The sequence below is a fragment of the Hemitrygon akajei genome, chromosome 1, assembly GCF_048418815.1.
Source record: "Hemitrygon akajei chromosome 1, sHemAka1.3, whole genome shotgun sequence".
Lineage (NCBI taxonomy): Eukaryota > Metazoa > Chordata > Chondrichthyes > Myliobatiformes > Dasyatidae > Hemitrygon > Hemitrygon akajei.
In genome coordinates, this window is record NC_133124.1 from 124491707 (window position 1) to 124552654 (window position 60948).

A 60948-nucleotide genomic window follows, 5' to 3' on the forward strand; every position below is an offset into this window, starting at 1 on the left:
AGATCGTTGGTTTTGCCAGTGTGGTAATTAACATTTCCTAGCTGCTTAGGACTGTGTGTTCTAAGTTTTGCTTCAGTACCGAGATTTACCTGTGAAACTCTGTCTCTCCGTATCTAGATAAGTTTTCTAAGTTTACCCCAGTACCGAGGTTTTCCTGTGAAACTCAGTCTCTCCGTGTCAAGATAGTATTCTGTTTTACTCCAGTACCGAGGTTTACCTGTGTAACTCTGTCTCTCCGTGTCAAGATTTGGATTCTAAGTTTACTCCAGTACCGAGGTTTTCCTGTGTAACTCCGTCTCTCCGTGCTAAGAAAAGTTTTGTCTGCCGCTTCCCTTTCTACGCTCCGTGTCAAGATAAGGTCTGCCTGCCTCCTGCTTCCCTGCACTCCCTCCTGTTTGCCGTTCAATACTCATGCCTGCGTCTGCGTCCTAACTCAATCTCCGTGCCTGCATCCTGCGTTTGGGCTCGCCTCGTTCGTTGCAACAAGGAGAGATTAATGATAGAGGGTAAAATAACAAAAGCCCAGAGAACATGAGAATGCTGAATTATTATCTCGAAGTATGAATGGAATTTGAAAGGAATGCCTGAATTCTGAAGCAAAAATGCTTGAGATGCTGAGCAGCTGAAATTGTTGTAGTATATGTTGGGTACAGGAAGCTGAGGTATCTGGTTAGCTGAGGTGCCATTACTGTCTGGTTTTGAGCAGCATCCTCTCATAATGTGTGAAAGCCACTGTGTACTGTCGGGACAGCAGAAAAGGACTTGTATGTGTCCAGGACAAAGAAGTGGGCAGGAAAAATCATTGCAGATATTACCCACCCAGCAAACTGATTTTTCTGAAACATCCCTGCTGGAAAGCACCATAGGGCTCGCTTCAGGTCATCTGAAAAGTTTCTTCCTCTAGATAGTTAATCTGATTAACCATTTCAGTCAGTGCCCCCATCCCCGTTTACCTATTTCCTCAGTATATGGTGAATACGGTTTGAATAAAGTCCTGTTTCTCAAGCTTACACTAAGCTTTACTGGAACAGAGCAGGAAGCTGAAACACCAAACGCAACTGCGCTACTCCCCCACCCCAGTCTCTGCTTTCCGCAGGGATCAGTTCTTCCGTGATTTCCCTTGTCCATTTGTCCCTCCCCACTAATCCCCCTCCTGGCCCTTATCCCTGCAAGTGACAGAAATACTACGACTACCCATTCCCTTCTTCCACACCTCTTCAGACTTCAGAGCCTTGCATCCAGAGTCCAGCCAGAGTTTAGAGCAGGCGGGTTTACAGTGGACATGATCTTCTCACTGGGCCAGCTGCAGAAGTGTGGAGAGCAGCAGAAGCCACTGTACACAACCTTCATTGATCTGACCAAGGCGTTCGACCTCATCAGCAGGTGGACTGTTCAAATTCCTGCTAAAGATTGGCTGCCCCCCAAGACTGTGCAGACTGTCCTTCTACTAGGACATGCAGAGCACTGTATGCTTCAAGGGAGCAACTTCTGATGCCCTTCCAGGGAGCAGTGGAGTGAAACAAGATCGTGTCCTGCCACCGACCCCCCTTTGAAATCTTCTCCGTGCTCCTTCACTCTGCTTCTCACTGAAGCACACACAAGAGCTTCACACAAGAGCTGACGGCAAAGCTGTCCGACGTCACTCGCTCGTGCTCCACGACCAAAGTTAGGACAGCCCTCTTCCACGAGACGTTGCAGCATCGATGTCACACACTGAAGGGGGACTTTCCAACAACTGATTAACTACTTCACCCATGCCTGCAGGGGTTACCATCAGTCTGCAGAAGACCAACAATATGGCCCAGGGTGCAGAATCTCCCCCAGACATCACCATTGATGGTTGCTCTCTTGACGTAGTCGACTCCTTCACCTATCTTGGGTCGACCATCACCAGCTCCCTGTCCCTCGAAGCAGAGGAGAAGAGCAGGATGGCCAAAGCTGCAGCTGTCATGATCAGACTGAACAGGAGAGTGTGGAAGAGCAGACAGCTGATGAAGACCAGGCACGTCTGCTCAGCACACTCCTCCACGCCAGCGAGGCTTGGGCGCCATAGATCAGCCGAGTAAAGAGGCTAAACTCGGTCCACCTACACTGCCTCAGGTGCATCTTGCACATCTCCTGGCAGGACAGAATCAGCGACACAGAGGACCTGCAGTGGGTTGACACCTCCAGATCCACACACTACTCAGCCAGAGATGCCTCAGATGGTTGGGCCATGTCAAACGGATGGACCAGGGTCGCATTCCCAAGGACATGCTGCATAGCGAGTCACCACCCACGAGGAAGACTATGCCTTTGCTACAGGGATGTCTGCAAGTGCGACACAGAGCTGGCAGGCACCGACCTCAATGCATGGGAGGAAACAGCTGAAGACCAGACAGCATGGAGGGCTGCAGTCAAACGCGGTGTCCAACGTGCTGAGATAGCAAGGACCGACATGCTCATCAACAAGACAGCCAGAGATACATCACCCAGAGCACCTTCCTCCATCACCTGCAGACTGTCACTCTAGAGTGGGGCTGTACAGCCACTCTAGAAAGTGCAAATAGAACCAAGTCTACAACCATCAGAAAAAGTGTCACACCATCGACTCTTGAGACATACATAAGTTGACGACGACCCATTCACCTCCTTCCACACCTCCATTCAGGGCCCCAACCAGTCCTTCTAGTGAGGCAACACTTCACCTACAAATCTATTGTGTCTGGTGCTCCTAATGAGGCCTCCTCAGCATTGGTGAGACCAGATGTAAATAGGGGACTGCTTTGACGAGCACCTCTGCTCCACCCACCAAAGGTGGAATTTCACTAAGGCCAACCATTTTAGTTCCTATCCCCATTCCTGTTCTGACATGTTGGTCCATGGTATCCTCATTGGGCATGAAAAGGTCACCCTCAGGGTAGAGGAACAAAACCACATATTCCGCCTAGGTAGCCTCCAACCTGATCATTGATTTCTCCTTCTGCTAATTTTTTTTTCTTTTTTCATTTCCCCTCCCCCTTCCCTCTTCTACTCTGCACTCTGGCCTCTTACCTCTTTTCCTTACCTGCCTATCACCTCCCCTGGTGCCCTTCCTTCTTCCCTTTCTCCTGTGGTCCACTCTACACTCCTATCAGATTCCTTCATCTCCAGCCCTTCACTTTTCCCACCCACCTGACTTCACCTATCTCCTTCCAGCATGTCCTCCTTCCCCTCTCCTTCCCTCACCTCTTTGTTCTGGCATCTTCTCCCTTTCTTTCCAGTCCTGGTTAAGGGTCTCTGCAGGAAATGTTGACTTTTGTGGTCTGAAACATGAAATTCATCTTCATGGATGCTTCCTGACCTGCTGAGTTCCACCAGCATTTTGGATGAGCTAAAGAGAGAGGTCAGAAAGGGAGGTGGAAGCTGAAAATCATGCAGATGGACTGAACAGAGGCAGTCTGTAAAACTCAACTCAATTTGTGTTTACTCACACCAGTGTGATTATACAGTGAGTAGTGAATACTGTATACTAAATCAAACAAGTAAAAGAAAATCACAGCTTTAGCTAGATAGAGTTCAAGGATTGAGCCATAAACACAAAATGCTGGAGGAACTCAGCAGGTCAGGCAGCACCTGTGGAGAGGAATAAATAGTCAACGTTTGGAGCTGAGGATCTCTTCATCACCTCCATAGATGCTGCCTGGCCTGCTGAGTTCCTTCAGCATTTTGTGTGTGTTGCTTTGGGTTTCCAGCATCTGCAGAATCTCTTTTCTTAAGGATTCTTCTTATTCTTCCCTTTTTCTTTTTTTTTTGTATTTGCACAGTTTGTTATTCTTTTCTTTTTGCTCGCACGTTGGTTGTTGTCCATCCTGATGGGGCAGTCTTTCATTGATTCAATTGTGTTTCTTGGTTGCAAGAAAATAAATCTCAGCATTGTAAATGGTGACATATACATATGTTTTTTGATAATAAATTTATTTTGAACTTTGACTAGCTGAATGAATGATCATTGAGCAAGTAACATTCTGACTTCACCTCTTATATTTCAGGTTAGAAATGAGGTAAGATTAAAAGCCAATGTTGCCCTTTTGCAGTTACTTGAGGAGATGCCAAGGCCAGTGGAGTTAGAAGTGTGAACTGGAGGATCACGGAGGGAATGGTGCCTTCAGAATGCTGGAAAGGGAGGTGATGGAAAATGCATCTGGTCGGAAAATGTAGAGGAAAATCTACTGAATGTGAATCCTAAACACAAGAGATGCTGGAAATCCAGTCGACGCTTTGGTTCGACAACTTACATCAGGACTGGAAAAGGAAGGGGAAGGAGCCAGAATATGAAGAAGGAGTACAAACTGGCAGGTGATGGATGAGACCAGGTGAGGGGAAGGTGAGTGGGTAGGGAAGTGGTGGGGGGGGGGGGTGTGATAAACTGAAAAGCTGGGAGGTGATACGTGGAAAAGGTAAAGGGTGGAAGAAGAAGGAATCTGATAGGAGAGGATAATGGACAGTGGGAGAAAGGGAAGGAGGAGGGGTGCCAAAGGGAGCTGATAGGCAGGAGAACAGAAGAGAAAATGGGGAGCCTGAATGGGGAATGGAAGGGGTAGATGAGAGAAATTACTGTAAGTTAGAGAAATCAATGTTCATGCCGTCAGGTTGGTGGTTACCCAGATGGAATATCTCCTCCAACCTGAGAGTGGCCTCATCACGGCAGAGGGGAGGCCATGGACCGACAACTCGGAATGGGAATGGGACTAGAATTAACACGGTTGGTCACTGGAAAACCCTGCTTGTTGTGGACAGAGCAGAGGTGCTCGACAAACAGGTCCTCCGATCAACATTGGGTCTCACCGGTGTAGAGGAGGTCGCACCAGGATCACTGGACGAAGTAGATGACACCAAAAGACTTGCAGGTGAGTGTTGCCTCACCTGGATCCTGATGATCCTTCTCCCTGGTTGGAAATCTGATATACTGAAGGGCATGGCTTTAAGGTGAGAGGAGGAAAGTTTTAAAGGAGAATTGTGAGGTAACTTTATTTCATACAGTGTGGTAGGTGGCTGGAACAAACTGCCAGGGGAGGTGGGTGAAACAGACACAAAGCAATGTTTAAGTGGCAGTTAGACACATGAACACGCAAGGAATCATAGGAATCATTCACCTATCGTTACTGATGAGACCCAAAGCCAGGAGATGGGACAAAACCGGAACTTGAAATACTCCTTCATTCAGTAAAACCACACAACTACAAATCTCAAAACTCAACTGTACATCCCAAAGCACGACTATTTAAATGATTTACCCAGAGAGCATTCAAGGTGTTCACTGGAACAACAATCCATTAGTGAAAGTCAGCCTGGGATTGGTTGTCAGCTGACCAATAGGCATTGGTTGTTTCAGTTCGACGTAACACCTCCCTCTTGTAGGAATTGAGTTGAGGATTGATTTGGCTTACACTGGCATTCAGTACGTCTTAGTGGTTGCAGGCTGTCACTTCCGTGTTGCAATATTGCTTGCGGCTGCGCTGGTGCTGGTGATTGGTTCAGTCAAGGTAAATTGAACCCGTCCAGGAGGAGGTGAAAGTCCAACTCTTTGTTTGACGATCTGCCCAACAAATTTGTTGTCTTCGGGAGCACGTGGTTGCAACTGGTTGATGTGGTGACACCAATGATGTCCGTCTATGATAACTTCAAGAAAGCCATATACCAGGAACTGGTAGAGCAGTGCCAGAGAGAGGGGTGGAGGGCACAATGCAAGCCATAGAGGTGGGCAGAACTTACTCTCTCCTTGGCATTATGGGGACTGCAAAGAGAAGAGCCATCAGGACTGCCATAGAGGCTTCAGAGCCTGCCTCCAGATGGCTATAGATCAAGAGGTGTGACCCGTGGACACAAGCCAGGGCCTGATCAACCCTGGCTGGGTTGCCTGGGCAAGGATGTCTGATGTTGAAAGATCCAAAACATCTGATCACCCCAGGTTACATCACTGATGTGTCCTAGGATATCTCTCAGCATCACAGAGCACTTTCTCCATTCATTTGCCAATCTGACCAGGTACCAGGATTCTTGCCCATTGCAATACCGTCTGACCCACGCTGCCACTCCAGATTTGAATGACTTCACCCATCGACCAAGGTCTGTGTGGCTGCCCTTGTGCACCTGACCATCTGCTCTCTTGGATGCCTGACACTGTGGCAGCATTGCATCCAACACTGTGTGTAGTTTTCTTCCCAAAAGCACTTCGGCTGGTGACTTCCCCTCGAGGCCTGGATGTGGTGTCATTTGATATGTCAGCAGAAATACACTGGGAGCCCCAGCCAATGCTCCTTCCCCTCTTGATTTCAGAAGTGACCATTTGAAGGCATCCACAAACCTCACCGCTTGGACATTGGGCTGTGGAGGATGTGGGGGAGAGCGGATGTGGACAATTCCACTGTTCTGGCAGAAGGCAGCAAACCGCTGTGAACTGAATTGAGTGCTGTTGTCAGAAACAAGCGTTTGCAGAATTCCAAATCGGCTAAGGATCTACAGCAGCTGTTGAATGGTAGCTTCTGTCATTGATGAATTCGTAGATAATACTTCTGGCCATTTGGAATAGGCATCAAGGTAGGTGCACCCATTGATTGGGCCAACAAAGTCATTTGTACTTGACTCCAAGATCTGATAGCCGTAGAGCATTGAGTACACTGCTTGCATACGATGTGATATCTTCATCTATGGTCAGCCAATTCACAAAGCTTCTTGCCAGAGCTTTCATTCAATTGATACCTGTGTGAATAGCTTCAGTACTTTTGGTCGAAGTGTTCATGGAGTCTCTATTCTGTTGCCAAACACTGGGCAGTCAAGAAACAAAAGCATCTTAGCAATGTTTGGACCATTTCCACGTAGCGCCCTTGTTGAGCAGAGCCTTGAGTGGCTCCCTCAGCTGGTGCATTTCTGAGAGAAATGCTGAATAATGACTGATCATGCCCTGAATAATGATTGTAAAGTGCTGACACCTGATGGAAGAGGCATTTTCAAGACAGCAGTGGTGTTTTTGGGATCTGGGCAAAGACCATGCTCATCAATGACAAATTCCAGATACTTCATTTTGAAAATACCATGTTGCTGTATTTTTCTGGCCTAGGTCACAATGTAGTTTGTAGTTTGTTCAAAATGTGGTCCAAGCATTGGCATAGCTCTGTCTGATCCATGACCATCACAATAATGTTGTCAAGGTTAGCAGCAACACTGTCACTGCTGTGTCCATAAGCTGTAGGAAAATTGAAGGAGCTATCTTTACCTCGAAAGGCAGATGGACAAAGGAAAACTACCCCTTATGTGTTGTTATGGTGAGAAACTCCTGTGAATTGTCCACCACTTCTAGCTGGAGGTAGGCTTCAGTCAAGGTCTAACTTTGCAAAGTAGCAACCACTTTCCAATTTTGCAAAGAGATTTGCCAATACCGGTAAAGGGTACTGGTATATCTCCAGAGTCACACTACGACCAGTTGAGAAGTCTGCACACAACCTCACTGTACTGCTAGATTTCTTTATAATGATTACTGGAGTTGCCCAACATGAGTAGTTGACAGCTTTGATCACACCAGCTTGTTGCAGGTGATCCAGCTCTTGCTCCACAATTGGTAAGACTGCATATTGTACTGGTCTTTTGGGTCACAAGACTGGCTTTGTGTCGGGATGGAGAAGGAGTTCTGCTTACAGTTTGGGGCAGCAAACTAAACCTCCTTGAAACACTGCTGCATGGTGCTGTTGTATGATCTCACATACTGATGTTGCTATGGCATTGACTAAAATGATTTGAATGGTTAGCTGGACCACCTCAGATTGAGCTTCCTGCTGTTCTAGAATCGCTTCTAAGTTTTCTGCTGAAATCATCATGTCGATATACAGTAATACAGCGCCTTGTCAACAATTTCTTGTGTTTGCTCGACTATAACTACTGATGAAACCCCAAGCCAGGTGACAGGACAAAGCCAGAACTTGAACTGCTCTTTTATTCAGTAAAACCATGCAACTAGAAATCTCAAAACTCAGAACTGATCCCAAATCACGTCTATTTAAATGGTTTACCCGAAGAATGTACAAGGCGTTGATTGGAACAACAATCAATTTGTGAAAGTCAGCCTAGGGTTGTTTGTCAGCCGAGCAATAAGATTTGGTTGTTTTGGCTCGCCATAACAGGAAGATAAACTAATTGGCATCACGGCCAGTACGGACATTGTGGGATTAAGTGATTATTCCTGCTCTGTATTCCAGGTGCAGATGCTACTCTAAAGATAAACCTATTATCACAACAAAGCCTTTGTGAGTGTTTATGGTGAGAAACACTTTGGGCTCTTCTTCCACCTCCATCTGTAGATAGGCCTCAGCTAAGTCCGCTTTGCTGAAGTGCTCTCCACCAGAGAGGTTTGTAAAGATATTCTCTATTCTGAGCAGATGGTGTCAATCTGGATTGATGGTGACCTTAAAATCACCACAGATCCTGACAGCCCGATTCTTCTTGGCTACTGGGACCACTGGCATCGCTCATGGACTCCACTCAACCTTGGAAAGAATTCCTTCTGCCTCCATGTAACCCAGCTCACTGGCTACTTTGTCACAAATGGTATAAGGAATTGGATGGATTTTGGGTGTGGAAACGTGGGTGTGGAATTTTCATTCAACACTATTTTACCCTTGATGAGTTTGAGTTTTGCCATGCCTTCCTTGAACACTGCTGTGTATCACCCAGAATATTTCTTAATTTGCTTTCAGTTGACTCTCTTGCAAGGGATGTAGCATGCTACTGGTGGATGGATCTCCGGTCAAGTTGTAGTTGACTCAGCCACCCACAGCCCCACAATGCTGGCCCTCCTGGTTTTATCACATATAAGCCCAATGTGACTTGCTGGTTGTTGTATTTCATTGTTACAAACGTCATTCCCACAGGAGTTATTTTTTCTCCAGTATAAGTTCTTAGTTGGATATCTGCAGGTTTCAGTTCAGTATCTTTGAAACGCCATTCAAACTCATTTTGTGGAATGACTGAAACAGCTGAGCCACTGTCCAATTCCATCCAAATAATTTGCAGTTCACTTATAGTGTAAGCCATATTGCTTGTCTTAGTTAGTTTTCACACTGTAAATCTCAAGTGTACCCAGTCCCACGTCACTCTCATCATCATCAGTTTTTTTCACCAACAGCATGCAGATTAGCGCTTCTTGAAACTGCAACTTGACTTTTTCTCCTTTCTGCTTCCCTGTGCAGTCCATTTATTTTTTTCTGCCTGACATGATCTTTGTATGTGTCCTACTTTGTTGATTTTGTGCAAGTTTTGCCTTTAAATCTGCATTGGTCTGGTGTATGTGAGACACTGCCACATCAGTAACACTGTTTGTCTGGCCAGGCCAGTTTCTGTTTAGATGATACAATTTTGTTCACACTCACTTCCATTCCTCACTGCAACTCAATTGCATCTCTGTCTGCTGTTTCTATTGATACTTCTATTTCAACTGCTCATTTAAATGTAAGTTGTGCTTTATTTAGCAGCTGGGTTTTGAATGCTTTCTTGCAAGATTCCACAAACTAAACCAGCATTATTAAGTCCATTATTGAACTGACAATGCTCAGACAATCTCTTCAATTCAGCCACACACATTGAAATGATCTCCCCTTCCTTTTGATTCCATTTATGAAACCTAAAGTGTTCTGCTATCAACAATGGTTTTGGTTCTAAACATTCCTGAATAACTTTCATGATATCAGCAAACCTCATTTTGGTTGGCTTGCTTGGAGCAGTTAAACTTGTAAGCAAACTGTAGGCCTTCAAGTCCAATGCACAGGGGGGGACGTCACGTAGGATCGAGACGCTGGAACCCAGCTCTCCCGTAAAAAGTTAATAAGTTAATGTCTAAATGAAGAAAAGTTAGTCAATACTTTCTAAAAGTTACTTATAAACTACTCTGGATTGTGTCAAGCTATGCCTCAAGGAAGGAAGTTGAAGAAAACTAATACCGGGAAGACTACGCAAGTTGGAACAAGAACAAGGCCCATGTCTACCGAGGAACTGCGGCAACATTGGCCATTTCTAAAGGAAAAGACCATCGTGAACTGCGCAAACGCGAAGGATGGAGCATGCGCAAACGGGAGCAACAAGAACTACAAAGCCCAGCTACCACTGCAACTGAAAGTGATAGCGAATCGGAGGGAGAGTCAGATCTTCCGGAAAGATCAGATGAAGAGGGAGTTAAAAGTCCTTCTAGAAATATAGAAAAGACTTTGAGGCAAATAATGCGTAAATTAGACACATTAAAAGTAATTAAAAATAATCAAAAAATACTCGAAAAAAAAATAACCAATATGGAGATTATGCTTGATAAAATGACAAAGAGACAGGAAAAAATGGAAGTCCAATGCACAGCAAAATTGGCACTCGCTTTTCACTGGCTATTTCATTTGCTTCAAAATGCTGCTCTATTTGCTCAGTATATAAAATCCAGTTATCTATTGTGCAATCAAATACATCAATCTTTCAGATGTAGCTAGCCACTTCTACTTATTTAATTTATGATGATTATCACCTGGCACTCACTGTTTACGAACCCCAGAATTTCATCCATTTAAAAAACTTGCTGTGCTTCTTTTTAAAACTTGAACATCTCACTGCACTTTTAAAAAACTCAAACATCTCGCTGCACTTCAACCAATAGGTATTCATTTTGAGTTCATTTTAAAAATACAGTACCTTGTTCTCACTGTTATGTTTTGTAATTCCAAAGTATAAAACGAATTGGAAGGAAAACAAGGGGAGACAGGGAGAACTTGTATGCTTTGTTTTCATTTCAAGTGAGGCAAGTACTTATGATGCAGTGGCTTACTGATGTATGTCATTCACATACTTTTATATATAACCCATGATGAATACTTAAACAAAAACAAGAATGCTTAATCAATCAATACATTTACAATATTACTCAAATATTACTGAAATATTAAATACACAACAGTGACGAGGAGGTGTACAGGAGTAAGGTAGGTCAGCTGGTTGACTAGTATCTCAACATCAATCTTGCACACAACATTAGAAAGACCAAGGAATTGATCATGGACTTCAGGAAGAGAAGGGGAAGTCAAGGGAACACACCAATCCTCATCAAGGGGTCATCAGTGGAAAAGGTGAGCAGTTTTAAGTTCCTGGTGAGAACATCTCTGAAGTTATAACCTGGGCCCAACATATGCAATTATGATGAAGGCACGCCAGCAGTTATGCTTCATTAGGAGTGTGAGGAAATTTGACATGTCGCCAAAGACTCTAGCAAATTTCTACAGATGTACCATGGAGAGGATTCTGATTGGTTGCACCACCTTTTGGTATGGAAGTGCCAATACACAGGAATAGAAAAACTTCCGAGAGTTGTAAACTCAGCCCACTTCATTGTTTTGTCAAGTCCAAGTCCCAGTCCAAGTCCTGGCTCCGAGTCCCAGTCCAAGTCAAGGCTCTGAGTTCAAGTCCAAGTCCTGGCTCCAAGTCCCAGTCCGTCTCCGTGCCCATGTCCTGCACTTGAGTCCACTCCCTACAATCCATTGCAAAATGATTTTATTCATTTACAGTCAATCAAAAAAACATGTAGAGTACCATGGTAGCATAGGCAGCAGCAATAACTATTAGGAACTAATACACCATTTTATAGTTCTGTACTAGTTTTGGCAGTGTTCTAATATTTTCTGTATTTCTTTTAAGATGTAATTTGTTACTCAGTTAAATGGCAGTTTATCCTTTTTATACTTGTTTAAATATTTCCATTAAACTTTAGCTAATTGGGGCAGCTGCTTAATGAGACCAAAATGTACTGGTCCCAATGTGTCTCAATTAACTGGAATCCACTGTATATATGTATGTCCTATTATAATTTATAGTAATTTTTTATGTATTACACTGTACAGATGCCACAAAACAACACATTTCATGACTTATGTGAGTGATAATAATTCCAATTCTGGTTCTGACACAAGGATTATGCTTATGAATAAGGGTATTCTATCAGATCATGGCCAGTGAGATAGTCCACATCTCTGAGATCTAACCACCTTTCTTTGCCCTCTTCCCACACCACTGAAAACAGAGTCTTGATATGCAAGCGATCGACCAAAATTAATTTGAATTTGAAGCTTTTCCCAGGGTAGCAATGTGTACAGGCAGTCCCCGGGTTATGAACGAGATCCGTTCTTAAGTCTGTCTTTAAGTTGGATTCGTACGTAAGTCAGAACAGGTTAGCCTATCCTTCAATGTCTTATGTGCTGGTGCACTTTTTTCCTCTTTCGAAACGTAGGTCCTTTCAGGCATAAGCCAGTCTCGTCTACATTAAATATTTGGTCTGGCAATAACCTCCCTCCTCAATAATTTTTTCAACATTTCAGGAAAATCACTCTCAGTACTTACATCAGCATTCGCTGCTTCACCTTGCACTTTAATGTTATGTAAATCTGCCCTCACTTTGAAATGATTGAACCAACCTCTACTCGCAACAAATTCTTCAACACTGAGTGAAATAAACACGAGATGGGAATTATAGAAGAATAATTTTAACTCATTTACTGCGTCCGTCAGGAACAGAAACACTGCGGATTCAGCAGCGGCCGCGGGCAACAGGTCCTGAGCTTCCCTGGGTCCTAAAGTCCACCCGCACTGAGACAGGTTAAATGGGACACACGCAACACAGTGTTAACAGCAACGTGATCCAACCTAAAATGGTGGACAGCGTTCTCCTTCCTCAAGCCGACAAATTTTTAATATAATAGGCTTTATGGCAGGCCGTTCATAAGTACGAGTTGTTCGTAAGGTGGACTTTCTTAACTCGGGGACTGCCTGTAATATTGGAGGGCATGGCTTTAAGCTGTGAGGGTGTAAGTTTAAAGGGGACGTTTGAGGCAGATTTGTTTTACACTGAGAATGGTAGGTGTATGGAATGTGCTACAGGAGTGGGAATGCAAACCAACATGATAGTGATGTTCAAGATACTTCTAGATTGGTGAATGAACATGCAGGGAAGGGAGGTATAAGGATCAGGAGCAGGCAGCAGGGATTCATTTAATTTGGCTTCATGCTCAGCACAGACATTGTGGACCAGAGAGCTGAGCTGACAGATGCCAGAGGAAGTGGAGGAGGGAGGGAGAAACCAGTAATCCTTCGCTGGATCAGATTAACACATAAACACAAGGAATTCTGCAGCTGCTGGCAATCCAAATTAAATGCTGAAGGAACTCAGCAGGTCCGGAAGCATCTACGGAGGGAAATAAACAGTCGACATTTCAGGCTGAGACCCTTCATCAGAATGGGAATGGGGTGGGGTGGGGGGGGGGGGTAAAAAAGCCAGAATAAGATGGTGGGAAGGGGAAGAAGTATAAGCTGGCTGGTGATTTAGTGAAGCCAGGTGAGCGTGGAGGTGGATGGATGGAGAGGGGTATGAAGTGCAAAGCTGGGAGGTTATAGGTGGAAAAGGTAAAGGGCAGAAGAAGAAGGAATTCAATTAGAGAGAAGAGTGGACCGTGGGAGGGTGGGCACCAGAGGGAGGTGAGGAGAACAGAAGAGATAAGAAGGGAGACAGATTAACACAAATATTTAGACAAAATTTACTGGCCACTACAATATCACCAGGCAACAATAACGGATCCCTTCCTAATGAGTTTCACATATCCTATACAAAATTGGGACAGAAGGGTTGATAATGCGTTACTCACGGAAAATTCACAGACAGCTTTGTGACACCAGGGTCACGTGCCACATGTGCTAAGGTATACAAAATGCGGAACGAGCCATCGTGATGGGGTTTAAGGGCAGAGAAAACCAAACAAGGTAAAACATAGGTCAACTGGAACCCATGAGTGCTGTCCGCCATGATGGGATGAAGGAATGGCTGTAAAAGAATAGAGTTTACTGAGGAGGGTGGAATGCTGCTGAGATGTTGACCAGGCAGTCGTGGCATCAGGAATAAAATCACCTGGGACCCATAGCGGCTGCGGAAGACTGCAGGCCCTCTTTTGGAGCTGTCTGAGCCCCAGCAGAACCCATGGGAGATGACCGTGCCAATATTCATCTGTCAAGGAGATCCTCAGAGGAGAGAAACTGCTCACAGAGGCCATTGGACTGTAGGTGATACACCATGGTGTGGTGCAATTTACCGCTGAGGTTACGGGCCATTGCGGCCCAGAGGTCTGATGTGAATTGGGGTCCGCGGTTGGAAGAAGTGTCAAATGGGGTGCAGAACAGAGCAACCCCGGTGTTGATGAATGCCCGAACCACGTTCGCGGCTGTCATTGACACTAGAGGGACAACCACTGGCCACCCGGTGGTATAGTCCACCATGGTAAAGAGATGCAAAAAATCATGGGAGGGAGGGAGGGAGAAGAGCAACCGGGTCCATACTGACATGGTCAAACCATTGCTCAAGGTCCTTGAAAAGTGCCAAAGATGTCCAAACATGACAGTTAAATGTCGCCTGCTGACACAAAACGCAGGCTGTACTCCCATTTTGCACGTCCTTCCTAAGGCCGTGTCACACAAACCTTAAAGCAACCAGGTTCTGTGAAGCCTTCCTGCCCGAATGCCAGACGCCACGAGTGGAATTAAAAACAATATGCCTCCAGTTTGCAGGCCCTATGACTCGTTGAGACGTCACACAGGAGAGAAACACCTGTAGCCCCGAACTTGACATCAGCCCACCGCAGGCCTGTGCCTGCTGAGCTGTAAGCCTGGACATCTGGGCCGGAGTCTTGGTCAGCTGCCACGCTGGCATAGACAACCCCAATGTGTACAGCATCAACGGTGGGCCGGGAGAGCCAATAAGCCAGAGCATTATTTTTACCTTTTATGTGCTTTATGTCAGTTGTGAATTCTGATATGTAGGCCAGGTTGCGTTGCCACCATGCAGACTAAGGCCATTGTGTGCATGAGGGGTTTGTGGTCAACGAACGCTGTGAAATGCCAACCATCCAGCAGAAAACAAAAATGGCGGATGACTAGATATGGACGAGAAGCTCGGGGTCAAACGTGCTGTATCTCCGCTCAGGTTGGGTGGAGCTGTCAGCTGGAGAAGGCGAGCAGCTGCCACTGATCACCAACCAACCGTCAGTGCACAGCACCCACAGCATCGTCTGCGGTCTCAGTGGTGGTGTGTTGGGGAGTGGGTGTGCCAGTAGGGTCACAATAGAAAGAGCTCGTTTGGCATTGTCAAATGCTCTGGTCATGTCCACTTACCTCTCCAGCATGTGATTAGGGGTGCTGACTTTAAGGGCATTAAAGAACAGGAGCACAAGTTCAGCAGGTCACAGAATGAAACAGTGATAGAAATTCACCATACCTAAAAACTCTTGCTGTGCTTTGGGGCTGTGGAAAGTCCATAATAATGATGACTTTTGAAGGCAGGGGTGTCACACCTTCTGCAGAGTGGCATTTAGCGGGGTTAATAATCAGCCTCATGTTGGCTTAAGCACTTGAAAAGTTTGCAGAGATGTGGTAAGTGTCAGCTTATCACTGATGAAAAGTACGCCTTCCAGGTAAACAAAAGGAAAATCTAAGTCTTTTAACACAGGGTCCATTAGTCACTGGAAAGTCTGTGCTGCATTTTTCAGCCCAAACAGCATCTGCAGAAACTCAAATAGGCCAAATGGAGTTATATCAGTAGTTTTGGGACAGTCCTCAGCATGCACAAGCACTTGATGGTAGCCTCTGACTAAGTCCACTTTAGAAAAAATTATCTTTCTGGCTAAATGTTCTGAAAAGTCTTGAATATGTGGGACCAGGTAATGACCAGGGGTGGTGGCCTCATTAAGGTGCATGTCCGGCACCCACCATCGGGCTTAGGGACCATGTGGAGTGGGCAAGCCCGAAGGCTGTTCGATCCGTGTACAATGCCAAGCATTTCCATGTTATCGAACTCAGCCGTCGCACTGGCCAGCTTTTCTGAGTCCAGTCTACGCACACGGGTGTGGTCCAGCAAACCAGTTGTGGAAATGTGGTGCTCGACCCCATGCTTTGTGACTGCAGTGGAAAACGTGGGCTTGGTGAGGTTTGGGAGTTTGCCCAGCAGACAAGTGAATTCACATGTGGTAGTACATGTGCTACACAGAGTCACCATGGGGAATTTAGTGCGGGTACAGGATAACGACCCAAATTTCTTTGCACCTACAAGCCAGCAGTTCTTAAGGTCTACTACCTGTCCTTTGGTGCACAGGAAATCTGCTCCGAGCAGAGGTCTAGCAACTTTAGCCAAGATAAAGTCCCACATGCAGTGTTATTCCCTGAAGCAGAGTGCCGAGCGTCGTGTCCCATAAGAACGGATGCTGTTGCCATTGGCAGCCTCCAGCAAGTGTTCGTCATTCTCTGCTTTATAATCAATGGGCAATGCTGGCAGAACACTCACTTGAGCATTCTGTCACAGAAGGAACATGGCCCTGAAAGGGCGCCTGTAATGAACAATAGATGACTCTGGCAGCTGGAACCCACGGTGTTCACAGGCCTCTGCTATCCGATGCACTGGCACTTCAAAACTGCATGGTAAAAACATGTTACAATCCATTACACCACTGGCACTTAGGGCAGCAGTGAAGGTTCTCCATCTCTGTTGATAATCAGGACTTCCTTCATCATGTCAGTAGCTTCCCCGTAGTTTTCACTGCCATCAGTTAGCAAGTGCCGGGTGGAGACTCAGGAATGCAACCACACTTAGATGTAAAAGGATTCTTTATTGCTGTTTCTGTAAAAATTTTGTTTTACCAGTTTTTATCAGAGTTGTTAGCCCTGAGCTGGACCTCCGAACCTGGAGGACCAGTGCACAACTCTTAGTCTGACCTCTACCCTTTGACCTATTTAACCCGACCAAGAGCCAAAGCATAAAGCCCTGACTCCAGCCAACATAGCTCCTCAGGTCATTGAGGCACACAAGCCTCCAAAGGTTGAGGTCCTCTTGGAGGGCCAAAAACATAGACACAGCGTTTTCTGGTTCAGAGCCAATAGCGTGAGTCTGATGGAGGTTCTGCTGACAGGGATTATTTAGACAGAGAAAGGAGGAAATAGGATGCACCTCTGCCTGGCTGAACTATTTGCCATTTTCTCAAGTTCCCAATAGTCCTTCACGGGTGTATTCACCAGGACTATGCAAACTTGATCAGGCATTTGCTGCATAAAGAGTTCTTTAAAAATAAAACAAGGATGGTGATTGTCCAGGAGAGGTAGCATGTGGTCCATTAGTTCTGAAGGCCTAGCGTCACTCAGGCTGGGCAAGGTGAGCACCTGTTTGCCACACTCAGACTCAGACGGTCCAAAAGTCTGCAGTAGGTGAGTTTTCAGAGTGACATATTTACCAGGTGCAGGCAGGTTTTACTGTAGACTCACCACTCTAGCTGCAGCAGAACTGCTTGGCAACGCTATGACGTAGCAAAGTTTGGTATTGTCCACGGTGATTTCTTGCAGCGTGAACTGGGCTTTTGTTTGTGCAAACCACGCGGTAGTGTGCTGCTCCCAAAGCTACTACGTTGGTCATCATGTCATTGAGTAACTCTGCAATTGTCCAAGAGTATCAAGGTATCCAATGTAGGATTTTTGTCAATAAAACACGTGAGAGTCATTTTACGTGCTTAACAAAAGCCGCAGTCCTTTACCTCCATTACAAACAAAACCAAAAGTAGTCGCCTTACACTGATGCCATTATGTCAGACACCAGCTCTTATAGTGAACACGACTACTCATTGATGGTATTTCTGGATTATATAGAACAGTTTCTATTATGAACAACATGTGTCATCTGTCACCCATTACATTACCTGACAAACGTCCTTGTTCAGACTCAAAAACCACTTTCAGTACTTGGACTTCAGATCAGTACTTCAGATCTTGGACTTCTTGATGGAAAGACACAGTCACTCTGAGCTGGGAGCAACATGTCAAACTCCATCACGCTGAGCACTGGCGCCTTCTTTGGCTGTGTGCTCAGCCCACTGCTGTTCACGCTGCTGACTCACAATGCACTGCCAGATCCATCTCAAACAGCATCACTGATGATACAACACCAGCTGGCCTCACCAGCAACAACGATGAGTCAGCACACAGAGAGGAGGTAGAGGGGCTTGTCAGAATGGTGTGAGAGCAACAGCCTGAATCTCAATGTGGACAAGACAAAAGAGATCATTGTGGACTTCAAGAAGATGCAGGTCGACCGCTCTCCATTGCATATCAATGGCTCTGCTGTAGAAAGAGTGAAGAGCACAAAGTTCCTTGGTGTGCACATAACCGATGATCTAAGCTGGACCTGCAACAGCTTCTCATTTATCAAGAAGCACAGCACAGCAGTGTTCACACTTTCTGAGGATACCGAGGCGTGCAAGGCTCCCTGCTCTCATTCTAACAACTTTCTATGGGAGCACCATCGAGTGTCCTGTCTGGCTGCATCTTTTGTAGCAGGGAAGCTGCAAGACCCTACAGAGGATAGTAAAAACTGCCAAGAGGATCACTGCGACCTCCCTCACCCCTGTGTGTGACATTTACTGGGAGCTTTGTAGACGAAGGGCCCAAATCATTGTCAAGGATCCCCACTGCCCATTCCACAATCTCTTTGACCAACTACTGTCAGGAAGGAGGTGCAGAAGCATCAGGACTTGGGCTGTTAGACTGGATAACAGCTTCTTCCCCCAGGCTGTGAGATCAATGAATACCCTGTCACCACTGAGGTCTTGCCATTAGGACAGCAGGATGTCTACTGTTTACTGTTTACTTGTGCTGTGCACTTCCCATGTATTTTGAATTATATTTTATAAACTTGTTTGTGGTAGTATTTTGCTCTCTGTGCTGTGTGCAATATAGGTATTGTCCAGAGGAACATTGTTTCATTTGGTTGTATATATGTGTGTACAGTCAGATAATAATAAGCTTGAACTTGGATGTGACCACCCACACTAACAGCCTCCAGTGTACCTGTACCAACAAAGTTCAAAGTATATTTATTATCAAAGTATGTATATTATATATATCCTTGAGATTGGTCTCCTTACAGGCAGCCACAAAACAAAGAAACTCAATAGAACCAATTAAAAAAAGACCATTAAACATCCAATGTACAGAAAATAAACAAATGGTACTAACAATAAAAGTAAGCAAAAAAACATTCAGAATGGAAGTTCATGAAAGTGAGTCCACAGCCCCGAAGCTGGTCATCACTGCAGCTGATCCAGAAGCCTGTTAGTTGCAGGCCAGGGCCTCAGTTTATTGCAAAAACGAGTAAACTTTATGGAACAGGGAAATGAACACTGGCCTGTCCCGTTCCTCCAGCACTGACACCCTGAACTTTTCAATCTGGCCCAGCGTTTATATTGCCCAAACCTCAGGTCATGCCTCGCTCTCAGATCGGGCCCTGTGCCTTGATTTGGCCTGAACCCAGCCTTTCCAATCAGGATAACACTGTGGATGTAGGATCAATCTTCTGCAGAGTGAACCCACAGAAATCGTCTGGTCCAGATGGTATCCCTGGCTGCATCCTTCGATCCTGCACAGATCAGCTAGCGAGGGTACTTGCAGATACCGTTAACCGCTCCCTGCTTCAATCTGAGCTTCTCACCTGCTTTAAGAAGACCACTCTGATCTCGATATCTAAGAAAAATAATCATCAGCACAAGTGTACCACAAGGCTGTGTGCTTAGCCCCTGCTCTGCTCACTTTACACCTATGACTGTGTGGCTAAGCACAGCTCCAATGCCATATTCAAATTTGCAGATGACACCACTGTTACTGGTTGAATCAAAGGTGGTGATGAATCAGCATATAGGACAGAGAATGAAAATTTGGCTGAGTGGTGCTATAACAACAACTTCTTACTCAATGTCAATAGCACCAAGAAGCCGATTTTTGACCAGAAGTCCATGAGCCAGTCCTCATCGGTGGATCAGAGGTGGAGAGGGTGAGCAGCTTGAATTTCCGTGGTGCTATCATTTTAGAGGACCTGTCCTGGGCCCAGCACGTAAGTTTAATTATGAAGAAAGCACCACAGTGCCTCTATTTCCTTAGGAATTTGCCAAGATTCAACATGACAAGTAAAATTTTGACAAACTTCAACAGATGGGTAGTGGAAAGTATATTGACTGGCTGCATCACTGCCTGCTATGGAAACACCAATGTCTTTGAATGGAAAATCCTACAAAAAGAAATGGATATGATCCAGTCCATCATGGGTAAAGCCCTCCCCACCACTGAGCACACTTAGATGGAGCATTGTCACAGGAAAGCAGAATCCATCATCAGGGACTTCATCATGATCTCTTCTCACTGCTTCTATCATGAAGAAAGTGCAGGAGCCTCAGGACTCACACCAACAGGTTCAGGACCAATAACCTCAGCCATCAGGCTCTTGAACTAAAGAAGGTAACTTCATTCAACTTCACTGCCCCATCATTGAAATGGATGAATGAATGAAATTAATTTATTTCGGTCAGTACAAACATAACAAATGTTCCCACAACTCATGGATTCACTTTCAAGGACCATTCATCCAATGTTCTTGATATTTATTACTCATTTATTTATTAATTTTTTTTCTTGTATTTGCGCATTTTCTGTTTTCCACACCAGTTGAACGGCCAAGTTGATGTGGTCTTTCATTGATTCCATTACGGTTATTATTCTACTAAGGATTTATTGAGTATGCTGCAAGAAAAATTAATCTCAGATTTTTATATGGTGACATATATGTACTTTGATAATACATTTACTTTGAACAAGGTTACGTGCGTTAATAACTACCACCTGGTGGCCCTGGCATACATCACTATGAAGGGCTTTGAGAGGCTGGTTATGGCATGCATTAACTCCAGCCTCACAAGCAACCTCAACCCAATGCATTTCACTTTCTACCAAAACAGGTCAGTGACAACATAGACCTGACCCTACCCTATGTCCCTGGCCCTACACTCATCACTGGAAAATGTGGACAGTAAAGACACCTACATTAGACAATTATTCATTGATTGCAGCTCCTCATTCAATACTCCAATTCCTATGAAACTTATCTCCGAGCTCCCAAGACCTGGAATTCAACACCTCCGTCTGCAAATGGATCCCTGACTTCCTGACCCAAAGACCACAATCACTAAACAAAGCTGACAACACTCCTGCCATAATTATCCTCACTGGCGGGTTAGGGTTAGAAGGTTGTGGGCATACTTCGTTGCCTCCAGAAAGATGGTGACACTTGCTGGCTGCCCTCAGGATATCCTCAAGGCAAACAGGTCATTTCACTGCATGTTTCAACATACACGGGACAAATAAAACTAATCTTTAAACACCGGTGCCTTACAAGGCTGCATTGCCAGCTTCCCTACTCTACTCCATAAACACTCAAGACCGTGTGGCCAGTTTTAAAGTTCAAAGTACATTTATTATCAAAGTACTCACATACTAATTTGAGATTCAGTTTCTTGCAGGCATTAATTCTGCTCTAAATCCACCTGCAAAATTGCAGATGATACCACTGTATTGGGCTGAAACTGGAATGATGAGTCAGTGTACAGGAGGGAGGCAGAGAGTCTAGACACATGACAAAATTCTTCCCCTCAATGTCAGCATATCAAATGAGGGAGGGCGGTGCTCCTGCTTACATCAACAATGCTGAAGTCAAGAGGCTGAGAGTTTCAAGTTCCTAGAAGTGAACATCAACAATAGCCTGTACTGGTCCAGTCACGTGACTGCCATTGGCAAGGAAGCTCATCAACACTTCTTCTTCCCCATAGTCAGTGAGCCAGTAGGGTTGGTCGGTACCATCTGAGGGGAATAATGCCTATACTGATTTTTGGCAAGGTATACATCTCTGGAGTTAGAAAATATGTGATAGCATTGCACCAGTGGTCGCTTTATGTGTGCTCTCATGCATTTTATAACACTACCCTAAAGTAAGTGTTTCTGAAAAGTTGCCAATATAAAGTACAACATATATATTCAACATAGTGGTATTTTGTCATCAGTGATCCCTCAACATTGAAATTTGTCACAATGATAGCTGAGTTCAACCACTTTTCATCAGATGTCATTATAAAATTCTACAAACTGTACATTGAAAACTATGTCATTGGTGGCACTCGCAGTACAGTGCCCAATTTCAGTAGAGTGAATCATTTCATTTTTAGAAAAACATTTGTCTGTTGTTTATTTTGGAAAAGTCAATAAAAACCCTAGGACACATATACTCACATGGATTTATAGAGAATTTATTCAGGAATTCAAATAAGTAATCACTTTTTGTATATATTCCACATTAACATCAGTACAGCAGAAAATGTTACCCCACCCCCCCATAAAGATTTAAAAAAACCTCACTTGGAGAGATTTCTGGAGTTTTATCAATGTCATGATATTTTCCATATTGTATCAGATCAAAACGATCTTAAGCTTTTATCATAGCATATAGAATTACAGTACAATAATTCAAATGTGGGGTTCCACATGGCCATAACCTAGGCCCCATTTGGTTGTAAAATGAATATATTTAATCAAAGACTGCTTTCCATACCTTGTTTTCCATACTTTCATAACCTATCAATAATCATAATAATTTTCCAAGTCTTCCTCATCTTCCACATCTTCATCTGAACTTTCCACACTCTCTGAGGTGGATGCCTGGTTCTCACAGTCTGACAGTCTACACATGTCAGTACCTGAGGCCATTTGCAACACACATACATCTTGGAAGTGAACATTTTTTTGGACAGTTACAGACCAGTAGACCCAGGACGGCATCGGGTGCTGGCTGGCCTTCCATCCAGTGCAGCACCAACTGTTCAGCTTCCTCTTCTCTCTCCATCTTCCATCCTCTGCCAACAGGGTTTGGCACTTGTGGGTCCTTCTCCAAACATCTTCTCCATATACCAGCCTGGTAGTTGGCTTGCTGTGCATGTTTTGTTAAGCAGTCCTTGCATGGTCGGAGTTGATGACTTTCGATTTCACCTTTTTTGGCACAGAAAAGGTGATACCTGAGCTCATTGACCTTGGTGGTCGATGCTTTTTGGGCATACAGGAGACACGTAAATGCCTCCAGTTTGTCCATCAGTTCTGGGGAAGAGGTCCCATTCCTGACCCAACTCTAAGGATGTGTCCTGAGTTTCCCTGTTGGTGGTCAGAAGTTTTAAGGTATTTGTCTTCCCTTTGCCTGCAAAAGCACTTACAGTGTCACATCCTGTATATGTGTGCAACCCGATGAGAGCCCTACAAACCTCTATGCCAACAGTGGCAGCAACCTTCCTGATGTCTACAAGCCTTGTACGGGTTCTAGTGCCACACTTCTGGTACAATGGGGCCTGAATCTTGTCACAAAATGCTAAAGACAAGATAAAGACATCTGTGTCTTCTGAGCAGATCACTACAGTTGCATACAGAATCTTCTCCTGTAGCTTTGCTCTGTACTCTGCCTTCCTCCATTCATGGACTATGAAGCTAATGAGACTATTTTTGTTACTGACTTTGGTCAGGAAGCTTCTCCACTGCCTCACCATCTGTGTGCCTGTAATAGCTTGCAACTCATGACCAGTCTCTTCACCCCGTAGAGATCTTTCACTATTCTTGATAGAATTCTCCTTGTAAGTGTCGAACACAACATCTGTTCTGCTACTCTGACTGCCTTCCCTCAGAGCCATACCCAGAATTGTCGTGGCAACATCTCTGAAAGTAACCTGATCACCGTTCACTCTTTGGACCAAGTTCATTCCATCAACCGTTCATTCCATCACACGGTGGTCAGCAGCACAGGGGCGCCGCAGGGAACCGTACTCTCTCCGGTCCTGTTCACCCTGTACACATCAGACTTCCAATATAACTCGGAGTCCTGCCATGTGCAGAAGTTCGCTGATGACACGGCCATAGTGGGGTGTGTCAGGAATGGACAGGAGGAGGAGTATAGGAAACTGATACAGGACTTTGTGATATGGTGCAACTCAAACTACCTGCGTCTCAATATCACCAAGACCAAGGAGATGGTGGTGGACTTTAGGAGATCTAGGCCTCATATGGAGCCAGTGATCATTAATGGAGAATGTGTGGAGCAGGTTAAGACCTACAAGTATCTGGGAGTACAGTTAGACGAGAAGCTAGACTGGACTGCCAACACAGATGCCTTGTGCAGGAAGGCACAGAGTCGAATGTACTTCCTAAGAAGGTTGGCGTCATTCAATGTCTGTAGTGAGATGCTGAAGATGTTCTATAGGTCAGTTGTGGAGAGCGCCCTCTTCTTTGTGGTGGCGTGTTGGGGAGGAAGCATTAAGAAGAGGGACGCCTCACGTCTTAATAAGCTGGTAAGGAAGGCGGGCTCTGTCGTGGGCAAAGTACTGGAGAGTTTAACATCGGTAGCTGAGCGAAGGGTGCTGAGTAGGCTACGGTCAATTATGGATAACTCTGAACATCCTCTACATAGCACCATCCAGAGACAGAGAAGCAGTTTCAGCGACAGGTTACTATCGATGCAATGCTCCTCAGACAGGATGAAGAGGTCAATACTCCCCAATGCCATTAGGCTTTACAATTCTACCGCCAGGACTTAAGAACTTTTTAAAGCTATTATTAATGCTTTTTGAGATGGTGATTTAGATGCATATCATATTTTTTTTACTGAGTTAAGTATTGTATGTAATTAGTTTTGCTACAACAAGTGTATGGGACATTGGAAAAAAGTTGAATTTCCCCATGGGGATGAATAAAGTATCCATCTATCTATCTATCTATCTATCTATCTATCTATCTATCTATCTATCTATCTATCTATCTATCTATCTATCTATCTATCTATCAACCACTGTAGCAGAGTTTCCTGGGAGTTGATCTTCTACTGCTACATTTTTCTGCAAGGTGGTGGCTAAAGTAGCTTTATTTGTCTTTCTCAGCAATCCTTCTGGTGTGGACAGGGCCCAGGGCAATGGTCCAAGGGGATGAGAAAGGATATCCTCCATACGTAGACTGCGCCCTTGTGCCATCACTATGATGCGTCCAAACAAAGACCTGTCTGCTTTCAAGATGATCGCCCTCCCATTTGATTTCACTTCTCTTTTCTTACACATATCACTGAATGGTTTCAGCTTGTTGGTTTTCATTGGGTCATGGAATTTCTTTGCTGGTGGGTCTTCCTCTAGTCTCTCATCCTTGAAGGTTGCATAGCATTGCTCACCGATCTCATATGTCTTCATCAGGTCAGAGGCAATGTCCCTGGGGGCTGCCTTTGCCGTAGAGATGCTAATGAGGTCCTGTTTCTCTGCAATGTATGAGGCTAATCACTGCTGAAACTGCTTCCTCGTCTTTCTGGTTTCTTGGCTGCTGTAGCTCCACATGACAAAGCTCTGACTGTTGTCTTGCACCATCTCCCTTAACTGTCCCAGGAATGCACTGCGGTGCTCAGCTGTTATGTAGTAACACTCGATAGCTCCAGCATTCAGTCTGAACCGTGATGTACCTCCAGGAGTCTGTGTGTCTTTGTTCACTGTGGTTTCAATAGCCTGGTCCACAGGGATCTGCACAAAGGGGTTGTTACTGACAGCTGCACTGAGAATTGGCCTGTCTTGCAGGCCTCATACACAGAAGGATTCTTCTCTGGGAGGCTCACCATCTGAGCAAAGTAAGGGGACAGATACCTGGCATAATTCATCTTATCATAGGCAAAGCACCATGGGATTATGGTTCTTATAGCATGGAGGTGCAACTCCCAGTCCCCCTCATGAGAGGCGTGCAGAAGCCCAAGTACTACGTTCTCTACCACGTCAATGTATGATATCCAGAATGCGGATAGCTTCCCATTTTTGTGACGGAAAGCTACCACCACTACAATGCTATCACATATTTTCTAGCACTAGGGGTGTATACCTTGGCAAAAATCACTACAAGAATTATTACCCCCCCGATGGTACCAGTGGCCCAAATCTGGGGTCCTGGCTCACAGACTACCAGGAGGCTAAAGACGTTTGGCATGTCCCCTTTGACCCTCACCAATTTTTATCGATGCACCATCCTACCTGAATATATCACAGCTTGGTATGGCAACTGCTCTACCACGACTGCAAGAAACTGCAGAAGGTTGTGGACATAACTCGTCACATCACAACCAGCCTCCACAAACTTCACTCTCATTGTCTCGGCACAGCAGCCAGCATCTCCAAGAATCCCCACCCATCCTGGTCGTTCTCTCTTCTGCCCCCTCCAATTGGGTTGGAGCTACAAAAGTCTGTAAGCTCAAAGAGAGCTTCTATCCCACTCTTATAAGACCATGAGGTGGTTCCCTAGTACGATAAAATGGGTCCTTGACCTGAAGCTACCTAACTATGACCTTCTCGTCTGTCGTGCGTTTTCTCTGTAAATGTAATGCTTGACTCTGCATTCTATTATTGTACTACCTCGATGCACTGATGTAATATTTCTGATTCTGATTCTAATGAATTGATCTGTATGTACAATATGTACAAGTTTTTCACTGTAACAATAATAAACCAATTTACAATTTACTATGCAATGTCCATTTTCCTCAATAATGACCCCAAACTGAACACCTGAAATACAGGAATCAAGTCTTTGAATAGTTCTGAACTAAACTACGTTGTGGAGGTGGAAACGGGATCTGGTGAAGCTGTATAGGCCAATCTCCTGTACAGTGGATTACAGAAACATTGATGAACTCCAACCAGACCATTGACTTTGGACAATGGAGATGGGAGGTCATCAGTGATGGCCTCTGCACCAGTGGGAGCTAAGGGCAACAAGAAGAAGAAATGCCTCCAGGATAAATAGGGCTCAGAATCATCCGACACACACAGAAGCCCAGGCCACAATTCTTTTCATCAGTGGTGAATACTATTGGTTTTCCACTTATCTCTGGATTAATCAAAGCTCACCTTGGTGCTTTCCACCTTTCAACAAGTTCCAGGCAAAGGTCAAAAATCTTCCTGGAACTCTCCTCTGGCAGAACAAGCTCTGCGTCTGACAAGCCCCACCCAGAACTTACCTTGAATTATAATGCTGGCAATTGATATGGAAACCTCTCGCATACTTTCGTTTCTCTTTTCACTTTGCTATGTTAGAGTAATGCATTGTACCAGCAGCCCAAGTTGCAGGATTTCTTACTTTTACTTGTTGAGCACATTACAGAAAACACAACTGGCAAATAATGACTCAATGGCTCCTTCAAGAAACAAAGATGACCCTTGATCTGTTAGGTATTTTCAACATGTTCCCTCTTCTAATTCCGAGTTCCAATTGGCAATTACAAAGCTGGATTAGCTATACTCTATGTACAGTTTAAGGCTGGCAAGTGACAGAAGGGGAAGAGTAGTAGTGTAGCAGTTAGTGCAAGGCTTTACAGTGCCTGTGATCACCGTTCAGACTTCGATACCCGCTGCTGCCCGTATGTTCTCCCTGTGATTGTGTAGATTTCCCCTGGATGCTCTGGTTCCCCATCACATTATGTACAAAGAAGGCTGGTTAGGGTTAGGGTTAGTGAGTTATGGGCATGCAAGTGTGGTGACACTTGTGGGAGGCCCAGGGCAATGCTTGCTGATTTGATTCCATGTAAATGACACATTTCACTGTACGCTTTGATGTTTCGATGTACATGTGACAAATGAAGCTAATTCATGTCTAAAGTGGAGTACCCCATGCAAATGGATAGGCTGATTAATGTACAAATAAACCCTGCTTCCCGCACTGAATGTTGCACCATTCTTCAAGACAAAGTTAACTTCACATGTATGCTGAAGACGTGACTAGCTTTATCATCATCACTTCCATTCCAGGTCAATTCATCGGTCACCCTGTGTTTTCCAACCCTACATTGGCTTCCGGTCCAGAAACAACTCAGGCTTAAAGTTGTTGTCCTTGTTTCTGATGATCTCTGTCGTTGTCCTCCATTTTCCCTGTAAATTCCCACAACCTCAAGTAAACTTACCATCAGTTTATCTATACATATGTCACCATACACTACTTTGAGATTCACTTACCTTCAAGAATTTCCAAGAAAATAAAGAAACACAACAGAACTTATGAAAACTATACATGACCAAAGACTGACAAGTAACCAATATGCAAAAGAAGACAAAAAGTACATAAAATAATAATACTGAGAACATGAGTTGTAAAATCCTTGAAAGTTGATTGTGTGGGTTGTGGTGTCTGTTCAAATTTGTGCTGATTGAAGTTATCCGCACTGGTTCCGGAGTCTAATGGTTGTAGGGTAATAACTGTTTGCTGAACATAGTGGTGTGGGACCTTTACCTTCTGCCCAATGGTGCTAGCAAGAAGAGAGCATGGCCCCGATTGTGGATGTTGCTTTCTTGTGGCAGCACTCCATGTAGATGTGCTCAATGGTGGGGAAGGTTTTGCCTGTGATGGACTGGGCTGCACCCCCCAATTTCTGTAGACTTTTCAATTCCTGGGCATTGATTTTTCCGTACCAGGCCGTGATGCAACCGGTTAGGATGCTCTCCGCTGTACATCTATAGAAGTCTGTCAACGTTTTGGGTGACATGCTAAATCTATGCAAACTTCTAAGGAAGTAGAGGTTGTTGTGTCTTCTTTGTGATGGCACTTACATGCTGGTCCTAAGACAGATCATCTGATACAATAACACCAAGGCGTTTAAAGTTACTGACTTGTAACTCTCTGAAAAATCTGAACTATCCTGCTGATCCTGAGTTATAATTTCTCAACTAATGGAAACCATGACTTCAGCTATTTAGATTCCAAGCTCTATGATGGCATTTCATTCCTAGGAATTTTGGCAGAAGTAAGGATGTAAGTTTTTAAAGTAATTCTCATAGCTCTGAACTCAACATAATAAACATGTTTCCTGTATGTGGTAATTTCACATCTGCTTTTATTATAGAACAAGACTGATTGGAGATCCAGTCTGAAACCCATTCTCATATTTGTGTCTTAATTTTAGTAACACCTGTACCGTTTCTATTTCTGTTTTACTAACTAAATAAATTGAAAAACTTTTCAGAGAAGACAGTAAAACACAATATAACTTTGCCTCACGTACACTCATACAAATAATAACAGTAATATAATACCAGATAGTATTCTAAGAATAACCATTTTTGGATTTGAGAAACTTACACACAGTGGGCACTTTATCAGTCCTTGAGGCCACTTTGTCAAGTACCTCCTGTACCTAATAAAGGGGCCACTGAGCTTACTCTCATGGTGTTCTGCTGCTGTAGCCCAGAACTGAGGAAAAACTTTTCCACCCACTCAATGTTTGAGGTGCTGTGCACTCAGAGATGCTCATCTGCACACCAAGCTGTGGTTATCTGAACTACTGTCGTCTTTCTGTCGGCTTGAACCAGTTTGACCTTCTCCTCTGACCTCCCTCATTAATAAGGCATTTTCGTCAACAGAACTACCACTCACTGGATAGTTTTTGTTTAATGCACCATTCTCTGTTGTGCGTGAAAATTCCAGGAGGTCAAACAGGAGGAAATCTGCAGATGCTGGAAATTCAAACAACAACACACACAAAATGCTGGTGGAACACAGCAGGCCAGGCAGCATCTATAAGGAGAAGCGCTGTCGACGTTTCGGGCCGAGACCCTTCGTCAGGACTCAGGAGGTCATCATTTTCTGAGCCACTCAAACCACCAACAATCATTCCACGGCCAAAGTCACTTGGATCACATTTCCTTTTCCCCATTCTTATGAATAACAATTGAACCTCTTGACTCGTCTGCATGCTTTTTTTGCATTGATTTGCTGCCACATGATCGGCTGATTAGAGATTTGCATTAATGAGCAGCCATATAGATATACCTAATAAAGCGGCCACCTAGTGTGGATGTTCGGCTAGCTGTCAGGTCAGCTCGGTTGAGTCAGTGGTAAGGAAAGCTAAAATTCACTCATGAGGACGAGAACATAAAAACAACAATGTAACGCTGAGGCATTGGTCAGACCACAGTGGGAATATTGCGAGCAGTTTTGGGTCCCTTAGCTAAGAAAGGTTTTCAAGAGATATCAAGGCCCTGATTAAGAAAAAAAAGGAGGTGCATAGCAGGTATAGACAGGTAGGAACAAATTTGTTACCTACGGAATATAATAAACACCAGAGAACACCGGAAAGAAATCAGGAGGGCTAAGAGAAGGCATAAGGTTGCCCCGGTAGACAAGATGAAGGAGATCCTAAGGGATTCTACAGATACGTTAAGAGCAAAAAGATTGCAAGGGACAAAATTGGCCCTCTTGAATATCAGAATGGTAATCTATGGGGTAATCGACTGGGCTTGTATACACTGGGATTTAGAAGGATGAGAGGGGATCTGATTAAAATATATAAGATTATTAAGGGATTGGACACGCTAGAGGCAGGAAACATGTTCCCGATGTTGGGGGAGTCCAGAACCAGAGGCCACAGTTTAAGAATAAGGGGTAGGCCATTTAGAACAGAGTTGAGGAAAAACATTTTCACCCAGAGAGTTGTGGATCTATGGAATGCTCTGCCTCAGAAGGCAGTGGAGGCCAATTCTCTGGATGCTTTCAAGAAAGAGTTAGATAGAGCTCTTAAAGATAGCGGAATCAAGGGATATGGGGAGAAGGCAGGAACGGGGTACTGATTGTGGATGATCACATTGAATGGCGGTGCTGGCTCGAAGGGCCGAATGGCCTACTCCTGCACCTATTGTCTATTGTATATTGTCTATGCTTGGAGCCATAAAAAGATGCGGGAGATCTTAATTAGATTTTATATCTGTATTTACGCAGGAGACAGACGCAGAGTCTATAGAAGTGAGGCAAAGCAGCAGCTGGGTCATGGACCCTATACAGATTACAGATGATAAGGCGTTTGTTGTCTTGAGGAAAATTAGGGTGGATAAATCCCCAGGGCTGGACAGACTGTTCGCTCAGACCCAATGGGAATCAGGTGCAGAATTTGCAGGGGTCCTTGCAGAGATATTTAAATCATCCTTAGCGACAGGTGAGGTATTGGAAGATGGCTAATGTTGTTCCTGTTTAGGAAAGGTTCTAAAAATAAACCAGGAAATTATAGGCCAGTGAGTCTGACATCAGTAATGGCAAGTTACTTGAAGGTATTCAAAGGGTATATAAGTATTTGGGCAGACATGGACTGATTAGGGATAATCAGCATGGCTTCATGTGTGGTAGGTCATGCCAAACCAATCTTATAGAGTTTTTTTGAGGAAGTTACCAGGAAAATGGATTAAGGCAAGGCAGTGGATGTTGTGTACATGGACTTTAGAAAGGCACTTGACAAGGTCCCCACTGGGAGGCTGGTCAAGAACGTTCAGTCACTCAGCGTTCAAGATGAGGTAGTAAATTGGATTAGACATTGGCTTTGTGGGAGAAGCCAGAGAGTGGTAGTAGAGGGCTGCCTCTCTGACTGGAGCCTGTGACTAGTGGTGTGCCACGGGGATTGGTGCTGGGTCCATTGTTGTTTGTTATCTATCGCAATGATCTGAATGATAATATGGTTAACTGGATCAGCAAATTTGTGGATGACACCAAGATTGAAGGTGGGAGTGGGCAGTGAGGAAGACTAACAGAGCTTGCAGCGGGATCTTGATCAGCTGGAAAATGGGCTGAAAAATGACAGATGGGATTTAATGCAGACAACTGCGAGTTGTTGCACTTTGGTAGGGCCATCCAGGGTAGATCTTACACAGTGAATGATAGGTCACTGAGGAGTGTGGTAGAACAAAGGGATCTTTGAATATAAGTCCATTATTCATTGAAAATGGCGCCACAGGGAGACGGGGTCATAAAGAAAGCTTCTGGCTCATTGGCCTTTATAAATCAAAGTACTGAGTACAGGAGATGGGATGTTATGGTGAAGTTGTATAAAGCATTGGTGAGGCCTAATTTAGATGAAGTACTGTGTGCAGTTTTGGTCACCTACCTACAGGAAAGAGGCACATAAGGTTGAAAGAGTACAGAGAAAATTTACAGCTAGGTTGCCGGGACTAGAAGGACCCGAGTTAAAAGAAAAGATCGAAAAGGGCTTTATTCCTTGGAATGTGGAAAATTGAGGGGAGATTTGATAGAGGTGTACAAAATGATGAGGCATATATGTAGACAGGGTAAATGCAAGCCAGTTTTTTCCCACTGAGGTTGGGTGGCACTACAACTAGAAGTCATGGGTTAAGGGTGAAAGGTGAAAAGTTTAAGGGGAACATGGGGGTCATGAAAGTGTGGAACGAGCTGCCCACACATGTGGTGCATGCAAGCTTGATTTCAGTGTTAAAGAGGAGTTTGGAGAGGTACAAGCACGATAGGGGTATGGAGGCCTATGGTCTCGGTAGAGGTCGATGAGAGTAGACTGCGTAAGTAGTTTGGCACGGCCTAGGTGAGCTAAAGGGCCTGTTTCTGTGCTGTATTTTTTTTAGACTCTGAAACTTTGACACTTCTATAGATGCACATTGGAGAGTATCCTGACTGATTGCATCACAGCCTGGTATGGAAACACCACTGAGCAAGAATGGAAAGATCTACTGAAAGTGGTGGACACAGCCCAGTCCCAGTGGTGGAAAAGCCCTCCCCACTATTGAGCACATTTACAAGGAGCACTGCCAAGAGAAAGCAGCATCCGCCATCAAGGACCCCACCATCCACGCCATGCTCTCTTCTCACTTGGGCAGGAGGTGCAGGAGCTTTAGGTCCCACATCACCAGTTTTAGGAAGAATTATTACCCTACAACCATCCTGAATCAACGTGGGCAACTTCACTCATCTCAAAACTGAACTGATTCCACAACCTATAGATTTACTTTCAAGCACTCTATAAGTTCTCAGAACTATTTATTTAATTTGCACAATTTGTCTTCTTTCACACATCGGTTGTTTGTCAATCTCTTTGTATGGATAGTTTTTCCACAAATTCCATCGTTCTGTTTTGTTTTCTTGTAAATGGATCTTAGAGTAGTATACAATGATGTATAGGTACTTTCATAATAAACTTCCTTTGACAGTGAGGGAATCACTTTGAAGGTGGTAAAAATTACAGAGGACGATCCACTGAATGTGAAGGCTGAGCTCACTGTGGAGGCCCTGAACCCAAACCAGCTTTTTTGTTGCAGTCCTGGAAGCAGCCTGCAGAGCACTCTGACCTATGTTCTGCAGCTGTTAGGGTCAAATTCACAGTCCACGGGGAGCCGATGACTATCTCATCTACACCTCAGCCGCCTGTAGGGTAGTGTGAGGTAGGACTGAGGCTGTGCATGGAGGATCTGACTTGGAGGGCCTTTTTCACCACCCACGATGCTTATCTGAGAGTAATTGTGATGAGACGTTCTGCCAGTTGACTCTGACAGTCTGCTTGGGCACAGTCCAAAAGGATCCCTTGTCTCCTCTTGCAGGGCCTCCGTGAAGACCAGCACTTGATCAACTCATGGTCAAACGTACTCATCCACTAAATTTTCCTTTGAGGGACTGATGGTTATGACAATATCCAGCTGAATGGAATATTCTGTGACAATGAGGTTAGGCCCATTCCTGCCAGCACAGATAATCTTGTCTTCCTGATGTTTCTGTCACTTGTGACGTTCTGCTCAGCATTACGGGAAAGCTAGGCTGGCTCCAGAATGTGTGGGCATACTTACACACCCTTGGTTGTGTTGGCTGTTTACACAAAGGATACACTTCATTGTATGTTTCGATGATCTCTCCCTCGATGCTGTCAGCAGATGGTGCCAGGGCAAGGTTTAAACCATGCGGAATGCAGATTTCGACTCCAATTCAGTTTTATGATCTGTTGTAGTTTCTAGTTCTAGTTTTGGCTGCTGTCTTTTGTCACAGGGAGGCATGAACAAAATGAATGACGACTGAGCTGAAACTACTGAAATATGCCTTTTGATTTTGTGTTACATGTTCTCTTTTTGCGCGTAAGGGGGAGGTGGGGTTTAACGTTTGATGTTTTTCTTTGAACGGGTTGGTTCCATGGTTCTTCTAAGTTTCAGACTGTCTGTGGGGAAGGCGAATTTCAGGGTTGTATACCGCATACCAACTTCAATAATAAATGTACTTTGAATCTTGAATCTTTGATAAATGAATCTGAATGTGATCTTTGTAAGTAGTCCTTCTCAAAATCAAGTTTAATGTCACTAGTATATGTTGTGAAATTTGTTGTTTTGCAGCAGCAGTACATTGCAATACATAGTAGTATAAATTACAATAAAAAGTATATACAGTATTACAATTAAATTAAATGAGTAATCTTAGTAAGTACTCTTGTCTTTTAGCTTTTACAAATATGTATCTGACCACATGCTGGATGTTGGACGTCCAGTAAGGAAATTCTATATAAAAGTTACACTTGAAATCTTAGGGAAAATGTGTCCACAAACTGCAACACAAATACCCAGGCAACGTCACCCAGACCTTCATCTCAACATCTCGCGATCATTCAGCGACGGGATTACTTTCAAGTCAAGTTCGCACTATTTCCCTCCTTCCCCCTCCCTCCACCCCACACACGCACGCACTGCGCGGAGGGAGCGCACCGTTGCGCAATTATGACGTCCGCGCCTGTGCACATGCTGGTGCGCCGCATCGTGGTATAGTGGGTGGGAGGGAGCGAGGGCGGCGTGCGCCGCCGGAAGTGACGCCAGCGCGCCTATAAATATCGGCGAGCTCCGCCGTTTGACCCTCCGATCCCCGGCTGTGTGTGTGTGTGTCTGTGTGCACCAGGCTCCATCTGAGCTCTCTCGTCAGCACACTTTTCTGTTCTCTCTCTCTTTATAAATGGTTTAAAAAAAAGAAAAAAAATTTAAAAATCTGAAAAATCTTAACCAAAAAAATTTAAAAAGAAAATTCCAAAAAAAAATAGGCGGGCGGGGTTTTTAAACAAAAAAAAAGGTTTAAAAAAAAAAGAAATCAACGAGAAGATCATCAACGTCTCTGAACCCGAGAGGAAAAAAACAAGAATTAAAAACGAAACGACCGCTCGATAAGGAAAAGAACCCGCGAGGATCGGCTCGGAGTCGTCAGCGAGCACCGTGTTGAGTCCAGCCCAGGCGCCGCCACCTCCTCCCGGGACCCCGTCTCAGCCCCGCCGCCGCCGCTCGACGCCGTCTCCGTCTGCCGTGAGCCGCCGCCCTCATCTCCTTCCTCCAGCCTCTTCTTTTTGTGTTTAATTGCGGTAATCCGTTCATTCTTTTAAACACGCACACACTTTTTTTTGGAAGAAAAAGGAGCGCCGTCTGTCGGGCCCGCGCCGCCATCGAGCTCGAGTGAGTCCGGTCAGCCGTCTCTCTTCACTCCCCGTGACAACACGCACACACACACCCGACCTCCGCCGCCATGAACCCCAGCGCGCCCAGCTACCCCATGGCCTCGCTCTACGTGGGCGACCTGCACCCCGACGTGACCGAGGCGATGCTCTACGAGAAGTTCTCGCCGGCCGGGCCCATCCTCTCCATCCGCGTCTGCAGGGACATGATCACCCGCCGCTCGCTTGGCTACGCGTACGTCAACTTCCAGCAGCCAGCCGACGGTGAGCCATGTAACGGGGAATGGGGGACGGTGGGTGGGGCCTACGGACCGAGGGGTCGGCGCCACCACGTGAAAGCAGGGCCGCACACGCCGGCGCCTCGGCTCTGGCAACCCTCGGGCCGGCGGTCGTGACGGGGCCCTCCAGTCGGTCTGAGGCCGCCATGCGGTTTGGGAGCCCCTGGTTAGATTGGGTGGGGAAGGAGCGGGCACTGGGAAAATGTTCCGGCGCGGCCTGCAGCCGCGGGTCTGTCCAGATCTACGTGGCCGGGGCGGTTGGTAAAAGGCTTCCGGATTCTTAGAAAATCAACTCGTGACTCGGGGCCGAGCACACGTGCCCTGTCCATAAGCTTTGCTTCGGGTGGGGTGGAGAGGGAAGAGGGAATTAAAACTCGCCCGAGTGGATGTGGGCTTCGACAGTTCCTATCGCAGAGAAGCAGAACCTGTTAGTGCGCTGTGCCCTGCCCTCCTTTCCTACGCTAATCTGACCAGCGGCTTGTTCTGTATACTTGCTGCACTATACAGAGAAATGCAGATCGTTTCTGTACTGTACCCTGTGTTGTCCTGAGTTGCACTTGGTGGAGATCCCTTGCCGACCCGTAGATCTACAGAAAATTCTAGGCAGTGTGTTGTCAATCATCTGTGCATTAACCATAAAGTTCGTTTATTACCCCTAATTTACAAAATTGTGTCCACTGTTCAAACTTTACATTAATCAGATATCCAATTCAAACTCATTTTCCAAATTTTCACCTTATTGTCAGGGTAGTCAGAAATATTCCTCAGGTTGTGGGGGGTGGAGGACAATAAAACTTGTAGAATGTTTATATTGGCAGATGAAGTTCAGAACATTTTGCATGGGAAGATGAACTTGTTTCTTGGAAGATACAAGGTCAAAGGATTGTGGGGCTAAGGGTGCCCATCAAGGTTATTTTTATAAGTAATTACTAATCAAGTATTTCTAGACAACATGTAATTGTATATGGAAAGGATAAAGGTCATTTGGAAGAGCAGAGGCCAGACTTACAAAGATTAAAATGTATCAGCATCTCTTCAGAAGTGAAAGTTGAGGGTTGACTAAACTTTTAAAATTTTGATTTGCTTATTTATGCTCTATTACTTGAGAGAAAGTATAAATAAAAGTAATCAATTTCCCCATGGGGATGAATAAAGTATCTATCTATCTATCTATCTATCAATAAAGGTAGTCAAGAAATTCTGGCTTCTGTCCGTTCCCAGACCTGATGAAGGGTCTCGGCTGGAAATGTCAATGGTTCATTCCGCTCTTTGGAGATGCTGCCTGACCTACTGAGTTCCTCCAGCATTTTGTTCAAAGTAAATTTATTACCTATAAAAGCACACGTATCTGGCCTGAGGTTCATTTTCTTGCAGACATGCTCAGTAGATCCAAGAACCATAATGGGATCAATGAAAGACTGCACCCAGCATGGTGGACAAACAGCCAATGTGCAAAAGACAACAAACTTGCCCAAGAAATTTGGGTAATGTTTTTGTATTTTCCAAAGTGATTAGAGTGAGGAACATGCAATCACAGGGAATTGTTGAAATAAATAGCATACTTGCATTTAAGAGGAGGCTGTATGAAAGATGGGAATAAGGTGTTATGGTGTTGTATTAAACCAGGAAAGAGTGGAAGAGGCTTGTGCAACATAAGTCCTCAAGATGAACTGCATCAACACATATACAGTTCATGAAGGGCAAGTTTATTTAATTACCATCTCATTCTTATGAGTCAAAGAAACTACATTTGTACAATGACCAGGTTGAACTATTAAAGAAGAATGGAGATTGTGTTGTTGAATTTCTGAACAAATATAGGAGGTAGCTTTCCCATTGTTTGTAAATTGATTTATTATTCAGGTACTGAAGTGCAGTGCAAAGTTGTACACTGTCCATACAGATCAATTCATTACAACAATGCGTTGGGATAGTAGAAAGTCAAGCAATAAGAATGCAGAGTAAAGTGTTACTGAACAGAGTGCAGGCAGATGCTAAGCTGCGAGGTCACAGTGAGAGAGATTGTAAGATCGAGTTCATCTTAATCATACTAGGAAATTATTTAGTATGTTTATAACAGTGGGGTAGGAGCTATTCTTGAGCCTGATGTTATATCTTTTCATGCTTTTGTATCTTCTGCCTGATTTGGGGGGGGGGGTGGGGGGAGAGAGGTGGAAGAAGAAAGAATGCCTGGACTGGTGGGACCTTTGAATATGCTGGCTGCTTTACTGAAACAGTGAGAAGTGTATACAGAGTCAACAGAAGGGAGGTTGGTTTTTGTGATGTGTAGAGTTGTGCAGAACTCTGCGGATTCTTGCAGTTGTAACACTAAGACAAGATACATTTAGATAGGATGCTTTTTATGGTGCATTGAGGAAAAATGGTAGGGGTCAAAAGGGACATTTCAAACTTTTTTGGTGTCATAGTTTGGAAAAAGCTACCTAAATAATGTTCTATAAAGGTAACCATTTCATTAGATTCCTAGAAAACCACAACATAGAAACAAGCCCTTCAGCCCAGTTAATCCATGCCAAACTATTTTGCCTAACACCATTGACCTGCACCCAGACCATACCTCTCACATCCAACTAATTACCCAGACTTCTCTTAAATGTTGAAAACAAACCATCCACCACTTATGCTAGCAGCTCATTCCACTTTCTCACCACTATCTGTGAAGAGATTTCCCTTAAATATTTCACCCTTGATCCATTAACCTTTAGTTCCTGTCTCATCCTACCTCAGTGGAAACAATCTGTTTGCATTGACTTTGCTTTTAATTGCTGATCTGCTCGTATCCATTTTGATGATAGGTGGAGAGGAAATGGAAGGGAAAGGAAGTGGGTAATAATTGCTTCAGAATGCAGTTACTGTCATTTTCTTCATCTAGATTCACCAATATAAATGAAAATGCTGACTTCATGTAGCCCTTGCAGCAGTATCATTCTCCATACACAAATGCTGTATATTCAAACCATAGAATATGTAGCAAGTGGATATCAGTTTAGTCTGCAGCAAGAAAGCAAGCTAATAGACCAATGTGATCTTCGATTCAAGTTGTTAAATTGAATTTTCACCTAACAGCATGTTTTGAGTATTAAATGGTTGAATTTTGGAAAGTAAAAATGGTGGGAAAGCAACATATGGTTGGATTCTCATATGAGTTCACTTCTGTGCAAAGTTAAAGCCTGAATCCTAACTTCTCTTAAGAAAGGTCATTGACTTAAAATGTTTTTATCCCACTGATGTTACTCGACTTGCTGAATGTCTGTCTATAGTAATCAAAGTTTATTCTGAATTAGTGTGCCCCATTGAGTGCAGGAATCATTGATGGTCTTGTTATAGGTGAAAATGAGAAGATGTAAATATAGGAATTCTCATGTTTTAACTGCAAAGGTGAATGTGGGAAAATGAGTGAAAGCGATGGCCTTTGCTTTCAGTGATGTTCGTTTTCTTATTTTTATTGTGAGGGAAAGCTGAGTTGGGAATAATTTTCAAATTTGGTCTGTTTTTTGACAAGTGGTTAAAGTGGTGTGTATGCAGAACTTTTAGATATTGGTTCATAGTGGTTTGAATTGACATGGTAATTTGGCAGATTAGAAGAGAAGGGTGCGATTGTTTTTGAGAAAATAAATTTAGGGTAGATAGTTTGAAAACTGGGTAGTTTATTGTATTACAGATTGGTGCAGGGATCTTCAGTTTATCAATATGAGTACAGTATGCCTGGCCTTAAGTCCCCAGTGAAAGTTGTATGGTAGGGGGACAGTGAAACAGTGAGCAGCAAGGTTTCACTTAACTGTGCTTACAAAATGTGATCAGCTGATGAGATATTGGAGGGGAAGGTTAATATTTACAGAGCAGATTTCTCTCTAGCGAGTATTTACTTAATAAGCTTGGTAGATGGCAAGATAAAGTCTGCCATCTCTATTCCCACCACTACTATTGTTAGCTTTGTGTTGGGATAGTGAGTGTCAGCTATTTTAACTTTAATGAAGACTGCTCACATTGTGGAATTGTCAGACTTCCCTATAGTGCTTATTTCAATATTAGTAGTGAAGTATTTAGAAGATTTCTAATAAGCCTATGAAGATGGTAAATCTAAGTCACCAAGGTTAAATACAAAGGAGCTGAATGTTTAGCTAGATGTGTAAATATTGCTGAATCAGGTCATGAGGGACAGAATAAAAATCAAGCTGCAATGTATAAATTAGGATTCCTGTTGAGTACAACATTCCTAATTAGCATTTTGTTAGAAAGACAGCTTAAAAGCAAACTGGACATCAGGTAGTTATGTAGTTGACTTTTCTCTTTGGTAAAGATACTTCAAGATGACGGAAGAAATGTTTCAAAATACTGGTGGACATTGGCAAATATCGTATTTGCTCAATATTTGAGCACTTTCTTTAATGTATCATGTTGGAAATCAGATGAAAAGTCTGCTAAAGCACTTAGAGAATGTAAATTCCAAAATGATAAATATTCAAAAGTATTTTATTGGAATTGATATAGCTCAATGCAGAAGTTGACTATTGTACTTTTGAGGGGATGGATTGAGATTAAGTAACTTTGATCTTTTAGTCATTCAGCCTTTATATTGCAAGTTAAAATAAAGTATGTACTGTTCGATAATGTGGATGAGGAGATTTGGAATATCAGCAAAGATACTTTCTTTAAAGTGGAGAGCATTTTGATCAGATACTGCACAGTCTGAGTGCCCCCCCACCCCACATCAAGGGGTGATGTCTCAAAAAAGTAGCATCCATCATTAAGGTCGTTCCACATTTGGGGTAAACCCTTTCCTTGTTACTACAATCAGGAAGGAGCCTGATGGTCCATATTCAACAATTTATGAAAAGCTTCTACTGCAAAACAGTATGGCACAGGAACAGGCCCTTCTGGCCACAATGTTGTGCCAAACCAGCCAAAGAGTAAATCCAAAACACCCCAAACACTACCTATACCAGATCAGTATTCCTCCATCTTCCTCATATTCATGTGCCTATCTAAACATCTTTTAAAAGCTTCTAATCTGTCTCTACCACCACACTAGGCAGCACATTCCATGCATCCCCTACACTCCCGAGTAAACAAAAAACTTGCCCCTCACATCCCTGTTGCACCTACCCCCCTACCCTTCAATGCATTCCCTCTGGTATTAGACATTTCTACCCTGAGATACTGTTAATCCTTGTTTACTATATCTAGGCCTCTCATAATCTTATAAACCTCTGTCAGATCTCCCCTCAGCCTCTCATGATAGTACATGCTCTCTGAACCAGACAGCATCCTGGCAAACCTCTTTTGTACCTTCCAAAGCCTCAACATCATTCATGTAGTGGGGCAGCCAGAACTGTATGCATACTCTGGCCTAACCAGTATTCTATAAAGTTATAACGTAACCCCTTCACTTTTAACTCAATGCAAGCATTCCATGAGACTTCTTATCCACCCTATTGACCTGTGTAACCAGTTTAAAGGAGCTATGAACTTGGACCCCAAGATCTCTCTGCCCTACCAAGGTATAACTCTTCACGTTTATCTGGGTTAAGCTCTATTTCTGCCCATATCTACTGCTGATCTATATTCTTTGCCAGTCGTCACCGCTATCCACAACTCAGCCAATCTTGCAGATTACTATCCCACTCATCTATATTTTCATCCTGATCATTTATATACATCACAAACAGCAGAGGTCCCAGCACAGATCCCTGTGGAATACCACTAATTACAGACCTCCAGCTCGAATAAGTCACTTTGAGCACTACCCTCTGTCTTCTAATCTGATTCTCATGGTGAATAAGGGTAGAGAATGCAAGCAGGAAGTAAATGCCTTACAGTTCTGCTCATCCAAAATATTGTTGCATGTGCATAGGAAGTGTCAATTGGAAACTGTTCCCTTGAGTGAGAAGTTTCTGGCTTTGGGTCCTAATCCAGGGATAACCAGTTCTTAATTGCAGAGATGGGAATGCTGCATTCTCAAAAGTACACTCATTTTTTGCTGAAAGTGAGGTCTTAATTTTATTAAATAAATGTAGGATTCCATGACTGACATAGTAGAATGAAGCCTTTCGGCCCATAGTCTGTTCCACCATTTGATCATGGCTGATTCATTTTCCTCTCAACCCCATCCTCCTTCCTTCTCCCTGTAACCTTTCACATCTAACTTATTGAGCATTTATCAACTAACGCCTAAATACACCCAATGACCTGGCCTCCACAACTGACTGTGGCAACAAATTCCACAGAATCACCACCCTCTGGCTAAAGAAGGACATTCCTCTATTCTGAGATGACTCCCCCATATCTAAATATAGGAAGTATCCTCTCCGCGTCCACTCTATCTAGGCCTTTTGAACATTTGATAGGCTTCAATGAGATTCCCCCTCATTCTTCTAAATTCCAGTGAGTACAGACCCAGAGGCATCAAATGCTCATCATATAAGCCTTTCATTTCTGAAATCATTTTTTGTGAACCTCCTTTGAACCCTCTCTGATACCAGCACATCTTTTAAATAAGGGGCATAAAACTGTCCACAATACTCCCAAGTGAGACCTCACCAGTGCCTTATAAGGCCTAGCACTGCATTTACCTTCCTTACCAGTGATTCACCCGGCAAGTTAACCTTTAGAGAATCCTGTATGAGGATACCCAAGGTCCTTTGCACCTCGGGTTTTTGCAATTTTTCCCCATTAAGAAAGCCATCTACTTCTTTATTTCTCCTACCAAAGTGCATAACTTTACACTTCTCTCTGTATTCCATCTGCCACTTCTTTTTCCATACTTCTGTTCTGTCTAAGTCCTTCTGTAGCCCCTCTGCTTCCTCAACACTACCTGCTCCTCCACCTATCTTCCTATCGTCTGCAAACTTGGCCACAAAGTCATCAACTCCGTTATCCAAATCATTGACTGAAGTAGAGGAAACACAAACATAAAAAGTCCTAAAACCAACCCCTGTGGAACACCACAAGTCACTTCCAGCCAATTAGAAAAGGCTCCCACTCTCAAACACTGGCATACTGCTAGTGTCTTCCACAATGATGCAAAATACTTAATCAGTTTTTTCTGGCATTTCTTTGTCCCTCATTATTACCTCTAGCATTATTTTCCAATGGTCCAATATCTAATTTTGCCTCTTTTGCTCTTTATAGATCTGATAAAACTGTTGGTATCCCCTTTGGTATTATTGGCCTTTTTAGTTATCTATCTCTGAGCTGGCATTAAAATTGAATATTGGGTTGTGAGCACATTGCTTTTGTTGAAGGTTGCTTATTCCAAATTTGTCATGTTTCTTATGTTTGACAGTGACTGCATTTCAACATAATTGTCAATATTATGTGCTAAGCAAGCATTTTTTTTTACTTTAGCTGAGCGGGCTTTGGATACAATGAATTTTGATGTTATCAAAGGCAAGCCTGTTCGTATTATGTGGTCTCAACGTGACCCGTCTTTGCGGAAATCTGGAGTTGGCAACATCTTCATTAAGAACTTGGATAAATCAATTGATAACAAAGCATTGTATGACACATTTTCAGCTTTTGGGAATATCCTGTCTTGCAAGGTGAGAAATAATCAAATTAATTGACTGGTGTTGGAAATTTTATTTAACAATTTTGAATTCTGTTTTCAGATTGTGCTCCTTGTCAAAAGCTGTGAGCCACAGCTTGTAGTGTGATACAAATGATTGAAGTGTTTCCTCTACTTCAGTCAAAATTGAGTGCCATCCTTCTGAACCAGAGAGAAATTAATCTGATTCTAAAGCTTGGCAATGGTGATTCAGTAGATCTACTTCCTTACAGTTTTGCATGACATTTGTTCAGAATAAACAAAACAAGCTCTGTCCTCTCATTAGCCTATTTAAGACGTATCCCATTTTCCATAAAGGCAACCAAATTCCAGATGTGGGTGCATTGGTACTCTATATAACATGCACATATGAGTATTTGTGTTCTTTCCCTCATTGCAAATGCAATTATCAGTAAGTTTTCCTTTCTGTACCTGTATGCTCTTATTTCAGGTCAAGGAATACAACTTCTACAGCTTTTACAAAACTTTACACCCAGTGAGTATAGTTAACCCAGCAGTTAATCTTTAGAACTTGAATCCAGCCTGAAATTGTATCTAATTCAAGGACTAATTTGATAAAATTTTCTAAAATATGAAGTTCTTATTCCACCCATTCATCATAATAATCCTGAGGTAAACATTTTTAATGTGACTCCCTATGCTGAAACTCAGTCAACCTTTGATGGCTCCAGGTTGAAACTAATCCAATAGTCTCTTGGTTGGTTGGTTGTGCTGTCTTTCATGCTACAAAGTTTGCTTTGTCTAAAGTTAAGCTGTGCACCTGTATTTTTGAAAACTTGTGGCATATCTTTCCTTGGGGACCTCAGTTATTTTCAAATCTGTTTTGCTACCTTCACTTTTATAATACCTGGATTGCTTTATTATTTTCTGTAGTTTTCTCACTCCATACCCCACAATCTGGAATTTGTCTTCATTCTATCTTTCTAGCTTTGCTTTTTAAGAATGTTCTTCTGAAGCATTAGGCATTCTTACTTCCTTGGACTTTGGCGTTGGTCTGATTACACCTCCTGTATTGCCCCAGGTGCTTTTAAGTTAAAAGCATTGTTGCTGTATCGTAACAGAAATTAAGTTAACATTGAGGAATAAAGACAGTTTTTGCTTAGAAAATGTTTGAAGTAGTTGTTTGGCTTGTATGTATTCTTGACCAAGGACTTTGTTCACCCTGTTTAGGTTGTCTGCGATGAAAATGGCTCCAAGGGCTATGGATTTGTTCACTTTGAGACCCATGAGGCGGCAGAGCGAGCCATTGAGAAAATGAACGGCATGCTTCTTAACGATCGTAAAGTGTATGTATGAGGATTTCAAATACACTATAACAGATAACACTCATCTATAACATTAATTTATAAAAGCCTAAACAAACTTTTTAGGTTTGGAGCAAAAATCTGTTGCAAAAAGTAGTGTTGACATAGTATTAATTGTTACATGGAAAAGTATTCCTTACAATGAGAATGAGCCAAAAGAGGTGAAAGATGCACTTCAGATACCCATGTGAATTTCAGAGAACCAGTGGCTATTTTGGGTGACTGTGGCTTTGATGTGTAGTTAATGCTTGTTCTGCTGTTTTTCAGAAAATATACAGAGCAATTTGTGTAGTGCCTTCATTGTACTTAATAGGAGCATTATTAAATGCAAGGAGATATTGGTGAAGACAACTGCATGCTGGAGCTGAGATTTCTTTAGAAAGTGTGTCGCGGGGGGGGGGGGGAGAAAGGTAGAGAAGATTGGGATTACATTCTGGAAATCCTGTGGCAGATCATCTGAATTGCAGTTATTTCTCATGGAGATAGTAAGGTTAAGAGTATTTTATGAAGCCAGAACAGGAGGATAGTTCTTAGCTGCCCTTTAGTTCAAATTGTGCATTTTTTTGTTGAGGTTCTGAAAAGTTTTTTTTTGGTGAATGTGCTTATCAGGCCTGCTTTTGAAAAATAACTTGCAGAAGCGGATAATATGTAACATGTTCTCTATTCAGAATAATACATTTGTTTAGCACTGAACTTTTTGGTTTTATTACCATATGGTGTTTTGATAAATCATTCTGTGTGAATTGGTAAGTTGCTGAATGATAGTGATTCTGAAGTTGAGGTTAAGCCCTTGGCTCATAAGGATATGGTGATTAGGCTCTTTCAAGGTTCAGGATTCTGAAGGAAGCCGTTCAGTCAGGTTTCATTCTGATTGTTGTTTCTCATCCATTTTTAATACGATTATATCAAGGTTAGGAAAACAAAGTTTGAACACAATCCCCCAATTCAGTTTCAAAATTGAATATACTGAAGTAAGTTATGCAGAGATAAGGTAGATGGAAATTGGTTTTAAAAGTCACTGTTTTTAAGGAAAATTGTGAAAGTTGAAATAGCATCTCAAACTTAATGCTTTCTATAGTTTCGTAGGTCGATTTAAATCCCGCAAAGAACGCGAAGCTGAACTAGGAGCCAAAGCAAAGGAATTCACCAATGTATACATCAAGAACTTTGGGGAAGATATGGATGACGAAAGGCTGAAAGAAATCTTCAACAAATTCGGTGAGTTTTCTTTTTTTTTAATTTGTCGACTAAATTTGGCAAAATAAAAGTTTTGTTTCTCAACCAAACCCAATTCCTCTTGATTGGTACAAAACATTTATTTGTATTTCCAGATTCTTTTGTATAGTTGTAATACATGAGCATTAACATAAATTGGAACAGGAGTCAGCCTGCTCTGACATTCAGTAAGATCATGACTGATCTGGCTGGACTCAGCTCCACCTTTCTGCCTTTCCCCATAACCTCTAATTCTCTAGTGTGCGTTTATCTATCTGTCTATTTAATGAGTATAGTCTCTACTGCTTTCCTGGGCGGAGATTCACTACTGTCTGGGAAAAGCAGTTTCTCCTCATTTCTATCCTAAATCTATTCCTCAAAATCTTGATGCTATGTCCCCTAGTTCTTGCCTCATTTGCCAGTGGAAACAATTTTCCTACATCTATCTGATATATCCCTTTCATAAATTTGCTTCTGTAAGATCCCCTGTTATTTATTGTTCTGTATTCTAGTGAATATAGTCCCGGGCTACTCAATCTTTCCTCATAGGCTAAATCCCTCATCTCCAGAATCAGCCTGGTGAGCCTCCTCTACACAGCCTCTAAAGACAATTGTATCTTTCCTCAAGTAAGGACACCAGAAGTGCATACCAGAATGAACCACAATTTTCTGACATGGCCAGTTATCTAGATCAAACCTCTACCAGAAAAATCAGTATTTGATTACATTCATAATGTACGCCATGAAGCTGGGACAGCTATATACTACGAATTAAGTCTGTATACTTGATTAATTTACATAGGCTGTAAGCTGCAGAACCAATCCTCTCTTGTATAGAATTTATCTCCCTAGAGATAATAATGCTAAACCTCCTCAAAGATGGAGGAGAGAGGGCACTGGCAAGACACAGTGACGCTTCACAAGCAGCAAACTAACCTGACATCTATTCTATTAATTACTTTTTCTGGTCTGCATCACTGCCATCTACAGCCTATAATTTCCCTTTGAGAGTTGTGCTTTTGAACCATCTATGACCTAGTGTTTTTGTGGTACACTGAAGGATTCAACGAACTGGAGTTGCACCTGAGGTGGCTATTGCTGGGATGTACTTTAGGGCCGGATCAAAGCAGTGGGGCCTGGGTCCAAAGAGTGAAAAAGTTAAATATAGAAGTTAGAGTAAGAGTTAAATCTTGGGGCTGATTTAAAAGATCAAGGTCAAGGGTGAAGGACGAACTGGTAATTGGTTTGATACTGAGGTTTACTCGTCTTAGTGCTGAACTGACTGGAACTGTGGCCTGCAAATATTGGCACTTGCTTCAGTGCTGAGCTGGCTGTGTGGCAGTGGGCTTACTTTCAGGGACCCTGCGGTTCTGTGTTTTACGTTTTTATTGCTTTTACGATTTCTTTTGCACATTGGGTGTTTGACAGTCTCTTGTTTTTTTAATGGGTTCTATTGTTTCTTTGTGGTTGCCTGCAAGAAGACAAATCTCAAGATTGTGTTTCGTATCCACTCTCTGATGATATATGTACTTCTAATGTTGAGAACGTGGGGCATCCTCTGTCTGCAACTGGATCCTTGACTTCCCTCACCAGGAGACTATAGTCTGTGCACAGTGGAAGTAACATCTCTCACTGATGGTCAACACTGGCACATCTCAAGGGTGTGTGGTTTGCCCTCTGCTCAATCCTCTTGACCTGTGATTGGGCACAACTCAAATGCTACCTATAAATTTGCTGATAGCACAACTATCGTTAGTAGAATTCCGATGCTGACAAGGATGCGTACAGGAACAGGTTGAGTGGTGTTGCAGCAACAACCTTGCACTCAGTAAGTCTCAGGACTTGAGGGAACACACTCAAGTCCTTATTGAGGGATCAGAAGTGGAAAGGATAAGTAGTTTCAAGTTCCTGGGTGTCAACATCTGAGGATCTATCCTGGGCCCAACCTGTTGATGCAATTACAAAGCACGACAGCAGCTGTATTTCATTAGGGATATGAGGATGAATCCTCAAAGACACACACCAATTTCTGCAGATGCACTGTGGAGAGCGTTTTAACTGGTTGCCACACTGTCTGGTATAGTGCGGCCACTGCACAGGATTGGAAAGTGCTGCAGAAAGTTGTAAACTTAGCCAAACTCTGTGGTTACCAGCCTCCCCAGCATCAAGGACACCTTCAAAAGGTGGCTTCCAACAATAAGGATCCTCATCACCCAGGTTATGCCCTCTTATTGCTACCATCAAGAAGGTACAGTGGCCTGAAGGGACGCAACATTTCAGGAGCGGCTTCTTCCCACTACCATCAGAGTGAATCCATGAATACTGCCTGAGTATTCTAATTCATAGTTCTTATTATGTATTGTAATGTACTGTTGCTGCAAAACAACAAATTTCATAACACATGCCAATGATATTAAACGAGATTCAGATTCCGTAATTCTTTATTGTTAATAGGCAAGGCACACTGCTTCTCAGTAGTGCTTTACGAAAAAAATATTTGACCTGCACCTATTAATTGTGTGGCCTATCATTTTTTAAAAAATTCCAAATTACTTTGCATAACTTAATATTTTGTTATTGCCATCATTTAATATTAATAATAATTATTATTTAGCCAGTTTTTATTATTTTACTTAGAGATCCAGAACTGTAATGGGCCCTACCAGTTCAATGAGCCCTTGCCTCCCAATAACACCCATGTGACCAATTAAGCTAACTAACCGATACACACCTTTGGAATTTTGGGGGAAAGAGCACTTGGAGGAAACCCTCAAGGCCATGGGGATAACGTATAAAACCCCACCCACAGAGTAACTGGAACTAAACCTGGCCACCAGTATTGCAATAGGGTTATGACAGCCACCACTATACCCACTTTGCATATTTATAGTCAAAGCTGAGAAAAGACACATCCTTTAACACCTATTGTGGCAGGTTTCACCCTTGCTCCTTTCACGTGGCACAGATATTCTCAAAATCTCTTAGCTTACCTTTCCAGTGGATTAAATTATTTGACTACAGATTGTTTGCAGAATTTCGCATATCTGAAATTTTTGAAATTTGTTCAATTTCTTTCAGGAGCATTCCTGAGTGTAAAAGTTATGACAGATGACAGTGGAAGATCAAAGGGGTTTGGCTTTGTCAGTTTTGAAAAACACGAAGATGCACAAAAGGTAAGCAGCTGTTGGACGTAGCGGTGTCCAGATGGGCAATTCTGAGTTCTCTACATGATTTACAGAGATTTAAACTCGGTCACCTATAATGTTAAGAGTTTTGGCCCCTTGTGAAATAAAGCATGGAGGATAAGTTGTCTAGTTGGCTACAGGAGGGTATTGTGTTGTGAACTAGTCACCAATGCCATAAAGCATGCTTGAGTATTCTGGTATTTCTATCCTGCTTTCCAGAAATGCATTTTCGACAGTATCATGCATTTGGTTGTTTGGCAGGCACAGAAATTTAGCCTGCAATAATGCAGTTTTCTAACATGCCTATAAATGCTACAGTTAATTTTTGCATCAGGGTGCTTCTTCCCTCTTTTTAGCATTGTTAAATGCATTTCTAGGCTGTTGATGAGATGAATGGAAAGGAAATTAATGGGAGGCAGGTTTACGTTGGCCGGGCCCAGAAAAAAGTCGAGCGACAGACGGAGCTGAAGCGCAAATTTGAACAGATGAAACAGGACCGAATCACAAGATACCAGGTAAATAGCAAAACTGTTGGTGTTTCAGTCATTAACCTAAAGCAAGAATGATCTTAACTAAGCACAGGAGATTCCGTAGATGCTGAAAATCTGGAGCGACGCACTCAGAACACTAGAGGAGCTCGGCAGGTAATGCAGCATCTAGGGAATAAATAGTCAACGTTTTGGCCTGAGGTCCTTCATCAGGACTCACATGAAGATTCTCAGGTTGAACTGTCGACTGTTTATTCTGTCCATAGATGCTGCCTGACAATAGACAATAGGTGCAGGAGTGGGCCATTCGGCCCTTCGAGCCAGCACGGCCATTCAATGTGATCATGGCTGATCATCCACAATCAGTACCCCGTTCCTGCCCCCTCCCCATATCCCTTGACTCTGCTATCTTTAAGAGCTCTATCTAACTCTTTCTTAACCTGCTGAGTTCCTCCAGTATTTTTGTATGCTCAAGAATCACATCAGAATTAGGTCTGAATGTAATACTAAAAGTGAAAATATTCAGCAAACTTGATCTTAACTAAGCACAGGAGATTCCGTAGATGCTGAAAATCTGGAGCGACGCACTCAGAACACTAGAGGAGCTCGGCAGGTAATGCAGCATCTAGGGAGGGGAATAAATAGTCAACGTTTTGGCCTGAGGTCCTTCATCAGGACTCACATGAAGATTCTCAGGTTGAACTGTCGACTGTTTATTCTGTCCATAGATGCTGCCTGACAATAGACAATAGGTGCAGGAGTGGGCCATTCGGCCCTTCGAGCCAGCACGGCCATTCAATGTGATCATGGCTGATCATCCACAATCAGTACCCCGTTCCTGCCCCCTCCCCATATCCCTTGACTCTGCTATCTTTAAGAGCTCTATCTAACTCTTTCTTAACCTGCTGAGTTCCTCCAGTATTTTTGTATGCTCAAGAATCACATCAGAATTAGGTCTGAATGTAATACTAAAAGTGAAAATATTCAGCAAACTTAGAAGTATTTGTGGAGAGATGCATGTAATGTTTCACGTAGACCTTGCCTGAAGATCATATTTTGTGAACACACAGAAGTTTAACTTGCTTGTATTGTGCTTTTACTTTACCTGCAATGAAAAATGAGAATGTAATTAGTTTGGCTGTAGATGATCAGACTTTTTTTGACTATCAATGCGTTGGTAAATGCAACTTTTTGTAATTGTCGATTTTTAGTGTTTGTTATCACACTTGGCATTGCAGAAGAACCCACTGGGGTTCCGTGTGTACGGTAACACCCAATAGATTTTGTTCACATTGTGGCCAAAAAAAGTGCCCCTTCAAAAGGTATTTATCTGCCTTGAGACATTGGGAATACCTGCACAATGCTCCAAGGTAAGCTCACTATTTTCTGAAGGCCCTTGAAGTTGGACAATAAATTATGGATCTTGGGAATATCCTAGAAATAAATCTTGAAAGATGTAAGTACACATGTGGAACTCAGTGGGCTGTCCTGCTTTACCGAATCTGTTAATAAAAGTGATGTTTTAGAAATGGGAAATCTACTTGAGATTGACAAGGATTTTGATTTGGCAGTGAAGAAATGATGGACATGCAAGTCAGAAAGCACGATTTTGTGATGTTCCTGTGCATATATTGCTCATGGTCTTCCAAATGATGGATGTTGCTCTGTGGTGAGTCATGGCAAACTACCACAGCACTTGTCCATTAATTGAGGTGGCAATCAAATAGGCTTTTTGTACATGATGCTTTGCTGATTGTTTTGATGCCCTGTTCAGCACCTTGTAGGGGATTTGGGGTGTTTGGTGGTGAGCCACCTGCTGCAGTATAAACAATTTGACAGGTGGCTGATCTAGAGATCTTAGTGGTTACTGGCCTTCTCTGTTGGTGACGTATTTGATTGTGATGCCATTGCATGTCAAAAGTTGGTTATACAACAGTGGTCACCATGGTTTTAAATTCATCTGACGGAAAAGTTCTTGGCACTTAATAAGCAGCCCTACTGTATTCAGCCACAGCTTACTTATGAGGAACAGAGGCTGGAAGAGACTAGAACTGGAGGTCATAGATTAAGGCTGGAATGTGAAATCCTTGAGGGGAACCGGATAGGAAATTTCTTCACTCAGGGTGCGAATGTTGAATGAGCTGCCAGTGGAAGTGGTGAATGTGTGTTTGATTGTAACATTTGAGAAGTTTGGATAAGTACATGGATAGGAATGGTAGGGCTGTGATCCAGGTGTGGGTTTTGGGACTAGGCAGAATAATAGGTCATCATGGGCTGAAGGGCCTGTTTCTGTGCTAAAGAGCTGTATGTTGATGACTGATAGTGAACACAGCTCAACTGTGCATTCAGCAATGACCATTCCCATTTCTGATTTTGAAGCGGTGAATAGTGATTGGGGTCCAGCACATTCCCTTGAGTGAGGTCAGTTTATCTAATTGAATGTTTTGAATGGTTTCTCCTCTTAACACTCCCCCCAGCCCCCACCTCAATCTTCACTGCTTCTGAATACTTACATCTTTCTGGTGCTCCTTGTTTATCGGAAAAGGTCTAAAGTGGGCTAAGCATCAGTGAGCAAGTTGTTGCCAGTTAGTTAATACTTGAAATTTGCTGATTGAAATGACTGGCGCTGAATTTATTCTGCTTCTAATCAAAAGACACATCTGAGCAAGTTCCACATTGTCACACGGGGGTTAGTTGTATTGGAACTGTGGGCTTGAGGATTACTCATTCTGCAGAGCATTGGTCTTCAGTGGTTTATTTGGGATGTGTTTGGCTCCTTAAGTCCTGGAGTGAATAGTGATGGAAGAGTGGCATTTGGTGCAGAGTACTCTGGAGAAGACTAGATAGATTATCTACTTGACATCTCTGGCAGGTGGTTCTGAACTCTTCAGAGCTGATCACCAAAAAATGAATGAACTTTCTGATAAACACTGGAAGACTAGTACAGAAATGCCATGTTTCGGAAGCATGAGGGTTAGGGTCTTCATTTTATGTTTGATGTAATAAGATTCTATATTGCTGTTTTCATGAAGTGAACAGTTACCTTGGTGTTATAATTGCCTTTTTAGTCAAAATCATTGACAGTATCTTGGTTCTTACAATGATTACAATGAAAACAAATTGCTGTTTTGAAATGGCTGTTTTATACATTAGAGCAGTTTCTGTGTTCCAAAGGTCACCTTGGAGTATCCTTATTAATGCTACTAGTAATGGAGATGTTCACAAATCATCTATTCTCCATTAAGTTACCATCTCCATTTATTGTCAATATGTAAAGATGACTAAGTTTTGATCTGATTAAGGGTTTGCATAATTCTGTCTTGTTGCTTCTGTATGGATGTTTGTCATTTCAAACAATCTTGAGTTTTTAAAGAATATTTATGTTTAAATACAGCTAAGATTAAACTTGGATATTTTTCAATTATAGGGGGTCAACCTTTATGTCAAAAATCTGGATGATGGTATTGATGATGAGCGCCTGCGCAAAGAATTTTCACCATTCGGCACAATTACAAGTGCTAAGGTATTGTTACGTTGTGCATAATACATTACCATGTCTGAGGAAGAATAACTTTGTCAGAATTGTAGAAGTAGATTAATGGTAAATTGGCATCTTAATGCAAAAATCTGAGTCAAAACTCAAAAAAAATTGAGTTTTGTTTAAGCTTCAGAATTTAATTTTTTGGCATATTGTTGAATGGATGAAATTTTAAAGAAAACAAGTTTCAAACACAAGAATGTCAAGTTTGCTGAATTTTGTATTGTTCAGGTAATACTTTATTGATAATTGATAACTGATTGTTTATCAGAATGAAATCTCTCCCTTTTATCTATATAGGTGATGATGGAGCATGGGCGCAGTAAAGGCTTTGGATTTGTCTGTTTCTCTTCACCAGAGGAAGCTACCAAGGCTGTAACAGAGATGAACGGCCGGATTGTTAGCACCAAGCCTTTGTATGTTGCTCTGGCTCAGCGCAAAGAAGAACGACAAGCTCATCTAACAAACCAATACATGCAGAGAATGGCGAGTGTCAGAGCTGTTCCAAATCCTGTTATCAATCCTTATCAACCAGCTCCACCATCTGGGTATTTCATGGCAGCAATCCCTCAGGTAAATTATTGTACGCTAAAAGTAGAGGTGGATTTTGTATTAAGAGGCTGTTATTTATGAAATAAACATAAACGAGCTTGTAATGTAATCACAACATTTTAATTGTCATTATTGACTGAATTATTCACAGGCTCAGAACCGTGCTGCATATTACCCAACGGGTCAGCTTGCACAGCTTCGACCCAGCGCTCGATGGGCTGCCCAAAGTGTCAGACCACAACGTAAGTAGAATGTTTTTAAGTAAAGATAAACATCTCTGTGTGACTGTCAGTTATTATTTGGGTGGTTTTATTGCATCCTAACTTTGAACTTTTTTCCTTGTTAGCATTCCAGAGTATGCCTGGTAGCATGCGTCCAACAGGTCCCCGACCACCAACCATCAGCTCCATGAGACCAACTTCTGCTCAGGTGCCACGTGTTATGAGCACTCAGCGTGTTGGTGAGTTGTCTGTTTATGAGAATGTATTTTAAACCTGGTGAAAATGGAGTTAATAGTTGAGGCATGTTCCACATTTTAACTGCAGTTCTGTTTTCTTGTATCCTGTGATCTCTTCTAAAACCGGTTCCTTTCATTTCTTGGTAAAAGCACAGGTAGTTTAGCCTCATGGCAAGATGATGAGGCTTAAGGAAAGTGGGAGTACATTGGTCTTCAAATGATGTAGAAATTATTTTGAGATATTAATACTTTGCAACAGCTGCCAGCATTTTTTCACAAAACTATCAGAAGCACCTCAAAATCAGATAGTCATTCATAACTTACTATGGTAATAAAGCTGCATTCATTTTGCAGTCTGGTACTTGCACAGCAAGTCTGACAGTTCTATTCAATTCCGCTGGCATTTTTTGGTATAAGTGTCATAAAATTTGGAATTTTTGCACATGTATGGAAATCCTGAGCCTGATAACCAAGTTTTACTTGATTCTAGAGTCAAACTTGTGAGCTGCTGCAATTGCCTAGTCTATTTATACTAAATGAAACTTGTGTCAGATTAGACTGAAGATAACATGATATAAATGTAAAATTTGCATTTGGTTTTTATTTTTCCTGTTTAATTATTAAAGTCTTAAAACAGTTCTCTGGGTAAGGCATTAAACAGATTTGTTAAATCATTACTATTAACACATGGTTATTTTGTCACTAACTGCTGTTTATGCAATTGTGCTGTATTATGACAGATTTCTTTGCATTTCCCCTTTGACAACCATGCCATAAGGGTAATACTGTAGTTAGAGACATTAGGGAAGCATTTGATAAGCTTGTCAGGTTGGACAATTCACAAACTAAAGGGGGAGGATGTGCACGACTTACCTGGATGTTTTTTGTTGGCTCTGAAATACTTTGGGATATACCGAGTTGTGCAAACTTTTTTCTGAAGAGCCAACGTGTCATTTCCATTGCCTATACTGCAGAAGGGAGATAGGTTGCACATTGTATACTAGTGTGGGAAAATAGTTATGGGGTCAGCTTTTCCTTCAGTGAGCTGTTCAGTAAAATTTAGTCAAATGTTTACATAAATTATCTGTGGAACTTGGAGCACAAATGAGGTAATATTTAAGGTGTGGAAATATTTTACCCGACTAGTTTAACAATTTGCAAGTAACAAGATATCAAATATTTTCAGACTTTTGAACTTTGGGAATTTCTTTTTAAAGCTAACACAGCAACACAGACAATGGGACCTCGCGCTGGTGCTACAGCTCCTGGTGTTCGTTCGTTTACACAATACAAATATGCCGCAGGAGTCCGCAACCCTCAACAACATCTAAATACCCAGCCTCCAGTTGCTATGCAACAGGTACATTATTTATTCAGATTTTGCAAACAGCATTGGAGTACTGGTTAGGCTGCACTTGGAGGTCTGATCACATCATGATAAGGATGTGATTATGCTGGAGAGAGTGCAGAAGAATTGACAAGGATGTTAGCTTGGATTGGAAGAAGATTTGGATAGGCTAGGCTTTTTTTCCCTTGAGTAAAAAAAGTTAAATGTTGAGCCAACAGATATTATTGAGGTGTAGCCAGTAAAATCTTTTCTCAAGGGTTCAGAAAAATGGGTTTTAGATGAAAGAAAAAAATTAAAGCGGTTTTACGGAGTTTTGATGTCTAGAAAATGATGAAATTGGATATGATTAGTATGTTTGAGACATTCAGGCAAGGCAAACAAAGATGTTCTTAAAGTGAGCAGATGGGTTTATAGATGGACAAAAAGGTTGGTTTGAATCAGTTTTGGTGCTGTAGAACTCTTGTCAAGTCATTTTCAGCATTGAGATTTGGCTTGGCTTCAACTTGGGCGTCGTAGGCATTGGTTAGGTAAGGTTGCTTCTCAATCTGTTTTTGTGTGGTACTCTACACATGATCTCATTACTGGAAAGTAGCAACCATTGCCAGCAGAATAACGCTACCAGATAAATTGGTGCATATATTAATTCCAGAGCATGTTCTAGTCCTTGATTAGTCTAAAATACAGTTGAGATCTGAGGAAGTTGAGTTGAAAATTGGCATTGGGATCAAACTTATAAGCTGGATTTAATGCGTAATATTTTCCCCCCATTTCAGCCTGCAGTTCACGTACAAGGCCAGGAACCCCTGACTGCTTCCATGCTGGCTGCCGCCCCTCCCCAAGAACAGAAGCAGATGCTGGGTAAGGTTCTAAAGTTTACAGTGGAGTCTGGAACAAGAAATTGTTCCATAACATTAATAGAACAATTTAGATATGGCAACTTACAGTGATAGGTTGTAGAAACAGGATATTTTAAACATAATCCAAGGATTTGAATGGTGATTGAAATTGTGAAGCAAAATGGATACATGGATCTAAAAAATGGAGGAGGGGAAGGGTTAGATTGTAGGTTGAGCTCAGCGCAACTTTGAGACATAAGGCTTGTACTGTGTTGTAATGTTTTATGTTCTAAGTACCCCATGGAGAGCAAAACATTTTTAGTTTTAGTGTGTTTTGATGTGTAACAAGCAGGTTGTTAGCTTGTTCTAACTTGAAATCTTCTTTGCAGGTGAACGCCTTTTCCCACTGATACAGAGCATGCACCCAACTTTGGCGGGAAAAATTACTGGGATGCTTCTTGAGATAGACAACTCTGAATTGCTTCATATGTTGGAGTCCCCAGAGTCTTTGCGCTCCAAGGTAAATATAAACATTTAAAATTTTAGCTGCATTATTTGCAGATCTGCTATATATTAAATGTTCAATGTACAGTGTAATATACAACAAATCTCTAATAAGCATCTGGCTTTAGTATAGATTAATACCGCTCATTCTAATATGTTCAGTATTTGATCCTGCTAAAATATACTGCTGTGCATTTGCTTTGTTACGGAAAGGACTAATTTTTATTTTGTGATTCAGGTTGATGAAGCTGTTGCTGTACTGCAAGCCCATCAAGCAAAAGAAGCTGCTCAGAAAGTAGTTGTGCCAAATGCTGCTGGTGTTTAAAATTTTCAGGAGGTGGGTAAAGTGTCTCTTTCACAAAGACTGCAGCTGTCAGTGCTCAGTTACTGTGAGTGCAGTTCATCATACAGTTTTTGCAGTAACAGTTCTATCATTAGCCTTGAAGAAAGCTGTAAAAGCCTGTCAGTGAACAAATGTCCACAGATTGCTGAAGGTAGCAGGATAGTTGAGGTAGTTGTGAAGCTATGTAGCTTCTGTTATTGTTTGTTGAATACAGCTGCCTTGAATGGTGATAGAGGTAAAAACCTTATTTGTATTTAAAGTCTTGGTTAATCACCTTCTCTATCATGGCTGAGTAGATTCCTTGTTCTTGCCACACCACATTAATTCCTAATTGCGTCTTGAGACCTTCCTAAGGAATTGTAGTTTTCTCAGGGATTCCGCGTGTTGTAAACAAGCCTAAAGCTTGATTAGCACGGCCGAATTTAGGTTATAGTTCTAGAGTGATATATTTAAATTACCCCTTATTAAAACTACTTACCATAGATTCCGGACTACAGAGCGCACCTGATTAAAAGCTTCTGGCTCTAATTTTAGAAAGAAAATCAATTTTTTACTTGTACAGGCCGCACCGGATTTTAGGCCGCACCAGATTTTCGGCCGCAGGTGTCCCACGTTGTAATATGAGATATTTATACAGAAAGATATTACACGTGAGGATTTTTTAACTTTTAATTAAATCCATATGGTAACATAAACAAATACATATTGCAAATGCTTTTTTTCGAACCGTGCCTGTAACGCGGCTACTTTTAAATATACGTTGCGTATACTTTTTTACTGAACAACATTCCAATATCTCCTAACGACTGGTAAAAAATATATATACTGCAGCCTACCAGGAAAAGTTATTGATCGCCTTTAACTTAAAAGCAGCGTTCGCTCAGATCTAATGCCGCTCGCGTAATGCGCTCGCCCCCCTCCTTCCCGTTTATCGCAAACCGGCATTTTTCCCACAAGACGCGGCGAAACCGGGTGTGACGTCATAGCATCCCGCGATGTAGTACAGAAAACAAATATAGTTAAAACTCTTCTAACTTTAACTAGAAAATGAATTACTAAGCGAAAATATTATAAACTAAATAACTGCCATAAAGGCAGCACAATGCTTTTCTTCGAGTGTTTTCCATGTTGATGAGGGTGAGTACAAATGACTGATTTACAATAATTTAATTGTGAAAGTGCGCTTGATTTATCGTACAATTTCATTGGACCTCTGTGAACTACTCATCAATTTTATTGGTCTACTGTTACGAGGCAAAATGTTTACGAGGCGGCATGAAAAAAAACCATGTATTAGCCGCTCTGGATTAAAGGCCGCAGAGTTCAAAGCTGTTCAAAATGTGGGAAAAAAGTAGCGGCTTATAATCCGACATCTACGGTAGATCTCCTGTGGTCTTTGGCATTGCTTCTCTGAGGGACTTGTGCACCACACATTAAGAACTATTGCCATTAGCTATAAAATGCTGTGGGGTGGGAAATAGAATTGGGTTGAACAGCCAAGTTTGGTAAGGATATATTGGGCTAAATAATATAACTTTGCATACAAACGATGTAGGCCAAAGTGCTCTAGAATGGGATAAAGTGTAATCTGAATTGACTTTATTTCTTACATCCTTCACATTGCATCTCTGTTTAAATGTGCAATTTATAGTAATTTGTAATAGCATGCACAACAGGGCAATCAATATAGCATAGAAATACATTGTTTCAACGTGAATTAATCAGTCTGATGGCCTGGTGGAAGAAGCTGTCCCGGAGCCTGTTGAAATAAAAGACTGATACTTAAAAGCAGGGTTAGTAGGTTTAGAGCTGGCGTTTTAAACTGTCAACTGAGGCAGCATCCCTTGTAGATTTAGGAGGGTAATTCAAAAAAGCTGATGACCATTAAATTGAATATTTTTGGTCAGAATTTAACAATCATTAACAGTGACATAATGGGTTGAGTGACTATTTTATACAAGATTTGATATTTTTTTTTGTCATTCTCCAGATAAGTGTAAAGGAGAACAAAATGATTTTTACTTCTGGATTTGATGCAGCATAAAAATGCAAAATATAAATACAAAAGCAATCCTTGAAAACAGACTGTACAAGTAACTGTTAAATACCTAGACTGATCATGTGTCCATATAGTGACACTGGGTAAGGTGTATGTGGTGATGGTGGGGTGGAGTGAAGGAGTTAGTATAGAATAGAATTCTGTTTAGCAATTATTGTTCTCTGCTGAGGTTAATTTAGTTAGAATGACAAAATGTACAGTGTTCTTTGATTTCCTGACTGCAGATGTTGTTCTCCCCTAATCAGATTGCAAACAATTAAACATGTTAAGTTGTGCAGTCATAGTGGGCAATTCACTTTCTACTATCAAGAAATTGGTAGTTTTTTTTATATGCAAAAGTGCTCATTTGTACTTTATGTGCATCAATTTTCTTTTGTCTGGAATAACTCACTGTGTTGCTCAACTATTGGCTGAGTTCAAGTCTGTTCATACCCATTCTTTTTGCAGGAAATATATTTGGAACAATAAATGTAAAATTTTGTTTTTGTTCTGCAGGAGAGGACAACAGTGAAGCTTGCATTACTGAAGAAAAAAATCTAAACATTGGAAAAGTTTAAAAAAAACTTTTAAAACATCGCAAAACAGAAAATGTATACAAAAACAGAAAGGAAACCTCTAAGCTTATGAAATAAAGTCACTACCAGGTCTGGCATAAGTGCTGCTAGTCCTAGACTTTAATGGGAAAATCAAAAAAAATCGTAAAATGAAAAGTTTTCTAGGCCGGGGTAGGTGTTTTATGCACAGAAATGTTTGATGCATTCCTTTCTTTAAAATTTTGTAATCCATTACTGTGGAGATGTTCAGCAGATCCACACTGTGTTTAGTTGACAGTGTGTTTAATGGCTGAGCATTAAAAACTGAAACTGAATATTTGGATTATAGAATGCTTGCTTTAATAAAAATGCTGAATAATGTCTTGGTGCTGTGGGTTTCTTTACACACAGTTACAAAACTATTTCAAGTCTTCAAAATAAAAGACTTTGTTCTATACTGGAGGGGATGGAAGCAATTTGCAAACAGTCAAAGTTAAATCTGTACTTTTAGAACTACTTTGGATTTAATGTGAGGATGCTTTTGGTTGCCACCTTTAAATATCTAAATGGGTAGAATAGTGCATAGGAAACAATTCCTCTTAATAGACCCAGAAAAAACTTACGGATAATAGATTGGGGCTTTTCACGCTAGTGAGAACCTGGAGTACATTGCCTTAGTGGTTGATGTAGAGTTCCTTTTACAGGATTTTGTGTCCAGATGAGCACTTACTTGTCAAGGCATAGAAGAGCATGATAAAACATGAAACATGGTACATTTCAGCACAGTACAACCCCTCGGCCCATGATGGGCAAACATTTTACTCAAGGTCAACCTAACGTTCCCTCTTACATAGCCCCCCCCCCCCCTTTTATCATCCATGTGCCTTAAATGCCTCTATTGTATCTGCCTCTACCACTGTCCCAAAGGCATTCCATACTTGCCACTGTTTATCTGATACATCGATATTATATATACACATGCATATGTTAATACAAACCCTACCAGAGTCCCTGGGTTGTGGAATCAGTTCAGAGCTGAGATGCGTGAAGCTTGAAGGGTAATAACGGGTGTGAGATCCAAGGCTTCTGTTTTTGGGTATTTATGTTACTATTCCAGGCTGTGATGCAACCAAAGGTTGATCATTCAAGAGTTACTGCTTTTATTAGGAAAATAAGTAAAATCACTCCCATTAAAAAGGACTTTTCCTTCTTGAAGACTGCATGAGTGTATTTCCTGTATACTAGGTTCAAGAAAATCAAATATTGGGTCAATAATAGAGGCTGCTGTTGGGTACCTGGAAAAAATATGAGTGGAGTTAAAGAATGTGGATCTACTGTGCTTATCTGTGAATATTAGTGGAACAATAATGCAGTTGTAGTGATGTACAGTGTGGAAATGGGACTCTTCATCCATGGATTCCATTGTGACCATCAGTTTACCCAAATCCTATGTGAGCTTCATTTTTATCCCCACTTTCTCATCTCCTACACCTCCCAAATCTATCACCTAACCAAAGGCAATTTACACCCAATATTTAACCTTTAGAATGGGATGTGGG

At 42.4% G+C, this 60948-nt stretch overlaps 1 protein-coding gene across 1 annotated transcript; it reads left to right on the top strand.

Annotated features, from left to right (window-relative positions):
* The first annotated feature begins 34564 nt into the window (after positions 1-34564).
* Positions 34565-59770, top strand: LOC140730669 (polyadenylate-binding protein 1). Its single transcript, XM_073051429.1, has 15 exons — positions 34565-35428; positions 42808-43001; positions 44198-44313; positions 45410-45549; positions 48625-48719; positions 49109-49246; positions 52647-52742; positions 53058-53330; positions 53461-53551; positions 53656-53769; positions 54984-55126; positions 55888-55972; positions 56340-56470; positions 56693-56791; positions 59352-59770. Exons 1-14 carry the CDS (start codon positions 35236-35238, stop codon positions 56777-56779), a joined length of 1896 nt encoding a protein of 631 aa, XP_072907530.1. The 5' UTR covers positions 34565-35235; the 3' UTR covers positions 56780-56791; positions 59352-59770.
* The last annotated feature ends 1178 nt before the right edge of the window (positions 59771-60948 follow it).

Coding starts and splice junctions, on each gene's coding strand:
- LOC140730669 (XM_073051429.1), top strand. CDS start 35,236: ATGAACCCCAGCGCGCCCAGCTACCCCATGGCCTCGCTCTACGTGGGC. Junction 35,429..42,807: donor CTTCCAGCAGCCAGCCGACG/GTGAGCCATGTA, acceptor TTTTTACTTTAG/CTGAGCGGGCTTTGGATACA. Junction 55,973..56,339: donor AGAACAGAAGCAGATGCTGG/GTAAGGTTCTAA, acceptor TCTTCTTTGCAG/GTGAACGCCTTTTCCCACTG.